Genomic DNA, 72089 nt, shown 5'->3' with positions numbered 1-72089 from the left:
TCTTTCAGTATACCCAGATGGGCTACTAGATTGTGCTGTCTTGATTGTTGTAGCCTTTGAATCACTTATGTCCTGTTACCAGCTGGTTTGGGCTGTTACCAGATATATAAGCCTAAGAGTCCATTCACTATTCTTGTATAGAATCAGCTTAGGTGTTCTGATTTTGGGTCACCAAGTGTGTGGTGTAGACTGTCACCTATTAACTTAGAGGAGTAGTGGTGATAGTTGTGTGCACCAGATTCTAGTAGTGGTAGGGGGTCACACTCCAGGGGGGCAGGATGCTGACAGCTTCCCCATGTGCCAGTGAGGTAGGTGTGTCTATATTCCTAAAGCACTTTGGTGGGTGGGCTCTGCAGCTGTACCTTAGGCCCCTAATGCTTGTACCTCTAAAGATTGGTAGGCGTCAGTATCCTCAGACCCCTTTGGCAGGTGGCTAGGTGGTTTGGCTGGAGCTTCAGCCCTCAGTTCCCCATTGCGGATCAGGGAGGGCTCTGTTTAATACGTAGAGATATCAGACCTGGAAAACCTGTCTTTCCAGTGATCCTCTAAAAGAATTACAGTCAGATCTCTATCAGAATTGCCTTTGCATGATAATAGCCACCTTGTTCTCTGTAGGGATGAAAGCCAAAGACTGTGGATCTCATATGCTTGGCTGGAGCTGGTTCTGTATTTTTATTTCAGTTTAGGGAAATCAGGGAAGGATTTTTCGTCCCTGGGTTGTTAGTAGCTGCTTCTCTCAGGCCGGGAGAATGTGTTAGGTAGAAAAAAACAAAAAACCGCAGGGCACTTCACTCCCTGGCCCAGGAAGTTCCAATGTTAATGAAGCTGCCTGGGGCAGGGAGGGGAGGGATCTGATAGATAGGAGAGAGTAGCACCCAGCAATATAGACGAAGTTACTTATCTTGCTTGGTGATGACTGTTTTATCTGAGATTCCCGAGGGGCATGTAACCTGTGTGGGCTGGCTGGGTTGAGATTGTCCCTGAGGGTCAGGCCCACGTCCCGTCCTTGTGCTATCTCAGAAACTGTGGTCACATCCTCCATTCCCAGTCCAAAGCCCAGCGCCAAGGTTTTCTGTCTGGGACGCTACCCTCCAGGCTCCAAAACCAGTCGCCGCTTCCAGGTGATTTCTCGTCCTGTCAGCGACGTCATTGTGCTGCCTCTGTGAGCTGGCTGGGTTTCCCCCAAGGTCACTTCGGGGGGCTAGGGCTGCGTCCCATGCTTGCGCCACCTCAAGAAGCCACGTTCACCCCACCTGCGCCCAGTCCAAAGCCTGGTGCCAAGGTTTTCTGTCTGGGTCACTGGCTCCAGGCTCAGAAAACAGTTGCTGCTTCCCCACGGTTGCTCGTTCCCTCGTTAGCCATGTCATTGCAGCCTGCTTGGGCTGGGTGAGTCGTTACCAAGGTTACCCCAGGGGGCTAGGAGTTACGGCTGTGTTCCCTGCCTGCCCAGCCTCAGCAAGCCACAATCAGCCCCACCACTCGGCACCAGGGAACCGAGAGGGCTCAAGGCTGTGGAGCAGAACGCCGGTTCCAGAAGCGGTCGCTGCTTCAGGGCTCCGCTTTTCGCTCCCCTGTCACTCAGGTCAACTCTTTAGATCTGTGTTTCATGGTCAGGGTTCAGAGATTGTCATGGATGTGATCGATTCACTTGTTTTTCCAAGTCTTTTTTGCAAGAGGGATCCGTGGTAGCTTCTACCTAGTCAGCCATCTTGGCCTCCATCTTCTTCTTCTTCTTTTTTTTTTTTTTTGACAACAGTGCTTTTATTTAGCTATTTTTTTCTTTTTTTTTTTAATAATTTTTACTGAGCTTTAAGTGAACATTTACAAATCAAGTCAGTCCGTCACATATAAGCTTATATACACCTCACTCCATACTCTCGCTTATTCTCCCCCTAATGAGTCAGCCCTTCCAGTCTCTCCTTTTGTGACAATTTTGCCAGTTTCTAACCCTCTCTACCCTCCTATCTCCCCTCCGGACAAGAGATGCCAACACAGTCTCAAGTGTTCTCCTGATACAAGTAGCTCACTCTTTATCAGCTTCTCTCTCCAACCCATTGTTCAGTCCCTTCCATGTCTGATGAGTTGTCTTTGAGAATGGTTCCTGTCCTGGGCCAACAGAACGTTTGGGGACCATGACCACCGGAATTCCTCTAGTCTGAGTCAGACCATTAAGTCTGGTCTTTTTATGAGAGTTTGGGGTCTGCATCCCACTGATCTCCTGCTCCCTTGGGGGTTCTCTGTTGTGCTCCCTGTCAGGGCAGTCATGGGTTGTGGCCGGACACCATCTAGTTCTTCTGCTCTCAGGATGATGTAAGTCTCTGGTTCCTGTGGCCCTTTCTCTTTTCTCTTGGGCTCATAGTTATCGTGTGACCTGGGTGTTCTTTATTCTCCTTTGATCCAGGTGGGTTGAGACCAACTGATGCATCTTAGATGGCCGCTTGTTAGCATTTAAGACCCCAGACGCCACATTTCAAAGTGGGATGCAGAATGTTTTCATAATAGAATTATTTTGCCCGTTGACTTAGAAGTCCCCTTAAGCCATAGTCCCCAAACCCCCACCCTTGCTCCTCTGATCTTTGAAGCATTGACTTTATCCTGGAAACTTCTTTGCTTTTGGTCCAGTCCAGTTGAGCTGACCTTCTGTGTATTGAGTATTGTCCTTCCCTTCACCTAAAGTAGTTCTTATCAACTAAGTAATCAGTAAATAACCCTCTCCCACCCTCCCTCCCTCCCTCCCCCCCTCGTAACCACAAAAGTATGTGTTCTTCTCAGTTTATACTATTTCTCAAGATCTTGTAATAGTGGTCTCATACAATATTTGTCTTGGTCCTTTTGCATCTGACTAATTTCACTCAGCATAATGCCTTCCAGGTTCCTCCATGTTATGAAATGTTTCACAGATTCCTCACTGTTCTTTATCGATGCGTAGTATTCCATTGTGTGAATATACCATAATTTATATAACCATTCATCCGTTGATGGACACCTTGGTTGCTTCCAGCTTTTGCTATTGTAAACAGGGTGGCAGTAAACATGGGTGTGCATATATCTGTTCGTGTGAAGGCTCTTATTTCTCTAGGGCATATTCTGAGGAGTGGGATTTCTGGGTTGTATGGTAGCTCTATTTCTATCTTTCTAAGAAAACGCCAGATAGATTTTCGAAGTGGTTGTACCATTTTACATTCCCACCAGTAGTGTCTAAGAGTTCCAATCTCTCTGCAGCCTCTCCAGCATTTATTATTTTGTGTTTTTTGGATTAATGCCAGCCTTGTTGGAGTGAGATGGAATCTCATCGTAGTTTTAATTTGCATTTCTCTGATGGCTAATGATCGAGAGCATTTTCTCGTGTATCTGTTAGCCACCTGAATATCTTCTCTAGTGAAGTGCGTGTTCCTATCCTTTGCCTACTTTTTAATTGGGTTGTTTGTCTTTTTGTGGTTGAGTTTTAACAGAATCATATAGATTTTAGAGATCAGGCACTGGTCGGAGATGTCATAGCTGAAAATTCTTTTCCAATCTGTAGGTGGTCTTTTTACTCTTTTGGTGAAGTCTTTAGATGAACATAGGTGTTTGATTTTTAGGAGCTCCCAGTTATCTGGTTTCTCTTCGTCATTTTTGGTAATGTTTTGTATTCTGTTTATGCCTTGTATTAGGGCTCCTAATGTTGTCTCTATTTTTTCTTCCATGATCTTTATCGCTTTGGTCTTTATGTTTAGGTCTTTGATCCACTTGGAGTTAGTTTTTGTGCATGGTGTGAGGTATGGGTCCTGTTTCACTTGTTTGCAAATGGATATCCAGTTATGCCAGCACCATTATTTAAAAAGACTATCTTTTCCCCAATTAACTGACCCTGAGCCTCTGTCAAATATCAGGTGCTCATATGTGGATGGATTTATATCTGGGTTCTCAATTCTGTTCCATTGGTCTATGTGCCTGTTGTCGTACCAGTACCAGGCTGTTTTGACTACTGTGGCTGTATAATAGGTTGTAAAATCAGGTAGAGTGAGGCCTCCCACTTTCTTCTTCTTTTTCAGTAATGCTTTATTATCCGAGGCTTCTTCCCCTTCCATATGAAGTTGGTGATTTGTTTCTCCATCACATTAAAAAATGTCGTTGGAATTTGGATCGAAAGTGCATTGTATGTATAGATGGCTTTTGGTAGAATAGACATTTTTCCTATGTTAAGTCTTCCTATCCATGAGCAAGGTATGTTTTTCCACTTAAGTAGGTCCTTTTTAGTTTCTTGTAGTGTACTTTGTAGTTTTCTTTATGTAGGTCTTTTACATCTTTGGTAAGATTTATTCCTAAGTATTTTATCTTCTTGGGGGTTAATGTGAATGGAATTGAATTGGATATTTCCTCTTTAATGTTCTTTTTGTTGATGTAGTGGAATCCAAGTGATTTTTGTATGTTTATCTTATAACCTGAGACTCTGCCAAACTCTTCTATTAGTTTCATTAGTTTTCTGGAGGATTCCTTCGGGTTTTCTGTGTGTAAGATCCTGTCATCTGCAAATAGAGATAATTTTACTTCCTCCTTGCCAATCCGGATGCCCTTTATTTCTTTGTCTAGCCTAATTGCTCTGGCTAGGACCTCTAGCACAATGTTGAATAAGAGCGGTGATAAAGGGCATCCTTGTCTGGTTCCCGTTCTCAAGGGAAATGCTTTCAGGTTCTCTCCATTAGAGTGATGTTGGCTGTTGGCTTTGCATAGATGTCCTTTATTATGTTGAGGAATTTTCCTTCAATTCCTATTTTGCTGAGAGTTTTTATCATAAATGGGTGTTGGACTTTGTCAAATGCCTTTTCTACATCAATTGATCAGATCATGTGGTTTGTGTCTTTTGTTTTATGTCTATGGTGGATTACATTAATGGTTTTTCTAATATTAAACCAGCCTTGCATACTTGGTATAAATACCACTTGGTTGTGGTGGATTATTTTTTTGATATGTTGTTGAATCCTATTGGCTAGAATTTTCAGGAGGATTTTTGCATCTATGTTCATGAGGGATATAGGTCTGTAATTTTCTTTTTTTGTGATGTCTTTACCTGGTTTTGGTATCAGGGATATGGTGGCTTCATAGAATGAGTTAGGCAGTATTCCATCATTTTCTATGCTTTGAAATACCTTTAGTAGTAGTGGTGTTAACTCTTCTCTGAAAGTTTGGTAGAACTCTGCAGTAAAGCCATCCGGGCCAGGGTTTTTTTTTTGTTGGGAGTTTTTTGTTTACCGTTTCAATCTCCTTTTTTGTTATGGGTCTATTTAGTTGTTCTACTTCTGATTGTGTTAGTTTAGGTAGGTAGTGTTTTTCTAGGAATTCATCCATTTCTGCTAGGTTTGCAAATTTTTTAGAGTACAATTTTTCGTAATAATCTAATATGATTCTTTCAATTTCAGTTGGGTGTGTTGTGATGTGGCCCATCTCGTTTCTTATTCGGGTGATTTGTTTCCTTTCCTGTATTTCTTTAATCAGTCTGGCCAATGGTTTATCAATTTTGTTAATTTTTTCAAAGGACCAGCTTTTGGCTTTGTTAATTCTTTGAATTGTTTTTCCGTTTTCTAATTCATTTAGTTCAGCTCTAATTTTTATTATTTGTTTTCTTCTGGTGCCTGATGGATTCTTTTGTTGCTCGCTCTCTATTTGTTCAAGTTGTAGGGACAGTTCTCAGATTTTGGCTTTCTTCTTTTTGTATGTGTGCATTTATTGATATAAATTGACCTCTGAGCACTGCTTTTGCTGTGTCCCAGAGGTTTTGATAGGAAGTGTTTTCATTCTCGTTGAATTCTATGAATTTCTTTATTCCCTCCTTAATGTCTTCTATAACCCAATCTTTTTTCAGCAGGGTATTGTTCAGTTTCCAAGTATTTGATTTCTTTTCCCTGACTTTTCTGTTATTGATTTCCACTTTTTTTTTTTTTTAAATTTTTATTAAGCTTCAAGTGAACATTTACCATTCCAATCAGTCTGTCACATGTAGGTTTACATACATCTTACTCCCTTCTCCCACTTGCTCTTCCCCTATTGAGTCAGCCCTTACAGTCTCTCGTTTCATGCCAATTTTACCTTCTTCCCTCTCTCTCTATCTTCCCATCCCCCCTCCAGTCAAGAGTTGCCAACACACTCTCCCGTGTCCACCTGATTTAATTAGCTCACTCTTCATCAGTATCTCTCTCCCCCCCACTGACCAGTCCTTTTCATGCCTGATGATTTGTCTTCGGGGTTGGTTCCTGTCCTGTGCCATCAGAAGTTCTGGGGAGCATTGTCTCTGGGATTCCTCTAGTCGCAATCATACCATTAGGTGTGGTCTTTTAATGAGAATTTGGGGTCTGTATCCCATTGGTCTCCTGCTCCCTCAGGAGTTGTCTCTTGTGCTCCCTGACAGGGCAGACATCGATTGTGGCCGGGCACCAACTTGTTCTTCTGGTCTCAGGATATTGTAGGTCTCTGGTTCAAGTGGCCCTTTCTGTCTCTTGGGTTCTTAGTTGTCGTGTGACCTTGGTGTTCTTCCTTTGCCTTTGCTCCCGGTGGGTTGAGACCAATTAATGTATTTTAGATGGCTGCTTGTTGGCATTTAGGACCCCAGGTGCCACAATTCAAAGTGGGATGCAGAGTGTTTTCATAATAGAATTGTTTTGCCCATTGATTTAGAAGTCCTCTCAAACCAAGTTCCCCAGACCCCAGCCCCTGCTTCGCTATCCTTTGAAGCTTTCATTTTATCTCGGTAACCTCTTTACTTTTAATCCTGTCCAATTAGGCTGACCTTCCTTGTTTTGAGTGTTGTCTTTCTCTTCACCCAAAGCAGTTCCCATCTACAGATTGATCAATAAAAAGCCCTCTCCCTCCCTCCCTCCCTCTCTCCCCCCTTTGTAACCACAAAAGTATGTGTTCTTTTCCGTTTTTTCTATTTCTCAAGATCTTATAATAGTGGTCTTATACAATATTTGTCCTTTTGCAACTGACTCATTTCGCTCAGCATAATGCCTTCCAGATTCCTCCATGTTATGAAATGTTTCAGAGATTCGTCACTGTTCTTTATCGATGCGTAGTATTCCATTGTGTGAATATACCACAATTTATTTACCCATTCATCCGTTGATGGACATCTTGGTTGCTTCCAGCTTTTTGCTATTGTAAACAGAGCTGCAATAAACATGGGTGTGCATATATCTGTTTGTGTGAAGGGTCTTGTATTTTTAGGGTATATTCCGAGGAGTGGGATTTCTGGGTTGTATGGTAGTTCTATTTCTAACTGTTTAAGATAAGGCCAGATGGATTTCCACAGTGGTTGTACCATTTTACAATCCCACCAGCAGTGTATGAGAGTTCCAGTCTCTCCGCAGCCTCTCCAACATTTATTATTTTGTGATTTTTGAATTAATGCCAGTCTAGTTGGTGTCAGATGGAATCTCATCGTAGTTTTAATTTGCATTTCTCTAATGACTAATGATCGAGAGCATTTTCTCATGTATCTGTTGGCTGCCTGAATATCTTCTTTAGTGAAATGTGTGTTCATATCCTTTGCCCACTTCTTGATTGGGTTGTTTGTCTTTTTGTGGTTGAGTTTTGACAGAATTATGTAGATTTTAGAGATCAGGCGCTGGTCTGAGATGTCATAGCTGAATATTCTTTCCCAGTCTGTAGGTGGTCTTTTTACTCTTTTGGTGAAGTCTCTAGATGAGCATAGGTGTTTGATTTTTAGGAGCTCCCAGTTATCGGGTTTCTCTTCATCATTTTTGGTAATGTTTTGTATTCTGTTTATGCCCTGTATTAGCGCTCCTAGGGTAGATCCTATTTTTTCTTCCAAGATTTTTATCGTTTTAGTCTTTATGTTTAGGTCTTTGATCCACTTGGAGTTAGTTTTTGTGCATGGTGTGAGGTATGGGTCCTGTTTCATTCTTTTGCAAATGGATATCCAGGTATGCCAGCACCATTTGTTAAAAAGACTATTATTTCCCCAATTGACTGACACTGGTCCTTTGTCAAATATCAGCTGCTCATACGTGGATGGATTTATATCTGGATTCTCAATTCTGTTCCATTGGTCTGTGTGCCTGTTGTTGTACCAGTACCAGGCTGTTTTGACTACTGTAGCTATATAATAGGTTCTGAAATCAGGTAGGGTGAGGCCTCCCACTTTCTTCTTCTTTTTCAGTAATGTTTTGCTTATCCGGGGATTCTTTCCTTTCCATATGAAATTAGTGATTTGTTTCTCTATTCCCTTAAAGTATGACATTGGTATTTGGATTGGAAGTGCGTTGTATGTATAAATGGCTTTTGGTAGAATAGACATTTTTACTATGTTGAGTCTTCCTATCCATGAGCAGGGTATGTTTTTCCATTTAAGCGTGTCCTTTTGAATTTCTTGTAGCAGAGTTTTATAGTTTTCTTTGTATAGGTCTTTTACATCCTTGGTAAGATTTATTCCTAAGTATTTTATCTTCTTGGGGGCTACTGTGAATGGTATTGATTTGGTTATTTCCTCTTCGGTGTTCTTTTTGTTGATGTAGAGGAATCCAAGTGATTTTTGTATGTTTATTTTATATCCTGAGACTCTTCCAAACTCTTCTATTAGTTTCAATAGTTTTCTGGAGGATTTCTTAGGGTTTTCCATGTATACGATCATGTCATCTGCAAATAGTGATAGCTTTACTTCCTCCTTACCAATCTGAATACCCTTTATTTCTTTGTCTAGCCTAATTGCCCTGGCTAGGACTTCAAGTACGATGTTGAATAAGAGCGGTGATAAAGGGCATCCTTGTCTGGTTCCCGTTCTCAAGGGAAATGCTTTCAGGTTCTCTCCATTTAGAGTGATATTGGCCGTTGGCTTTGCATATATGCCCTTTATTATGTTGAGGAATTTTCCTTCAATTCCTATTTTGCTGAGAGTTTTTATCATAAATGGGTGTTGGACTTTGTCAAATGCCTTTTCTGCATCAATTGATAAGATCATGTGGTTTTTGTCTTTTGTTTTATTTATGTGATAGATTACATTAATGGTTTTTCTGATATTAAACCAGCCTTGCATACCTGGTATAAATCCCACTTGATCAGGGTGAATTATTTTTTTGATGTGTTGTTGGATTCTATTGGCTAGAATTTTATTAAGGATTTTTGCATCTATGTTCATGAGGGATATAGGTCTAAAATTTTCTTTTTTTGTAATGTCTTTACCTGGTTTTGGTATCAGGGAGATGGTAGCTTCATAGAATGAGTTGGGTAGTATTCCGTCTTTTTCTATACTTTGAAATACCTTCAATAGTAATGGTGTTAAGTCTTCTCTGAAGGTTTGGTAGAACTCTGCAGTGAAGCCATCTGGGCCAGGACTTTTTTTTGTTGGGAGTTTTTTGATTACCATTTCAATCTCTTTTTTTGTTATGGGTCTATTTAGTTGTTCTACTTCTGTATGTGTTAGTTTAGGTAAGTAGTGTTGTTCCAAGAATTTATCCATTTCTTCTAGGTTGTCAAATTTGTTAGAGTACAATTTTATGTAGTAATCTGATATGATTCTTTTGATTTCATTTGGTTCTGTTGTGATGTGGTCCTTCTCGTTTCTTATTCGGGTTATTTGTTTCCTTTCCTGTTTTTCTTTAGTCAGTCTAGCCAATGGTTTTTCAATTTTGTTAATTTTTTCAAAGAACCAGCTTTTGGCTTTGTTAATTCTTTCAATTGTTTTTCTGTTCTCTAATTCATTTAGTTCAGCTCTAGTTTTTATTATTTGTTTTCTTCGGGTGCCTGATGGATTCTTTTGTTGCTCACTTTCTATTTGCTCAAGTTGTCGGGACAGTTCTCTGATTTTGGCTCTTTCTTCTTTTTGTATGTGTGCATTTATCGATATAAATTGGCCTCTGAGCACTGCTTTTGCTGTGTCCCAGAGGTTTTGATAGGAAGTATTTTCATTCTCGTTGCTTTCTAAGAATTTCCTTATTCCCTCCTTGATGTCTTCTATAACCCAGTCTTTTTTCAGGAGGGTATTGTTCATTTTCCAAGTATTTGATTTCTTTTCCCTAGTTTTTCTGTTATTGATTTCTAGCTTCATTGCCCTGTGGTCTGAGAAGATGCTTTGTAATATTTCGATGTTTTGGATTCTGCAAAGATTTGTTTTATGCCCTAATATGTGGTCTATTCTAGAGAATGTTCCATGTGCGCTAGAAAAAAAAGTATATTTTGCAGCAGTTGGGTGGAGAGTTCTGTATAAGTCAATGAGGTCAAGTTGGTTGATTGTTGTAAGTAGATCTTCCGTGTCTCTATTGAGCTTCTTACTGGATGTCCTGTCCTTCTCCGAAAGTGGTGTGTTGAAGTCTCCTACTATATATGTGGAGGTGTCTATCTCACTTTTCAATTCTGTTAAAATTTGATTTATGTATCTTGCAGCCCTGTCATTAGGTGCGTAAATATTTAATATGGTTATGTCTTCCTGATCAATTGTCCCTTTTATCATTATATAGTGTCCTTCTTTATCCTTTGTGGCGGATTTAAGTCTAAAGTCTATTTTGTCAGAAATTAATATTGCTACTCCTCTTCTTTTTTGCTTATTGTTTGCTTGTTATATTTTTTTCCATCCTTTGAGTTTTAGTTTGTTTGTGTCTCTAAGTCTAAGGTGTGTCTCTTGTAGGCAGCATATAGATGGATCGTGTTTTTTTATCCAGTCCGTGACTCTCTGTCTCTTTATTGGTGCATTTAGTCCATTTACATTCAGCGTAATTATAGATAAGTAAGTTTTTAGTGCTGTCATTTTGATGCCTTTTTATGTGTGTTGTTGGCCATTTCATTTTTCCACATGCTTTTTTGTGCTGAGACGTTTTTCTTAGTAGCTTGTGAGATCCTCATTTTCATAATGTTTAACTTTGTGTTTATTGAGTCGTTACGTTTTTCTTGGCTTTTTTCTTGAGTTATGGAATTGATATTCCTTTTTGTGGTTACCTTTTTATTTACCCCTATTTTTCTAAGTAAAAACCTAACTTGTATCCTTCTATTTCGCCTTGTATCACTCTCCATCTGGCAGTTCAATGCCTCCTATATTTAGTCCCTCTTTTTGATTATTTTGATCGTTTAGCTATTGATTTCCATGATTTACTGTTGTGTGTATTATTTTGTTTATTTATTTATTTTTTAGAATTAGTCTTAATTTGTTTGTTTTTGTGCTTTCCCTGTTTGAGTTGCTTTGATATCAGGACGTTCTGTTTTGTGACCTTGTATTGTGCTGGTACCTGATATTATTGGTCATCAGGCCAAACAATCTCCTTTAGCATTTCTTGCAGTCTTGGTTTAGTTTTTGCAAATTCTCTAAACTTGTGTTTATCTGTAAATATCTTAATTTCTCCTTCATATTTCAGAGAGAGTTTTGCTGGATATATGATCCTTGGTTGGCAGTTTTTCTCGTTTAGTGCTCTGTATATGTCGTCCCATTCCCTTCTTGCCTGCATGGTTTCTGCTGAGTAGTCTGAACTTATTCTTATTGATTCTCCCTTGAAGGAAACCTTTCTTTTCTCCCTGGCTGCTTTTAAAATTTTCTGTTTGTCTTTGGTTTTGGCAAGTTTGATGATGATATGTCTTGGTGTTTTTCTTTTTGGATCAATCTTAAATGGGGTTCGATGAGCATCTTGGATAGATATCCTTTCTTCTTTCATGATGTCAGGGAAGTTTTGTGTCAGGAGTTCTTCAACTATTTTCTCTGTGTTTTCTGTCCCCCCTCCCTGTTCTGGGACTCCAATCACTCGCAAGTTATCCTTCTTGATAGAGTCCCACATGATTCTTAGGGTTTCTTCATTTTTTTTAATTCTTTTATCTGATTTTTTTCCAGCTATGTTGGTGTTGTTTCCCTGGTCCTCCAGAAGTCCCAGTCTACATTCTAATTGCTCGAGTCTGCTCCTCTGACTTTCTATTGCGTTGTCAAATTCTGTAATTTTATTGTTAATCTTTTGGATTTCTACATGCTGTCTCTCTATGGATTCTTGCAACTTGTTAATTTTTCCACTATGTTCTTGAATAATCTTTTTGAGTTCTTCAACAGTTTTATCAGTGTGTTCCTTGGCTTTTTCTGCATTTATCCTAATTTCATTTGTGATATCTTTAAGCATTCTGTAAATTAGTTTTTTATATTCTGTATCTGATAATTCCAGGATTGTATCTTCATTTGGGAAAGATTTTGATTCTTTTGTTTGGGGGGTTGGAGAAGCTGTCATGGTCTGTTTCTTTATGTGGTTTGATATGGACTGCTGTCTCCGAGCCATCACTGGGAAACTAGATTTTCCAAGTAGTCAGCTAAAAAAAAATGCAGTCAGATCCCTATCTGAATTCTCTCTCTGGCTCCGGGTATTCGGATGTTAATGGGGTCGCCTGGGGAGGGTGGGGGAGGGATCTGAGAGCTAGGAGTGTAGCACCACAGAATATAGAGCTGAACACCACGTTCACGCTCCGCCCCCGTTCGCCAAAATCCAGGCTGGACGGGTCCCTGGCTAGGACACTGCTTTCCTTGCTCGGAAACCAGTCCCTTCCTCCTGGGGACTTCCTCCGGTGCGCGGCACCGCTCGTGGGCACTGGGTGGGCGTTTCCTGCACGAACGGGTGGGCCCGCCCCCAGGGTCTATTCAGGCGATTATAATTAGATCCCGCAGTCACGCCCCGCCTGTGCGCGCGCCCAAATCCCAGCGGGATGACTTCCGGGTTGAGACGCTGCTTTCCCTGTTCGGGAACCAGTCACTTCCTCCCCGGGACTTCTCCTTCCGGAGCGCCACACCTCTCGCGCGAACTGGGTTGGCGTCACCTGCACGGCCAGGTGGGCCCGCCCCCTGGGTCAATTCAGGGCAATAAAAATGGACTCCGTGCTCACGCCCCGCTCGTGCGCGCGCCCAAGCCCCGGCAGGACAGAACCCCGTCTGGGACGCTACTTTCTGCGCTTCGGGACCAATCAGTTCCTCCGCACGGCCAGGTGGGCCCGCCCCCTGGGTCAATTCAGGGCGATAAAAATGGACTCCGCGCTCACGCCCCGCCCGCGCGCGCCCAAGCACCAGCAGGGCGGCACTCTGTCTGGGACGCTACTTTCTGCGCTTTGGGACCAATCAGTTCCTCCGCACGGCCAGGTGGGCCCGCCCCCTGGGTCAATTCAGGGCAATAAAAATGGACTCCTCGCTCACGGCCGGCTCGTGCGCGCGCCCAAGCCCCAGCAGGGCGGCACTCTGTCTGGGACGCTACTTTCTGCGCTTTGGGACCAATCAGTTCCTCCGCACGGCCAGGTGGGCCCGCCCCCTGGGTCAATTCAGGGCAATAAAAATGGACTCCTCGCTCACGGCCGGCTCGTGCGCGCGCCCAAGCCCCAGCAGGGCGGCACTCTGGGACGCTACTTTCTGCGCTTTGGGACCAATCAGTTCCTCCCGGGGACTTCTCCTTCCAGTGTGCCACACCTCTCGCGCAAACTGGGAGGGCGTCACTCGCACGACCAGGTGGTCCCGCCCTCTGGGTCAATTCAGGGTAATAAAAATGGACCCCGCGCTCATGCCCCGCCCGCGCGCGCGCGCGCGCGTGCCCAGATCGCAGCGGAATGGCTCCCCGTCTGGGATGCTGCTTTCCCTGTTTTGAGACCAGACACCTCCGGGGATTTCTCCCTCTGGTGTGCCGTGCCACACGCGCGGACTGGGTGCGCGTCCTCCCGCACGAACGCGTGGGCCCCGCCCTGGGGTCACTCCAGGGAAACACAGCTGACCCCCCCCCCGCGCGCGCCCCGTCGGCTTCTCGCCTAACTCCCGGCGGACGGCATGGCACCCCAGCTGGGACGCTGTTCTCCCCCCTCTCAGATCAGTCACTGCCTCCCGGGTGTTTCTCCCTCCGGCTGCGCCCCTACGCCGCCCGCGCCAACCTGCTAGGCTTCCTCCCGGGATGGATTCGGGGGGGAAGGGGTGGGCCCCCTTTCTGTGCCGTCTGCCCCCCTGGGCTCTGCCCCAGATCGAGCTCCGAAGGTCACCTGCCTGGTGCGCTGGCTCCTAGTTCTGAAAACAGTTGCTGTCTGCCCGTATTTGTTCGTCCTCCGTCTCTAAGTCTGTGCTTGTTGTTCAGAGTTCATAGATTGTTATGTATGTGATCGATTCCCTTGTTTTTCCGAGTCTTTGTTGCAAGAGGGATCCGCGGGAGCGTCCACCTAGTCCGCCATCTTGGCCCCCCTCCTGATTCCCACTTTTATGGCCTTGTGTTCTGAGAAGATGCTTTGTAATATTTCGATGTTTTGGATTCTGCAAAGGTTTGTTTTATGACCTAATATGTGGACTATTCTGGAGAATGTTCCATGTGCGCTAGAAAAAAAGTGTACTTTGCAGCTGTTGGGTGGAGTGTTCTGTATAAGTCAATGAGGTCAAGTTGGTTGATTGTAGCAATTCCGTGTCTCTCTCTATTGAGCTTCTTACTGGATGTCCTGTCCTTCTCCGAAAGTGGTGTGTTGAAGTCTCCTACTCTAATTGTGGAGGTGTCTATCTCACTTTTCAATTCTGTTAAAGTTTGTTTTATGTATCTTGCAGCCCTGTCATTGGGTGTGTAAATATTTAATATGCTTATATCTTCCTGGTCAATTGTCCCTTTAATCATTATGTAGTGTCCTTCTTTATCCTTCGTGGTGGATTTAACTTTAAAGTCTATTTTGTCAGAAATTAATATTGCTACTCCTGCTCTTTTTTGCTTATTGTTTTCTTGTTATATTTTTTTTCCATCCTTTGAGTTTTACTTTGTTTGTGTCTCTAAGCTTAAGGTGTGTCTCTGGTCGGCAGCATATGGACGGATCGTGTTTCTTTATCCAGTCTGAGACTCTCTGTCTCTTTATTGGTGCGTTTAGTGCATTTACATTCAGCGTAATTACAGATAAGCATGTGTTTAGTGTTGTCATTTTGATGCCTTTTTATGTGTGTTGTTGACAATTTCATTTTTCCACTTACTTTTTTGTGCTGAGATGTTTTTCTTTGTAGATTGTGTGTTCCTCATTTTCATAGTATTTGACTTTATGTTTGCTGAGTCATTATGTTTTTCTTGGTTTTTATTTTGAGTTATGGAGTTGTTATACCTGTTTGTGGTTACCTGAATATTTAACCCTATTTTTCTAAGTAAAAACCTAACTTGTATTGTCCTATATCACCTTGTATCCCTCTCCATATGGCAGTTCTATGCCACCTGTATTTAGTCCCTCTTTTTGATTATTGCAATCTTTTACATATTGACTTCAATGATTCCCTGTTTTGAGCATTTTTTTTAATTAATCTGAATTTGTTTTTGTGATTTCCCTATTTGAGTTGATATCAGGATGCTCTGTTCTGTGAACTTGTGTTGTGCTGGTATCTGATATTATTGGTTTTCTGACCAAACAATTTCCTTTAGTATTTCTTGTAGCTTTGGTTTCGTTTTCACATTCTCTAAGCTTGTGTTTATCTGTAAATGTCTTAATTTCGCCTTCATGTTTCAGAGAGAGTTTTGTTGGATATATGATCTTTGGCTGGCAGTTTTTCACCTTTAGTGCTCTATATATGTCATCCTATTGCCTTGTTGCCTGCATGGTTTCTGCTGAGTAGTCTGAACTTATTCTTATTGATTCTCCTTTGTAAGAGACCTTTCCTTTATCCCTGGCTGCTTTTAAAATTTTCTCTTTGTCTTTGGTTTTGGCAAATTTGATGAGAACATGTCTTGGTGATTTTCTTTTTGGATCAATCTTAAAAGGGGTTCAATGAGCATCTTGGATAGATATCCTTTGGTCTTTCATGATGTCAGGGAAGTTTTCTGCCAACAGATCTTTAACCGTTCTCTCCTTGTTTTCTGATATCCCTCCCTGTTCTGGGACTCCAGTTACACGCAAGTTGTTCTTCTTGATAGAATCCCACCTGATTCTTAGGGATTCTTCGTTTTTTTAAATTCTTTTATCTGATTTTTTTTCAGCTATATTGGTGTCAATTCCCTGGTCCTCCAGATCTCCCACTCTCCATTCTAACTGCTCGAGTCTGCTTTTCTGACTTCCTGTTGCATTGTCTAATTCTGTAATTTTAATGTTAATCTTTTGGATTTCTGAATGCTGTCTCTCTATGGATTCTTGGAACTTATTAATTTTTCCACTATGTTCTTGAATAATCTTTTTGAGTTCTTCAACTGCTTTATCAGTGTGTTCCTTGGCTTTTTCTGTACATTGCCCTATTTCATTTCTGAGCTCATCCCCGATGTCTTCAAGCATTCTGTAAATTAGTTTTTTATAATCTGTATCTGGCAATTCCAGGATTGTATCTTCATTTGGGAAAGATTTTGATTCTTTAATTTGGGGAGTTGTAGAAGCAATCATGGTGTGCTTCTTTATGTGGTTTGATATTGACTGCTGTCTCTGAGCCATCACTAAGATATTGTAGCGATTTATTTTATATTTGCTTACTGAGTCTTATCTTGTTCTGTTTTCTTTCAATATACGTAGATGGGCTACTAGATTGTGCTGTCTTGATTGTTGTAGCCCTTGAATCACTTATGTCCTATTACCTGCTGGTTTGGGCTGTTACCAGTTATATAACCCTGAGTCCATTCACTATTGAGTAGAATCTGATTTTGGGTCATCAAGTGTGTGGTGCTGACTGTCACCTATCCACCTACAGAAGTAGTGGTGATATTTGTGAGCACCAGATTCTAGTAGCAGCAGGGGGTCACACTCCGGGGGGGCAGGATGCTGACAGGATTCCCCCAAGAGTCAGTGAGGTAGCTGTGTCTCTATTCCTAAAGCACCTTGGTGGGTGGGCTCTGCAGCTGCACCTTAGGCCCCCAGTGCAAGTACCTCTACAGATTGGTAGGTGTCACCCTCCTTAGACCCCTAAGGCAAGAGGCTAGGTGGTCTGGGGGGAGCTTCAGCCCTCAGTTCCCTGTTGTGGGTCAGTGAGGGCTCTGTTGAATATGCAGAGATATCAGACCTGGGAAACTTGTCTTTCCAGTAATCTGCTAAAACAATTACAGTCAGATCCCCATCAGGAATGCCTTTGCATTATAATAGCCACCTTGTTCCCTGTAGGGATGAAAGCCCAAGACTGTGGATTACATATGCTTGGCTGGAACAGGTTCTGTGTTTTTAGTCCAATTAGGGAAAGATGTTTGGTCCCTGGGTTTTTTGTAGCTGCTTCTCTCAGGCCAGGAAAATGGGTTAGGAAAAGACCAAAGAAAGAAAAACCACAGTGCAGTTCACCCTCTGGCTCAGGAAATTCCAATGTTAATGAAGCTGCCTGGGAAGGCAAGGGGAGGGTTCAGATAAATAGGAGAGAGTAGCACCCCGGAATATAGACAAAGTTACTTACCTTGCTTCAGATGACTGTATTATCTGAGATTCCCAAGGGGCGCGTCGACTGTGTGTGCTTCCTGGGTATAGATTGCCCCCGAGGGTCAGGCCCGCATGCCATGCTTGTGCTGTCTCAGAAGCCACGGTTAGTTCCTCCGCTCCCAGTCCAAAGCCCAGCGTCAAGGTTCCCAGGCTGGGACGCCGCACTCCCACCTCCAAAACCAGTAGCTTCCTACCAGTGACTTCTCCTCCTGTCAGCCGCGTCACTGCGCTGCCTGCATGCACTGGCTGTGCTTCCTCCGAGGTCATTTCAGGCGGCTAGGGCTGTGCCCCGTGTTTGCGCCACCTCAGGATGCCGTGCTCAGCTCCCCTTCGCCCAGTCCAAAGACCGGCACCAAAGTCTCCTGACTGGGACGCTGGCTCCAGGCTCTGAAAACAGTCGCTGCTTCTCTGTAGTTGTTCGTTCTCATCTCTGTCACTCAGGTCAACTCTTTAGATCTGTGTTTGATGGTCAGGGTTCATAGATTGTCATGTATGTGATCGATTCACTTGTTTTTCCGAGTCTTTGTTGCAAGAAGGTTCCGAGGTAGCTTCTGCTTAGTCAGCCATCTTGGCCCCTGGCTCTATCTCATTGTAGTTTTGATTTGCATTTCTCTAATGGCTCATGACTGTGAGCATTTCTTCAAATGTCTGTTAGCTACCTGAATGTCTTCTTTGGTGAAGTGTCTGCTTAGTTTTTATTTGGATTATTTGTCTTTTTGTTGTCGAGATGTTACATTTTCTTGTAGATTTTAGAGATTAGACCCCAAACATTTTGTCCCAGTCTGTAGTTTCTCTTTTTACTCTTTTAATGAAGTCTTTTGATGAGCATAAGTGTTTGATTTTTAGGAGTTCCCAGTTATCTAGTTTCTCTTCTGGTGTTTGTGCATTGTTAGCTATGGTTTGTATACGTTGATGCCAACGCTTCTAGCATTGTCGCTATTTTTTCTTCCATGATCTTTATCATTTTAGATTTTATATTTAGGTCTCTGATCCATTTTGAGTGGGTTTTTGCCTATGGCGTGAGATATGGATCCTGTTTCAATTTTTTGCAGATGGATATGCAGTTATGCCAGCACCATTTGTTAAAGAGACTGTCTTTTCCCCATTTAATGGACATCTGGCCTTTGTCAAATATCAGCTGCTCATAGGTGATCTGGTACATCCGGGTTCTCAACTCTGTTCCATTGGTCTATGTATGTGTTGTTGTACCAGTACCAGGCTGTTTTGACTACCTTGGCAGTATAATAGTTTCTAAAATCAGGTAGTGTGAGGCCTCCCACTTTGTTCTTCTTCTTTACTAATGCTTTACTTATCCGAGGACTCTTCTCTTTCCATATGAAGTAGGTGATTTGTTTCTCTATCTTGTTAAAAAATACCGTGGAATTTGGGTCTGGATTGCATTGTATGTGTAGATCGCTTTGGATAGAACTGACATTTTCACAATGTTGAGTCTTCCTATCCATGAGCATGGTATGTCTTTCCACTTATGTAGGCCTCTTTTGTTTTCTTGCAGTAATGTTTTGTAGTTTTTTTTTCTTTGTATAGGTCTTTTATGTGTCAGGTTAGACTTAGTCATAAGTACTTTATTATGTTGGGAATATTGTACATGTTATTGATTTGCTTTTCAAAGTTCTCTTCGTTAGTGTAGAGGAACCCAACTGATTTTTGTATGCTTATCTTGTATCCTAATACTTTGCTGAAATCTTCTCTTAGTTCCAGTAGTTTCCTTGTGGATTCTTTGGGGTTTTCTAGGCATAAGATTGTATCTTCTGGGAATAGGGATACTTTTACTTCTTCCTTACCAATTTGGATTCCTTTTATTTCTTTTTCTTGCCTTATCGCTCTGACTAGGACCTTCAGCACAACGTTGAATAAGAGTGGTGATAAAGGGCATCCTTGTCTGGTTTCCATCCTCAGGAGGAATGCTTTCAGTCTCTCTCCATTTAGGGTGATGTTGGCTGTTGGCTTTGTGTAAATGCCCTTTATTATGTCAAGAAATTTCCCTTCTATTCCTATTTTGCTGAGAGTTTTTATCAGCAATGGGTGTTGGACTTAGTCAAATGCCTTTTCTGCATCAATTGATAAGATCCTGTGGTTCTTATCTTTTGTTTTATTTATGTGATGGGTTACATTGAATGATTTTCTAATGTTGAAACCTCCCTGCATAGCTGGGATGAATCCCAGTTGGTGAGGATGAATTATTATTATTTTTTTTGATATGCTGTTAAATTCTAGTGCCTAGAATTTTGTTGAGGATTTCTGTGTCTATGTTCCTGAGGGACATGGGTCTGTAATTTTCTTTTTTTCTGGTGTCTTTACATGACTTCGTATCAGGGTTATGCTGGCTTCAAAGAATGAGTTTGGGAGTATTCCTTCTTTTTCTATGCTCTGAAATACCTTTAGTAGTGCTAGTGCTAACTCTTCTCTGAAAATTTGGTTGAATTCTCCAGTGAAGCTCTCAGGGCCAGGGTCTTTTTTGTTGGGAGTTTTTTTTTTTCTAATTACCTCTTCCACCTGTTCTTTTGTTATGGGTTAATTTCATTTTTCTACCTTGGTTTGTGTTAGTTTAGGTAGATAAAGTGTTTCTACAAATTTTTCCATTTCCTCTAGGTTTTCATATTTGTTGAAGTGTAATTTTTCATAGTATTCTGCTACGATCCTTTTATTTCAGTTGCGTCTGTTGTGATACCACTCATCTCATATCATATTGAAGTTATTTGCTTCCTCTCATGATTTTCTTTTGTCAGTTTGACCAGTGTTTTGCTGACTTTGTTGATCTTCTCAAAGAATCAACTTTTGGTCTTGTTGACCCAACTGTTTTTCTTTTCTCTGTTTCATTTATTTCTGCTCTAAACCCTATTATTTCTTTTTTTCTGGTGCCTTTGGCTTCTTTGCTGTTCTCTATTTCTTTGAGCTGTAGGCTTAATGTTTTGATGTTGGTCCTTTCTCCTTTCGAATGAGTGCATTTATTGCTATAAATTGACCTCTGAGCTCTAGTTTTGCTGTCTCCCAAAAGTTCTGCCAGAATGTGTTTTCTTTCTCACTTGAGTCTATGAATTTCTTTATTCCGTCCTTGATTTCTTCTATAACCCAGAGGCTTTTGAGTAAAGTGTTCTCTAGCTTCCATGTATTTGACTTTTTTCCTTGGTGTTTCTGTTACTGATTTCTACTTTTATAGTTTTATGGTCAGAAAAGATGCTTTGTAATATTTTGATGTTTTGGATTCTGTTAAGGCTTGCTTTGTGGTCTAAAATGTGGTCTCTTCTGGAGAATGTTCCATGTGTGTGGGAAAAGAATGTGTACTTGGCTGCTGTTGGGTGGAGTGTTCTGTATATATCTATGAGGTCAAGTTGGTTGATCGTGGCATTTAGATCTTCCATGTCTTTATTGAGTTTCTTTCTAGATAGTCTGTCCTTCACCGAAAGTGGTATATTGAGGTCTCCTACTATTATTGTGGAGCTATCTATGTCTCTTTTCAATGCTGTGAGAATATGTTTTATGTATTTTGGAGCCCTGTCATTGGGTGTGTATATATTTACTCTGGTTATGTCCTCCTGCCATACCGATACTTTAATCATTATATAGTGTCTTTTCTTATCTTTTGTGGTGGATTTTGCTTTCAAGTATATTTTGTCAGGGATTAATATTGCCACTCCTGCTCTTTTTTGGTTGTTGTTTGCTTGATATATTTTCTTCCATCATTTGAGGTTTAGTTTGTGTCTTTAAGTCTAAGGCATGTCTCTTGTAGGCAACATATGGACTGATTGTATTTTTTATGCATTCTGCCACTCTCTGTCTCTTTACTGTTGCATTTAGTCCATTTACATTCAGTGTAATTATTAATGGGTAGGATTATAGTGCTGTCATTTTGATGTATTTGTGTGTGTGTGTTTGGTGCTGACAGTTTCTTTGTTCCACTTAATTTTCTGTGCCAGGCAACATCCAACCACCTGCAGGACCCAGTTGTCCTGAAAACCCTTCACTGTTAGCCCACATGGACTGCTGTCAAAGGAGATGCTCTGTGTGACCTCAGCTGTGAACCAGAGGGGGTGGGGAGACAACTACATAGTGGCCAGACAACTCCTCAAAGAGCTAGTAACTAACAGGATTCTGGGGATCTGCTTATTAGCTAAAAGCTTTGTTGGCCCAAGGTGTTGGGAGGGCTGAGCTGGGTCAGACTATCAGGGCATGAGAGGAAAGGGTGCGCTACAGGAAACCAGGAAAGGCACCCCTGTCTCCAGAGAAGGCCCCACCAAGGATTTGGCCTGGACACACTCCGAAGCTGAATATCCATTGTCTCACCAGCAGAGAATGGCTGTTGAGTGCGGCAGCCTCCACCTGGGCAGCCTCAATCTATCTCCTCTGTAGCTCGAGAGTCACAGTCTAGGATGGGCAGATCAGAGTCAGAAGCAGAGGACTGAATAAGCCCAAGCCTCTGGCCACAGTAGGCCTGTTGTGGACTTGAAGGTCCTACAATAGGCACCTGCCTGCTGCTTACTGCCTGCTCCCCAGCAAGAGCCATCCCCAGGTCTCTCCTAAGTTCATGTCAGGTTGTCTGGGGAGGTGAGACATTTTTAACAGGATGCAATGCTGTTAGGAAGAGGGTGAGAAGAATATTGGTTCAACACGGGCCATTGCTTGCTTTCTGTGGCTTCCTCACCCTGGGCTCCATCCTGTGGTCTAGAATAAAATTTCTCTTGAGCCCAAGTTATGTGGACTCAAGCCTCAGGTCTTGCAGGCTGAAGGCAGACAGCCTTGGGGTCAGCATTCATAGAGGCATCTCTGAGCTGGCAAGTGAACATGTCTGCTGAGTAATGCGTTCTGCCCACTCCAGGTTCCCTCTCCACTTCCCTGGCTGATAAGGCACCTTCGCAATGAAGGAAGCTGATTAAAATATAACGTGGGCACTGTGACCACCAGGTGGCACCAACACAGACTTCTGCTGCTAAGCAGGGGCTGAGGGAAGAGAGGATGGAGGACCTTTGTTCTCTGGACCCTTCTTAGAGCCTCAACACCTCCCTAAGCCAGAGGAGTGAAAAGTGGTCCTGGTCTAGATGAAAAGATCCTTTTGGTTTTTTATTGCATTTCTTGGAGGGATTCATTCATCAGCATCATACCCAGTCCTACTACGTACCAAGAAGGAACTAGAGAATACAAAGAATGAATAACCTCTCCTCAAGTAACTCAAAGTCTCAAGGGGGAAGCAGATAATGTACTGATAAAGAAACATTTATTAAGCACCTACTGAACGCTCATTTAAAACCCTTTTAGTGACTCCCCATTAGCTTCAAGCTAAAACCAAGGTTCTCAGCCTTCCTCTCCTCATCCCACTCTACCTCCCTGCTCCAACCGTGCTAGACTAGCTGCAGTTCTCCAGCACACCCCTATGCCCTGGGCCTCACCCTCGTCTTTCTCCATCTTTCTGAAACTGGCTACCTTCTCTATGTCTCTCAAGATGTCACCTCCTAAAAAAAGCCTTTCTTGACCTACCCACAACATTGCACTTGTCAGCATTTATGCAGATGATCTTTTAAGGGACAAGTAAGTTTTGGGATAAGAGGCAGCAACTACAACATACTTGTATGTGTGTCCCCAGTGCTTAGACAAGTGTGTAGCACACAGTAGGGTTCTCAGTGGATGGGTGGGATAGGGTTCTCAGTAGGTGGGTGGGGGTGGGGTGCTCAGTGGATGGTTGGGAGGGTGCTCAGTGGATGGTGGGGTGAGGTGCTCCATGGATGGTTGGGCTTACAGAGACAAGTGAATCAAGGCCCATCTCACAACCTGGCAGGGAAATCAGGCCCTGGATCCCATCTACAGAGATCAGAGAGGGTTCCCCCAAATAGGAGACACTTGAGCTGAGCCTTGAAGGAAATTCCAGAACATGAGACTAGCAAAAGGCACAGCACAGAGGCCTGAAGCAGCACACAGAGTACGAGGGTCTGCAAAACTGTGCAAGGTGCAAGGGGAGGAGCTGAACAAGAGCAAAATCCAGAAAATGAGGGGCCGCTGTGCTGGGATAAGGCAGTGGAACTTTTTCCGGAGGGTAATAGGGAGCCATTGAAGAGTTTCAGATTGGCGAAGTGTATTCGTGGGTGTTAGATGGTGTATCAGTGAGTGATTGGTGGGTAACAAATTACCCCAAAGCTTAAAACAACCACTAGGTATTTAGCTCATGAATCTGTGGGCCACACACAAAGTTCTGCTATTCGGGACCAGGCTCAGCTGATCCCCACTGGGCTCCCTCATGGCTCTGCAGTCAGCTGGTCGGTCAGCAGCTGCTGGCTGGTTCTGAACAGCCTCACTGAGGTGGCTCCCCTCCATGTGGTGTCTCAGTATCCAGCAGAGCAGCCTGGGACAGTTCACACAGTGATCACATGTTTTAAAGAGAATGCGTGAGGATGTACAAGGCTTTTTGAGGCCTGGGCTGGGAACTGGAACACTGTCACTTCTGCCTCATTTTATTCTTAAAGCGAGTTAGGAGACCAGCTCAGATTGAATTAGTGGAGCCACAAAGTCACATGGCAAAGGGCATGGATATAGAGAGGTGAGGAAAATTGTGGCCGTTCAGGTGGATCCCTCTGGCTCTGTAGGGTGAGGAAGGTGACAGGCAGGCCAGGCGGGAGTCTGTGAGACCAGCCCACGTGAGAGACAAAGGATATATCATTGCAGAGAAAGGCTAGGCAAGAGGGGCTTCCTGAGGTGTAATCCATACTGAAGCCTATTGTCTTTGATTTTCATCAGTAAGTCTTGTGGTATATGGATACAAACCGCAAGAGGGTAGCAGAGAACCATCAGCTAGAATGGTTGCCCTTGGTCAAAATCAAGTGACCAGATTTGTCTGAAGTTAGAGATCAGGTCAAGCCCAGGTTAAGGATTTTAAAACCATTTCCTCGGTAAAAGGCAGGATTGCTTAGCACTTAAGGACGCAGGCTCTGGCGTCAAACTGCCGAGATTCATGTCCCAGCTCTGTAACCAGGGTTAGCTGCATGGGCATGTGACCTGTGCAGTCACATGGGACCCTGCTCTCAGAAGAAAGACCCCATATTTGCATTAATCCTCTGCTGTAGCTGTCTGGAAATTCTGAGTAATTTTTAACAAGGGTCCCACATTTTAATTTTGTACCAGGCCCTGCAAATTATGTAGCTTGTCCTTTCTGTCACTTACTAGTTGACTATGCTTGTTTGGACAGAACAAGGGGATAGTGATTGGTTTAAAGTCAGGAAAGGTGTGCGTAAGGGTTGTATTCTTTCACCATAACTATTTAATCTCTATGTTGAGCAAATAACACGTAACACGAGAAGCTGGACTTTATGAAGAAGAACGGGGCATCAGGATTGGAGGAAGACTCATTAACAACCTGCATTATGCAGATGATACAACCTTTGTTGCTGAAAGTGAAGGGGACTTGAAGCACTTACTAATGAAGATCAAAGACCACAGCCTTCAGTATGGATTGCACCTCAACATAAAGAAAACAAAATCCACACAACTGGACCAATGAGCAACATCATGATAAACGGAGAAAAGATTGAAGTTGTCAAGGATTTCATTTTAGTTGGATCCACAATCAACAGCCATGGAAGCAGCAGTCAAGAAATCAAAAGACGCATCACATTGGGCAAATCTTCTGCAAAGGACCTCTTCAAGGTGTTGAAGAGCAAAGATGTCACCCTGAAGACTATGGTGCGCCTGACCCAAGCCATGGTATTTTCAATCGCATCATATGCATGTGAAAGCTGGACAATGACTAAGGAAGACTGAAGAAGAGTTGACACCTTTGAGTTGTGGTGTTGGCGAAGAATACTGAATATACCATGGACTGCCAAAAGAACGAGCAAGTCTGCCTTGGAAGAAGTGCGACCAGAATGCTCCTTAGAAGCAAGGATGGAGAGACTGCCTCTTACATACTTTGGACATGTTGTCAGGAGGGATGAGTCCCTGGAGAAGGACATCATGCTTGGCAGAGTATAGGGTCAGTGGAAAAGAGGAAGACCCTCAACGAGGTGGATTGACACAGTGGCTGCAACAATGAGCTCAAGTATAGCAACGATTGTAGGGATGGCGGGGGACCCGGCAGTGTTTCATTCTGTTGTGGATAGGGTTGCTACGAATCGGAACCGACTCGACGGCACCTAACAACAATATGGTTCGATCTTGTGTTAGCCTTCACTTGGTTAATACCAAGTATTCACCTCCTAGGGTTGCTGTGCAGATTATTTGAATTAATACGAAAAGTGCATAGAACACAAAATAAATATTCCATAATCCTTAGCTACCACTATTATTAGGGTTCAAGCAAATAACGAACATAATCACTGAAGGCCCATGCCCACGTCTTCCTTGTAAAGGTCTGTCTATCAGCCCACCCATCTTGCTTTATGACCAAGCACTTATGTACCAGTTAGAGCTCTTTTGAGTTGCTTCCAACTCATGGCAACCCCATGCGTGTCAGAGAACTGTGCTCCATAGAGTTTTCAATGGCAGATGTTTTGGAGGTAGATCCCCAGGGCTTTCTTCTCAGTTGCCTCTGTGTGAACTCTAACCCCCAACCTTTTCAATTAGCAGCCAAGCGTGGTAACCATTTGTACCACACAGGGACTTGCTAGGGGGCCACAATAATGAATCCGATCTTAGCCGTGACCCCGGGACTAAGTGAAGTGATAGTCTAATGGGAAAGCCTCTGATCACCAGCTAACCTGGCTTCAATTTTATCCCCAGTTTCAACGTACGATTGAACACGAAGGAGCCATGGCCACAAGGATGGATGGCCAAGCAGTCCTGAATTGCTAAGGCAGCTGTGTGACCTTGGACACAGTGTTCCTCTCACTGAGTCTCAGCCTAATAAAAATAACCATTCCCCTATTCCAGGGTTGTTGGAAGATTGAGAGGAAACGCTGGCCTTGGACATGCTTTATCCATTGCACAGGGGCTATGGGCATGATGGTCACAACCAGGTGGGAGCTCTAGAAGGGCCCTTTCCACCCCCCTGCTCACATTCTCTCAATGATGGAAGAAGATTGGGCTGTGGCAAGGGAAGGAGGCTCTTTCCTGGCAGCCGAGCTGACACATCTGTGAGAGTCTAACATGAATTTCATCCAGGAGGAGTGCCCCCTCAGGGCAGAAGGACTCCAAGTTCCTGGTGAAACATGGGCTTACTCTAGCCCCTCTGCCAATGCAAGTAAATCAAGTTTTATTGGAACACAATCACTCTCATTTATTTACATGTTGTCTATAGCTGCTTTCTTGCTGCAAAGACACAGTTGAGTAGTTACAGAGCTGAAAATATTTAATCTCTGGCCCTTTACAGAAGAAGTTTGTCAGCCCCTGCCATAGTCTGGTAGCCATCCCAAACCCACATCTGAGGGCCAGTTGGGGACCTGGAGGCCTCAGGAGACACCAGTGGGGCCAGATGACTATGCTGATAGCCCATTGCTCCTCCACCTGCCACACACCCCAATGAATCAGCACTGGTAGAGTTCCTACAACTTAGTAGACCACAAACGTGGGTGACAGATCCTGAAATGTCACCAGCACAAGGGGGCTCCAGATGCAAATTAAATTCAATTGTTTCTAAAAAAAATGAAGTCCATTTTTTTACCTTCTGTGTTTGTGAACTCAGATGTCACATCCAATTCACAGGGCCAGGTGTGCAGATCCTGGGCTAATTGTTCACAGCTGCCTTCAGCCACTCACCTCTATACTTGCCAGGTGAAGCTCTGGACATGCTTGCCACCTGGGTGGTGCCCACTCAGAAGACGGCATTCCCACAGGGCCCTTGTGAAGGGGGAGAAGGCGGTCGCTATGCTCACACTCTGCGGGCCTGCCTTCTTGGTCACAGCTAGCAGTCCAGTGGGCATTCAGCCCCAGGGTGCCTAGTGGCTGGGGGGTCACACCCTGGTCAGTGGTGATCTGTACTGGAGGGTGACTCAGACAACCAACCAAACCTCTTTTAGGAAGTTTGAAACTGCAGAGAAAGCCAGAGCACAGGAGAGGGGACAGAGGAGAACGCAAGATGACAGTGAGCAGAAACCCTGAGTAAACCGACTGTTAGGGTCTTGGCAGGAGCCGGGACTGCAGAGGCTGAGAGGATCTGAGCACCAATAAAGGTGGATATCCAGCTTAGTGGATAGGGGACACCTATGCAGGAGAGTGGTGAAAAGCAGGAGGTTGACAAAAATGGCCCAGTTGCTGTAGCTCTCTTGGGCCCATTGCCCCCAGACAACATTCAGGTCTCCACAAGGTCTGGCCAACTTTGCCTTTCCTCACACTTCCTCACATTGTTACCACAAGTCTCCAAGCACCAAAGAAATTCTGGGTCTGGCCTCCCCGTAGTTTTACGCTCTCACATTAGCATACACTTGGCCTTCCGCATGTCATCACAAATTGTAGATTCATGCTTCTCACTCACTGTATGGTGGCCCCGTCTGCCCCCCTGGGTTCTGCCACAGGTGAGCCAGTGTTCACATCCCATCTCTCCTCCAAAGTGCCTGTCATCTGTCTTTAAGGCTGTTTGTTTGCATTTCAACCCCAGCTTTTTGGTGTGTTATGGAAAAGTTATAATTTTGAGAAAAATCCAGTGTTTTCCTCCAGTTGGGGTAAGAATGACACCTCTTATAGCTTTCTGCCTCAGAGCAGAAGGCAAAACTAACCTCTAAGGCAGTTTTAGGATGATGCTTGAGGGACTTACTCCAAGGTGGTCACCACCCAAGAAGTAGTCCAGGCTACAGAGGCTACAGACCAGCTGCTGGAGGAGGTAGTCTTGGGGAGGGCCTGGGAGAGTACTGTGCATATTGAAGGTGGCACAGGCCTGTGGAATAGTCAGACAGGCTATGCAGCAGTGCCACAGGGTCGCCACGCCACCTCTTCCTCCCACCTCACTCCAGGGACACACTCAGCCTGTGTCATCTCCACCTCCATGGGTAGCTCCACACTGAAAAGAGGGGTGCTCCTCTCCGACCATCCCAAATCCAGCTGCTGGAAGTTGTTGAGGACCCAGAGAGACGGTGCAGACCTAGGGCCCCCTCAACAGCTCCCAGAACTCAGCCTGCTGCTTCCTGCTTGCCCAGAGGCCCCGCCATCCCCAGTAGAGCACCTTCCTGCTCATGGTGCAGTCACTCTAAAGGAAAAACTCAAAACAAACCCATTGCCTTTGACTCCAACTCATGGGGACCTCATTTGTTACAGTGTAGGCCCAAGCTCTATAGGGTTTTCTTGACTGTAATATTTACGGAAGCAGATCACCATGCCATTCTTCTTTCTTCAGCAGCACTGCTGGGTGGGTTTGAACTGCCAACCTTTCAGTTAGTAGTCAAGCACAAACCATTTGCACCATCCAGGGACCTCATTCTCTCTAAGGAGGAAAGTTTAATCTCCAGACCAAGACACAGACACTGGCTTCATCTCCAAAACATTTATTCCCAAATTTGAGGTAATCAGTACAAAATTCTCCATCCCACCAGACAATTCTTCAGCCTCCACAATAAGAAGCCTCTTTGAGCTATAAGTGCCTTCTGTAGAATGCCCATGTAGAGTACCCAGTTGGCCCCCTGTTCATAGCTCAATGTGCTCTGTCTGTGCTGGCTGCTCTGCTCCTTTCTTGGCCAGGATCTCAGTCCAGAAACCCACCTCCTTGTCTTTCAGCTTCTGGGCTGCCTTAGTGGTGGTGCCCATCTCCAGGTACCCTTCCTTCTGGTCATATGCTGGCCAATGGGGCAGCCTCTCTCCATTGGGGTCCCTGGGAACAGAATCAAATAGAAATTCCCAAAGTTACAGTGTGGTCTGAAGCAACCTTCTGAAACATGCAGGGATCCATTGGTTTCATCTCTGCCAAGAGGCTCACTTGTCTCCAAGACAGGGAGCTCACCATCTCTGGGGGGAGCTTGTTCCCTTTTAAAAAGCTCCCATTGTTAGAGTACTTTGGTCATAGAGTCAAGAGCTTTACCACTTAAACTTCCCAAATAGGTATACCCAATTACTCCTGTCCCCAACTCTGCTCCTCTCTGCCACCAATCTCACCCATTCCGAGCAAAGTTGGCCCACAGTTTCATCACCATCTTGCTGAGTTTGACCTCCTCTTCTGTGCCACTCTCTGTGGAGAAGGGAAAAGAAAAAAAGCCTTTGATACTCAAAGTATGCTTCATGGACCAGCAGCATCAGAATTAATTGGGGGCTCATTAGAAATGCAGAATGTTGGTCCTTATCCCAGACCTACTGATTCTAAAACTGCATTTTAACAAGATCCTGGGTAATTTGTGTGCACTTCAGGTTTGAGAATTACTGATCTGGGAGTCAGTGATGGGCCTGTAGTCAATCTGTGAGCTGGCTGCATTTATCTTTTTGTGCCCACATGACCCTCCTTCCCCTTCAGAATCACAATGTCACACCCCATAGCTTCCTTCACAGCAGCTCCAACTCCAGGACTGCTCTCCCTTGGGTATTTTCTCAATCTCCTTCACCCACCCCCATTTTGATAGTCTGAAAAAAACAGAGCTGAAATGGTCCTATGGGGTTATATAACCGGGAGATGCCCAGAGGCATTGGTGTGTCAGAGAGAACCAAAAGGTGGGTCACAAGTTTTCTGTAACACTTAGTGGGTAGGTATTGTAGGCATTGGTGAAGGATTTTCTTTCAAATATTGTGTTATTAAATAGATCAAATTTTAAAAGATGTGAGTTTTAGATAAATGTTAAAATAGATGGTAGTTATATAGCACATAGATAGATGGTAGAGAGATAAAAAAAATAGATGCTAGATAATAGAGGAACAGACAAGTTAGAGAGACACACACACATAAGAAATGATTCAAAGTTCACACCAAGTCTAGCCTTACTCTCACTCGCATTCTGTTATGCTCTTAGGAGTGGGAATTGTAGGGATGGCATTCTAGCCCTACAGGCGACCTACTACCTGTCTTATTGATGCCACAGGTCCGGATTCTGAGAGTGACCACAGCTGAGAGCATGTGAATGCGCATCCCCCGTCATGCATGTTAGAGCAGGAGAAAGGCTGGGAACTGCCCAATGTAGTTCAACCCTATTATGGTGAATCCAGGAAACTAAGGCCAGGAAAGAAGGAGGAAATTGCTTAAGGCCACTAAACCGAAGACTTGAGCCCAGGTCTCCTAACTACAAGCTCATAGCCAGCAAAGAGCCATCACCTTTTAAAAATGGGGTCCCGAAGACCGAGAAGAGCTCGTCCCCGTGATCTCCTATCACCGTCTTGGGTTTCATCTCTGGTGAGAAGCTTGGACGATGCTGAAATTTGTACATGTAGGTGGGGCCTCCAGCATCTGAGATACAAGAATTTATGCTCAGTTCATTTTCTAAGATGCATACCTGGATGATATCAAAGTCTCCAGGGGGCCCTGAACATTCAAGGAATTGGTCACACATCTGGGTACTGAGTACACAACACCAACAATATTAATAGTGGCTCAGCTTTGTGAGTGCCAACTGTGTGTTGGGAACTGTGTGGCTCTGCAGGAAGCCCCTGGTTATCATCTCAATTCAGAAATGGAGTTTCAGGAAAGCTCATTAACTCACTTAAGACTTCATAGTTGATTGAGTTGGGGCAGGGATTTGGGCCTAGTATTTGTTGAATGAATGAATGAATGTTGAAATTCCTACATCAATCCACTCAAAATGACTATCCTTATAGGGCCCTAGGTCAATTCATATAAACCCCTTTGCCTACCGATGCCTTCATACACACAAAAATCTATATACATCCAGTGTACGCTACTGTATTTCATTTATAAAAGACTAGTTTTCATTCCTTTGGAGAATATCTACAGTCCAATAGGTGTCTTCAATTTTCCCTAGTTTTGAACATTTTCACTGGTTTAGAAATTTTACAGCTTTTCCCCCCTAAGCATAGTAAGAAATTTACAAAATGCAGAAAAATGAAAAAAAAGATCACTTACAATCCCACCACTCAGAGAAAGCCTTTTTTGGTAATTTAGCACATGTGCCTTTAAAAATATACATAAAATTGAGATAATATCATATTTGCTATTTTGGAATATACTATAATCATTTCTTCACACCATTAAATATCATCCACAAAAAGATTTAACAATAAATGTCATCCCAACACGAGGATTTGTCTCTGCACTGTAGAAAAGGTTAAAGTGCTCAGCTGCCAACTGAGAGGTTGGAGGTTCAAGTCTAACCAGAGGTACCTGAGAAGACAGGCCTGGGAATCTACTTCTGAAAAATCAGCCACTGAAAACCCTAGAGAGCACAGTTATACTCTGACACACAGGCGGTTGCCATGAGTTACAATACAGTCAACTTGACAGCAACTATTAACCTGAAAACATGAGGACTCAGCACAATTCATTTAATCCTTCCCCTCACTTCATCATCGTGCCCTTGGATTAAAAAAAAAAAGAAGTGCTGTTTGGAACAATCAGTCCTTCTGTGGCTCTGAAATCTACTTGTTAAACAGGTGCTTCAAGGCCAAGCTGAATCTCCTGAAGGAGGTGGTTTAGCCTTGCCCCTGCCACTCAAAAGTTTTAGAAAAGAAACAGACGCCAGCCATAGAGGAAAGGCCTTTTGTGAACGAGAGAACTTATTTTAAGAAGTATCTTGCCCTAAAGAAATTCTTTTTTTTTTTTTTTAAAGTTACTGCGCAGGATATATAACACTCCTTTTTTTTTTTTTTTTTATGATTACAACACAGGTCTACAGAGGAAAGCACGGCACAGATTTGGGTAACAGCAATTACGAACAAAAGACACAGAGACTGATAATCAAATATTTGCAAATTAAAACAGAGTGTGCTGTTCTCTGTCTCTCTCTTTTTTTTCTTCAGTTGGGGTAACTTATGAAATTGGCAATATTTTCTAATCTCAGTATCCCAAGTGTGCAAGAGAGTTAAGAAATCCACAGTCTTATACACTGAATAGGAATTTTGCAATAAGTGTCAAGAGCTTTAAAACACTCTTACAGTTCAGCCCAGTAATTTCGCTTCTAAAAAGCAGTCCTAAGAAAATTATTAGAGATGTGGTCAAAGATTTATGCACATAAGAATGAGTATAATGTTATTTGTGGCACCAAAAAAGGAGCAACCAGCCTAAGTAGCCAGTAAGAAGGGATGTTAAAGCCAGTTATAATGTATTCATTCCACGGAATCATATGCAGCCAATGAAATATATGTTTTTCAATGGATTTTCAATGACATTGGGAAATGCCTATAATATAGTATTAAAAAAAATCGTAACATTGATCTTTTAATTATAGGTAAGACATGAAACAATTATTAGGAAAACAAAAACCAAAAAGATTGACAGCAAAGTCTGCAGGCAGAAGAACTATGAGTGATACCTCATTTCTTCTATGTGTGTTCCTGTCTTTCAAAACTTTTTACAATTGTAACAAATTAATTTGTATTCAAAAAAGTTCTTTTTACTTAAAGGACTTTAATTAAGAAGTGACATAAATATAGGAATGAAATAATAAAAAGCCCCTAAACTCAATGTCATGTAATATCCTGGGATGGATGAGACTAGCAGAAGATGCAGAAGGGGACACCACAGGTCAGACAAGTTGCAGGAGGCTAAACCAAATTTATGAAAAAAACAGATTTGATCCCAGGTGGCCCCCAGCTAAAGGGTTTCATCAGGACCCTAGTGAGGAAGAAAGGGTAGGTAGTTAGCACCTGTACATTATGGCTGTGAGGTGTGCTTGGGCACAAAGTAGTTCAGTATTAGGTAGCCTATTCCATGCTATAGGTAGTTTTGATCATGCTCATAAAGTCCTGAATTTAAAAACCCTTCCAGCAGGGTTAGAGAAAGAGGGACCAAGGAAACATTTGTTAGCTTGCACATGAGGAGAATGAGTTACTGAAGTTTGTAGAAAAGGCGAAGTCCAGTAAGGACCTCAAAATGGCATCTAGGAGGAAACATCCATCTACTACCTAGGTGAGCTCCTCCATCGTTAACCTCACATCCCACCTACTCAGCTTTGGGGAAGGTGAGGTTGGAAGATACCATGGAGGACCCTACCCTGGCCCTCAGCTTGTCACAGGCACATGATGGGATGGACAAAATCCTGCCACTGATCCTGACATCCTGCAGACTGCCTCCTCCCACACATCACACTGCTCATTCCTTTTGGTTTTCTTGGTCTCTGACAACCTCCCTGACCCTATGCTTGGCTCCCAATCTTCCCCCAGCTCCATCAATTAACAAAGTAGTTTGCAGGTAGTTCTGACCAAGATGTACCTTCCAATATTTGCTCTCCAGCTCCCATATCATCATGACTTCTAGTAAGGAACACTCGGAGCAGATGCTGTCAGTACTCCCACCCATATCCTCCATTTCTGGACATGCCAGCCTGACATCTACCTCTAGCATCCATAACTATTTGCCTGGGGTCTTTGGCCACTGGAGACTACTCTGTCCCTTCATGCAACAGGTCAAAGTGCCAGGAAATTAAAAACCCATTGGGAACAACCAATGGCTAGTGGGAGTTTGTAGTAAGTACCCAAGCTTCCTTGCTGCTGAGATGGGATGACCCTAAGGCAAGTCCTCTTCTTGTTTCCCAGAGTTCCCAGTGCCAGTTGTCCACAGTGGATACTGCTGAACAATGCATCATTGATTGGCTTCCTTTCTTCTCCTTGGTCGCCTCCTCACGTTCCTACTGGTGTTTTCTGGGATCACCTCTCACATAAAGTACTAGCACTCAGATTCTTTTCTTAGAGTTGGCTTCTGGCAGAAACCAAAACAGAACAGTACCTCACTCCAGGTCAAATGGAATCAAACATTGAGATTGAACTCTCGGCAGTTGCAATATATCTGTCTATGCTGGGGGTGCGGGGGCTGGGAAGGACAAAGGATCTGGAGGTGGACAGCATCCCCTCTCCTGTCCAGCCTCTGGCACTCACCCCTGTGACGACGTGCCACAATCACAGATGGGACACCAAGTGCTGCATCTCCAAGCATGTCCAGGAACAGGTCTTTCTTTTTGACAGAGTCATCTGTCCCACCTAAGTACTTCTCAGTGGTCACCGGAGTCAGTTCCTCAGCGATGGCCTGAATGGATCAAGAGTGAAAAGTGACCACCAGCTGCCCACCCCCAGGTGAGCCGACGTGGCTTCTCCACCCAGTGAGGAAAGCTTGCATTAATAGGACACCAATCAAGCTCTTTGCAGCTCTCATCCAGGGCAGCAAGGTGGGAAAGGCAGGAAAATGGGGGCAGAACCCTCAGGTCTTAGTCTTTGATCTGCCATTTAAGTGCTATATGGTTTTGGCAAGTTCCTTCCCCTTTTGGGGTCTCAGCCACTTCCCATGATTCACTGGACTCTTACAACAAGGGGGTAGGACTTCCACAAGAGCGATGCAGCTGTCTTCTGGTCCAGTTTACCTTCAGAGAGTGGGTAGCCCATCAACTGTTAAAAAAAAAAATGATTACACAGCTGTGAATCATTGAGAATTAATAGGAAGAAACAACCAAGGAAACAAACACAGACTGAAGAGGCTCTTACTTTGCCATGCTTTGATGAGCATGGGCTTCGATAAGTTGGACAAAATCAATAAATCAAATGGACTTATGTTCAGGAACTCAAGGAGTACAGGAGGATGAAAAATGTTTTGCAGAAGTTGCCCCAATTCTTTGCAGCCTACTGTGACATTTACCAGGCTAGAATCCCCCCAGTGCTCAGTGAGTCAGAAGGGAAGGCTGAAGCCAGGTAGTGTTGAAGTAGAGGACTGTGGAGCAGATGACACAGGCCTGCCTCAGATGTCTGAGGAAGCCCCGACTCCTGCCTTTAGGGCTTTGGTCCTTTGGGATAACCTCTGAAATCCTTCTGAGGGGAAAGTCCTTCTTCCCTTTTAGAAGTCAATTTTAACTCACAAGACAGCAGCTTTCTCTGAATCTTTCCAATTAGATTACTAAGAGCATGTGCAGAGACTTACAGAGAAAATATGAAAGCACCAAGCCTTAGGTGGGGGCCCTGGGCCTGAGGCTTAGCTCTTCTTAACTCCCGAGCTCCATCCCCATTCCAGGCTTTGGTTTTCCCACATGAACCATTATTATCTCTACAGGCCCTCCCAGCATCGACGTTTCAGGGTTCATTGATTGGAAGGACACAGTGTTTGGGGGAGGGGTTGCCATGGGCAGCACCACCCATTTGACCATCTCAGAGAAGATTTTCATGGAAATGTCAACTCATGCCGAAGGCAACCAGCAGCCTCGACTCAAAGAGGGCCTTGGAGAATGAAGAGCTCATCCTAACTTGAGATGGTTGTGGGGTAGAGTCTAACATGTGTCCGCTTTCTCACTTTTGGAGGAAGCCAGCCAAACTCTTGCTTGTTGATTCCAACAATGTAGGGGATGGTGTTGAATTTCTTTTCTGCCATAATCTCTTCAGGTGTCTTTGGCAACAGCATCCCATCAACCACAATGGGCAGGAAGGGATAGCTCTGGAAGAGAACAGAGTAGTGAGACCAGAGCTGGGCACAGTCAGTGGTGGAGAGGGGGTGACCAACTTCGGCTTCTCTTAGGACGACGTAATTACTGCTCCCAGAGTGGGTGCACGTGGTTGTGCTGTGTGGGCTATGTGCATTGCCTTGCTCAGGCGAAAATAAACAAACAAGCTCAGGGGCACTCCTCTTTTTCTCACACCTACATTCAGTCTGTCAGCAAATCCTGTATGCTATTCCTTCAAAAATATCCACACTCCCATCCCTTCTTACCACACTGCACTACTACTACCCTAGGTCAAGCTGCCATCATGTCTTGCCTGGATTATGTACAGCAATGTAACAGCCTCGATTTGGGCTCACCTCATCTGCCCGTGTCCCTTCCCTACAGTTTATTTTCAACATAGCAGCCAAAGAGACCCTTTGTGAAATCTAAGGTTATGTTACCCCTGTGTTCAAAACCCTCCAATGGGTTCTCATCTTGATTTGAATCAAAATCTAAATGCTTTAAATGGCCACGCCCCCACCTCCCATTACCTCTTTATCCTGAAGCCTAGTCTGTCCCCTCTCTGATCCACTCAAGTTACACTAACCTTGTGCCCTGGGCCTTTGCAGAAGCTATTCCCTGTGCCTTGAACACTGTTCCTCCAGTTCTCCTGAGAACTGGCTTCCTCACCTCCTCCAGAACTTGGCTCAAATATCACCTTCTCAATGAGCCATTCCCTAAACTTCTACTTAAAATTCAAACCAGGGACATATGCACTGGCAGGTTCTACCCCAATTTCTTGCTTTATTTTTCTCCATAATACTGACTTCCATCAAACACACCACACACTTTGTTTATTGTAATCCCCCCAACCAGAATGTTAGGTTCTAAGAGAGTAGGGAATTTTGTCTTTTTTGGCCTGTTTTGGTGCTCTGGCCCCAGTTTCTAAATCAGATCCTGGCACATAGTAAGTGCTTATTAAATAATCACTGAGAGACTGAATAAATCCAATTGATTCTTCAGGACATCACCCAGGGAGGGGGCAGAGAGGACAGGATTGTAAGATGGTACAGAGGCAATGTCACCAGAAGCTGGTAACCTGTTGAAAGGTGGCAGATGAAGAAGGAGATGGGGAGGATGTGGCTAAAGTATCCAGGCTGTGTGGCTGGGAGGAGGGTGCACCCAGGACTGAGACCCTTGGCTCCCTCCCTGAGGCCCTGTAAAGAGTGCAGCTTGCACAGCCAACCAACCTTGGCCTCTCAGGAGAAGATTTGGGCTCCTCAGTGAAGGTTCCTGAAGAAACTCTTTATCCAGGTAACATCTCTGCCACCCCATGGAGGAAGATTCTAGCTCAGCCTCCACCCAAAGGGGCATTTTGGGGAGCAGGAAATATAAGCAAGAGAAGGTTAGACTGGGTCCGTATGGCACAGAACGGATGACTAGGAGCACTGCACTGGGAGTCTGGGAAATGGGCTCCAGTCCTGCCTCTGGCCCTCCTGGCTGTGTTACCTAGGCCAGTCACTGCCCCTCTCTGGGCCTTGGTAATATAAACACAAGGAGTTACTGTGAATCCACAGAAAGGAGGATTCTTTCATCCAGATTTCACTGGAGATTAAAGTGCAAGGCTTGAAAGTTGTAATTAAAAAAACGAAGGCCCTTACCTCTCTGGGGTCTCCAAGTAAATCAAGACTGAGGAATTTCTGTGAAGACAAAGGCAGAGGCCGTGAATGAGAAGCCTTCCTGGGAAAGAAGCTGATCTTTTGTTAGCTCAGCCCTGGAGGTAACGAGCTGTCCTTCTAGGTGCCACCCTGGCTGGGCCATGAGGAAGTGGGCTGGACCCTGGCTCCCCTGGTATAGGACAGGGGGAGGGGACGGCAGGAACAAGGCAAGGACAACTTCTGGGGTCCCCAATCTAGAGTCGCTGGACATCTCTTGTTTGTGCCACCCTGCCCTGCATCTATTTCCCCTTCTCTTGGAGACCAAAACCAAACCTGTTGCAGTCAAGTCATTTCTGACCCATATTGACCCTATAAAAAGGACAGAGTAAAACTGCCCTATAAGGTTTCCAAGAAGTAACTGGTGGATTTGAATTGCTGACCTTTTGGTTAGCAGTTGTAGTTCTTAACAACTGTGCCACCACGGTTTACTATCTAGCACCCCAATTTTCCTTTGGGGACTTTCCTCTTCCCCACTCTCACCCCTTTGGTCAGAAATGTATATTTGACCTGAGGTGCTCTGTCTCCCTGATCACAATGATTATTTCAGGAATGGTACTTGCTCATGTCATTTTACCCCAAAACTTCTGAGGGAATTATTGGGAAATAGTCATCTCTTTCCAGTAGGGTTTCTAAACTGCTAAAGTGTACGTTTAGAGTGCCATTGTTTTCTTTAATCCCCCAGGGGACAAAACTGCCTCAGAGTGAAGCCAGCACTGAGCATAGGAAGCTGAGAGGTAGAGACAGATAAAAAAAAAACCAAAGGAAACTCACTGTCGTTGAGGTGATTCTGACTCGTAGTGACCTTATAGGACAGAGAAAAATTGTCCCATAAGTTCCCAAGAAGTGGCTGGTGGATTTGAACTGCAGTCCTTTTTGGTTAGCAGCCGAACTCTCAACCACTGCACCTCCAGAGACAGAGAGACTCCCCGTAATATCATTTGAGCACCAGGATCCAGCTGTGTCTGAAACTACCTACTCCTTTCAGTCACCTGAAGATTCTGTTACAACACATTCCCTTTTTTTTTGGCTTGAGACAGTTTGAGATGAGTTTTCTCACCTTGCACTAAAAATTCCTCACTCATACAAGCTCACTGAAACCCGTCCCCACCCCCCCCCAATTATCTTTGGTGTGTGGTCATCAAAATTGCATTGAATGTTACATTACACTGCAGCAAATATGCCTGACAAGTATGCAGGAAGTGACCAGTAAGGGTCTCTCCATTCTGAATTGTAGCTCCAGCAGCCAGGGGTGTGTGTGTGTGTGTGTGTGTGTGTGTGTTTATATTGGGGATAGTGAATAATCATGGAAAGCACTTCCAAATGATCACAGAAAGTCCCAAAAGGAGATTTTAAGACTCTTAGGTTCTCTGGGTTTTCCCAAAGTCACCAACTCTCCCCTTATAAGCAGGGTCCTTTGTGCCTCGTGAAGAATTGTTACAATATTTGTCTCTTTCCAGGCATGAGAAAATACTTGTGTGTTAATTCTTTGAACACTTTGGTCACCTTATTAGGGGTTGAGACACCAGGATCCAAGCCCAGAAACCACACTGGCCTCAACCCATGGGGATACATGCAGAGTCCAGTGCTCTATGCCTGCCCCTGGGAAATCCTGGGAGTATCCTCGGGAGGCCAGGGTCCAGACTGAAAGTCCAAAGGCTCAGGCTACTTTGGAGCTCACCACAAGGGGAATAGCTTGGCTTTAAGGCCTGTATTCTCTGAGGTGTATGCTCTGCTGTAGCTTCTCTGAGATGACAGATGCCATAGCCATCCACCAATCTGCAAATGCCACCTTCTATTTGAAGCATCCCTGCTAGTTAAAATGAAGGCTTCCCCCTCTGTACTCCCACCACAGTTAAAGATGGGTGTGTTTTTCCTTGGACAGTTCCTTGTCTGCATCATCGACTCTGACACCCTCCATAGAGTTAGCATGGATGGATAGATGAATGGATGGATGCATGGATGGATAGATGAATGGATGGATGCATGAATGGATGGAAGGGGTTGGTCAATCCATGGAGTATGTATGAGTTGAACAAATGACTGGATAGAAGGACGGTAACTGGTGGACAGAGGAATCACTGGTTTTTGGAGTGAAGATATATGGTGGATGGATGATGAATGGATGCTGGATGGATTGATAATAGATGGATGTAATGTTATTGATGGATTAGTGGATTGACTGATATTAGATTGGTGAAGCGATATTGATGGATTGGATAGATTTGTAGTTGAGTAGATAGATGGTAAAATGATAAATGGACAGATCGGTGGGTGGATGAATGGCTACCCTAGAATCACAGTTGAGGCAGGGTCTCAGGAAATCTAGAAAACTGGGCTACTACTGAGTTATAATTTAGGTAGTTTCTAAATTAACCAAGATAAATTGTGGCAACCTTTGTTCTTAATAACCTTGCCCCTGAAGTTCAGAATGGTGGTTTCCTCTGAGAAGGAAGGAGGAGAATGGAACTAGAAAGGGATGTCCAGGCATTTTCAGCCAAATCTGTAATGGTTAATTTCTTAAAAATATATCTGAAAACGAGGATGGCAAAATAACAAGTTTTGATAGAACTGGGGGATTTACACAGAATTCTTCATTAATGTTATTTTACTTTTCTGACATTTGATATATTTCACAATAAAAAAGGATAGAAGAAATTACTTATTGAGATCCTTAGGCTAACGCTGCTCCCGAGAGAAAAGAAACTGTCCAGGTAGATTTTTCAGGTAAAGGTGGCAGCTGAAATGATAAAGCCTGGGGCCAAGTTTAAAGGGTGGGACTTATGTGGCCACTAGAATGAATGCACCTACCATCTTCAGCGATGTCTCCAAGAGTTCCTCCTCTGTCTTCTGGCGCAGGCAGTGAACCATGACAGCAGAGGTGGTGGTTTTACACCCAGCCAAGATAGCAAATTTCTGTGGCGATAACAGGTTACAGCAGAATTCAAGAGTGCTATCCCTTCCCTCAAACAATGTAGACAGAACGTTTTACCCTATTTCTTAAGGTAGCATATGATAGTAGAAAAAACCCAGATGGTGTGGGCCCTGGGTCCTAGTCTTGCCTCTGTTATTAATTTGATTTGTGATTTGAGCGAATTACACATTCTCTCTGTCTGTTACCTTAACCAGAACCAGTTGTCCTCAAGCCAATTACAACTCATGGCAACTCCATGTGTTTCAGAGTAAGGCTGTGCTTCATAAGGTTTTCAACGGCTCTGATCTTTCAAAAGGAGATCACCAGGCCTTCTTCTGAGTGCTTAACCATTTTCACCACCCAGGGGCTCCTCAGTTACCTTATGTCCGTTTAAAAGGGCATAATGATCTCAAAGCTGAATGTCTAAAGAGAGTCAGTGTGGAGTGGTGGTTAAGAGCACCAACTCTCAATAATATTGCCTGAATTCATATTTCAGCTCTGCCACTTACATTTGACTTACATTTGACCTTGGACAAGTCACTTAACTTCTCTGTTGTCAGTTTCTACAACTATGGTGTTGTTGTTGTTGTGTGACATTCAGCTGATTTTGACACATAGTGGCCTTACATGACAGAGTAGAACTGCCCTATAAGGTTTTTTAGGCTGTAATCTTTATGGGAGCAGATTCCCAGGTCTTTGTTGATGGAGTGGCTGGTGGGTTCAAAGTGACGACCTTTCAGTTAGCAGCCAAGCACTTAACCTATGTGCCACGAAGGCTCCTCAGCTTCTCCACCCATAGATGGGGATAATGACTGGCCTATCTTAATACCTGAAAGGGCTCAGAAGGGCACCAACACATATTAAAACATGTGCAGAACTACGGGAGGTCCAGTTAAGATGACTCACGTGAAGGCACTTCAGAAACTACAGAATATCATTTAACTCTGAGGCCTAAAGGAAAATAGCCTGGCATCTGTCCCAATGCATAGCAGATGTTGCTTCAAAGTTAAACAAGACAATATGCAAATGAATGGGTGTGGCAGTATTCCAACAAAACTTTATTTATGGACACTGAAATTTGAATTTCATATAATTTTCACAGGTTGTGAAATATTGTTCTTTTGATTTTTTTCAATTACTTAAAAATATAAAAATCATTATCAGCTCATGGGTCATAAAAAATAAACAAACAATGGGCAAGACTCTAAGACAAGCTGAGGGGCTCAGATCACTGCTTGGAGAGCTAGTGACACAAGCCCAGGAGCTTTTTCCCTCTTCAAAAGTAAAAAAAGGTAAAAAAAAGATTCCGCTAAAGGAGAGACTTGCTTCAGCCTATCTTCGAGTTGGACTGGTCTATCCAGCACACCTTTGCCCCCAACTTTTCTGAGAATGGTTCCTTCTTCTGGGCCACGGAGCTCCCATAATAGCTCCTGAAAGCCACGTTCGTATAAGTTGTCCACCCTCCTAACTACAATGAATGGGACCAAGAATAGGCATCCAAGCAAACCTGGGACAGAGAATTTCTTTCGTAAATGATCTGGTATTGGGGCTGAGCACTTCTAGTATGAAAATGATGAAAGCTCTAAAGCAGAGGAGAAAGCCTGACTACTTGCTGAAATCAAAAGGAAATTCTTAAAACTCAGGAGCAGGTGGAGTGGTCATGTGAACTGGAAGCAAAATGTAACCAGAGGAGAAGAAGGAGATGGATAGAAGGCGGACTCCATGATAATGGGGCCATGGTGAGTGTGCACTGGCTCCCCAGAGCCTGGTACAGTGCCTGGTACATACTCAGCACTCAGTATGGATCTGTTATGGAATAAGTTAAATGGCACAGGGAGAAGTAGATGACAAAGAGAGGATGACAACAGAGATAGCTGCATGTCCAAGCCCAGGAATGTCAAGGATCTACCAAAGCAGAAAGAGACAAGAATCTTCCCTTAGACTTGGCAGAGAACAACTGGCCCTGCTAATGCCCTGAATTCAGACTTCTGGTCTCCAAAGCTGTCAGACAGTAAATGCATGTTCTTTAATATCACCGGCTTGTGGCATTTTTTGTGAAGGCAGCACTAGCAAACTAATACCTTGAGCAAGGTGTCTTGTTGTCTGTCCTACTTAGCCATTCTCGCTTCCATAATTCTTCGACAACGTAAGTTGAGTCCTTGGCAAGAAAGACCCCTGAGATTCCAGGAGACCAGGCAGGTTCAGGCAGATGTCCAAAGTGAGACCTACCTCAGCTGCCGACCTGCTTTCATTCTTGACCAAACCAATAGAGAGGGCCACGCCACTCTCGGAAATGGCCCTGTGGAAGAGGTTCTTGGCCAGAGGAGATAAAACCTGTGAGGGGAGTGGAGAGGAGGAGAGTTTATGCTCACAGGGAGGGGTCAATGACACATCTGTTCTTCCAGAGCTACCTCCATTCACAGCTCTGCCCTGGCACATTCCTCTGGGGACAACTCGAGGACTTCAGGAGCATGTTAGAGGACTCGGTGGACATAATAGCTCCTCATCTGCCCTGGGCTCTTCTCCTAGACTGACCCAGGGGCCTGGCTTCCACAAGACAAGCTTAGCGGGGTGGATCAGGAACACAGCATGAGGGCTGGATAGGAAGCGTATGGTACATCTTTATTATCAACAACCAAAAGTACTCTGAAGAACACCTTGGCATATCCCCAACAAACTTTAAATACACATTTCTTAGTTAGCATTTCCATAACTCAGAATTTATCTTAAGCTAATTGATCAAGGAGGCATAAAAAGTTGTATGAGGATATTTTTACCCAACATTGGAAATAACCCAAGTGTCCAATATTATGACATTGGTTAAGTAAGTTAATTTGCATTATTACCATGAATGACTATGCAAACACAAAAACGTTATTGTGGAAGAATATTTAATGCTGTTTTTGTGTGCCGTCAAGTTGATTCTGACTCATAGTGATCCTATAGAACAGAATAGAATTGCCCCACAGGGTTTCCAAGGCTGTGATCTTTACCAAAGCAGATGACCACATCTTTCTCCCGCAGCACGGCTGGCGGGTTCGAACCACTGACCTTTCAGCTAGCAGCCAAGTGCTTAGCCACTGTGTCACCAGGGCTCCTTAAGAATAACATTATGGTGGAATATTTAATGCTTAGGGAGGTACTTATATTGACATGTTAAGGAAGGTTTTTTGACAGACACCAGTACCAGTTGCCACCAAGTCAGTTCTGACTCGTGGAGATCCCATGTGTGTCAGAGTAGAACCGTCCTCTGTAGGGTTTTTGGTGGTTGATTTTTCAAAAGCAGATCACCAGGCCTGTCTTCTGAGGTAACTCTGAGTGGACTCACTCAAACTGCCAACCTTTCAGATAGCAATCAAGCACATTACCTGTTTGTGTACTCAAGGGACTCCTTTAGATAGATAGGCAGATGGATAGATAGACAGACAGACAGATTGATTGACTGATTAAATGAATCATGGAGAAAATACTAGAAAAATACATGTCAAAATGTTAATGTTGAATATCCCTGGGTAGTGCAACTGTGGATGTCTTTTTCCTTCTTTGGGCTTACTTATACTTTTCCTTTTTCTCCACTTTAAAAATATAAAGATTTCCCTCACTGTATGAAGCCAATGCACATTTTAAAAACATGGTAATAGCACTGACCCTCTGCTCAACTGTCAGGCAGCTGGAAGGTTTCTCACAGCTCCCAGCACCTTCTGATCTAGTTTTCCACCTTAGCTTCTCTCAGTGTCTCCCCAGCCGTATTCCCACACCAGCAGACACCTTGTGTCTTAGGGTGGGCTCTCTAGAGAAGCAAAACCAGTAAAGTGTATAAATATATATTACAGACAGATTTATATCAAGGAAATACCTCACACCATGTAGAGACTGGATGTCCCAAGTCCATGTGCCAAGATAGAGGCTTCTCCTGATTCACACAGCCACAGGGACTGGAAAATCCAAGATCAGCATTTCAGAGAGCAGGGCTCCTGCTCACAGTCTGCGAAGATCGATGAATCCCAAGATTGGCAGGCAAAACCACAGGTAAGCTGCTAGCTCAAGTCCCCAGAATAGGAGGTCACATGAACAGGAGCCAGTGGCAGGACCCAGCATGACCAAAAAGCCCCCAAGCCTTGCCAGGATGTCCACTTATATCTGATGCAGGCCACAGGCTCAAGGAAACTCCCTTTCAACTGATTGGTTACTCACAGCAGATCCTATCATGGGGGTGACCACATATCACATCTCAACAGGGAAGTGATCACAACATTATGCAAGTCCCAAAACATTGAGAATCATGGCCCAGCCAAGTTGACACACATCTTAACATCACATTCAACCCCTTGTCACCATGACACCTGTACACATCTCCTTAAACCATACATAATCTATGAATAAAGACAATTATAAGTCATATTTGCACCTAAGATAATACAATGAACACACATACACCCAAAAATGCACTAGCCCTGTTTACATCTTATATTTTAAAAGTGAAGAAAACAAAAATATTTGGTGCACATATACAAAGCAGAAATACTCACAACAATTACAGTCCTCATTTCTGCAACTGGTCATGTGGCTGTAACTGATACTTAGAGCTTCCGTCTTCCATCACCCATTCCGTATTCCCTTGGCCTCAGCAAGTACCTTAGCTGGTTGTGCTTCTGTGCTTGGTGGGGTGACCCAAACCTTCATTCCTGAATGGTCTGGACTATTAGTAGTCATGTCAGAATTCAGTTGCTGTAGTTTTCCATTGACTTTAAAATCACAGGACATGGTAGTACCGACAGACACCCTAAGGGATCTCCTGCATTCCAGACATACTCTTCTTTACCTGCATTACCTAATACCCACCCAATTTCCTCTTGGCAATCAAGATCAATTACACCAGCCAGTATGGTAACTTCTTTGCCTGTTGGACCAGAGTCATAAGGAGCTCAAAGTGGCCAGGTGGCATTCTTAGCTTCCAGTTCAATGGAATCAAATGATGTGTCTCTAGGTGGGAGCATTCCTCCTTTTGGAACTAAGACCACTAGTCCTGCAGAGCATAAGGTCGGGGAACAGGAAGCAAAAATCTTGTGAATGGGTCACTAGGGTAATAGCGAGTGGTGTCATTCCCATTTCTACCCCTTGATTCCTGGACCTATGAATCTGGCTATGGGAGAAACAGCACCATATCTTGGATGCTGCTTTAGAGCATATACAGCCTCCTGGAGAACACTGCCCCAACCTTGCAAGGTATTGCCACCTAGCTGGAACCATAACTGCATCTTTAGAAGGCCAATCCATCATTCTATCAAGTCAGCTGCTTCAAGGTGATGGGGAACATAGTAGGACCACTGAATTCCATGAGCACAGACCCACTGTCACACTTCTTTTGCTGTGAAGTGAGTCCCTTAATCCAAGGCAATGCTGTGTGGGATACCATGACAGTGGACAAGGCATTTTTAAGTCCATGGCTTGTAGTTTTGGAAGAAGCATTGTTTGCAGAGAAGGCAAATCCATATCCAGAGTAAGTGTCTATTTTAGTAAGAACAAAACACTACACTTTCTATAACTGAAGTGGCCCAATGTAATCAGCGGCCACTAGGTTCCTGGATGATCACCTCAATGAATGGCACTATCTGCCACTGACACTTTAAGCACCATTGGATCAGGTGGGTCATATGGTCCAAGTGGCAGAGCAGCCTGCACAGCAGCCTGAACTTTTCGTAGAGCCTTCTGCTGTTCTGGACCCCACTCAAAACTAGCAATTTTTCAATTCACTTGATATATAGGCCAGAGTAGCACACTCAAATTAGGAATATGTTGCCTCTGAAATCCAAAGAGGTCCACTAGGTGTTGCACCTCCTTTTAGTTGTGGGAGGAGCCAGATGCAATAACATATCCTTCACTTTAGAAGGAATATCTTGACATGCTTCACACCACTGGACCCCTAGAAACTTCACTGAGGTGGAAAGTGCCTGAATCTTTGTGGGATTAATTTCCCACAATCTAGCATGCAAATGTTTTACCAGTAAGTCCAGAGTCTTTGACACTTCTTCCTGAATAGGTTGAATCAGCATACTGTCATCAATGTAATGGACCAGTGTGATGTCTTGTGGAAGGGAAAGGCACTCAAGGTCCCTTCAGACTAAATTATGACATAAGGCAGGAGAGGCAATGCAACCCTGAGGTAGACAACTGAAGGTGTATTGCTGGCTTTGCCAGCTGAAAGCCAACTGCTTCTAATGCTCCCTCAAAAGCAAGTATGGAGAAAAAGGCATTAGCCAGATCAATAGCTGCATACCAGGTACCAGGAGATGCATTTATTTGCTCAAGCCATGAGAAAATTAATCTGGAGCAGCAGCTGCAATTGGAGTCACTACCTGGTTAGGTTTTCGATAATCCACTGTCATTCTCCAAGATCCATCTGTTTTTTGTACAGGCCAAATAGGTGAGTTGAATGGGGGTGTGGTAGGAATCACCAGCTTTGCATCCTTCAAGTCCTTCATGGTGGTAGTAATCTCTGCAATCCCTCCAGGGATGCAGTATTGCTTTCAGTTTACTGTTTTCCTAGGTAAGGGCAGTTCTAATGGCTTCCACTTGGCTTTTTCCACCATTATAACCCTTACTCCATTTGTCAGGGATCCAATGTGGGGATTCAGCCAGTTGCCGAGTATATCTATTCCAATTATGCATTCTGGAACTTGGGAAATCACTATGGGATGGGTTCAGGGACACGCTGGACCTACTGTGAGATGGATGTGAGCCAAGACTCCATTAACAACCTGACTTCCACATGCCCCCACACCGACTGGTGGGCCACAGTGATGTTTTGGGTTTCCTGGAATTAGTGTCTATATCCAGTAATCCCCAAAAGTCTGAATATTTTCTTTTCCCCAATGAACAGTCACTCTTGTGAAAGGTCATAGATCCCTTTGGAAGGCTGGGAGAGAGATTGAGAGTATAAATTTTTGGCAGTGTATTGGAGTCCTTCCTCAAGGGGACCTGGCCTCCCTTTCATTCAAGGGGTTGTGGGTCTTTAAATTCACGCATGTCTGGGAATTGATTGAGGGACCCTGACTCTCTTTTGGGTGATTCAAGTTAGGCTGGTGTTCACCCGACCTAGAATTCATCTGTTTATACAGGTCAAATAAATATTTAGTAGATTTCCTATCTATTTCACTCCTAGGAACACCATGACTAAGTAGTCAACATGATAAGTCCGTATAAGTCAGACTACTCTGACTGAATTCATTGTCCATTAGTATACCAAGGCAGGTGTGGTACTTCAAGCTGATTTATTGTAGGCCACCACGTAATCCATGCTTCAGCAACCCAGCCAAATAAACTATTAGATACTTTCCTAACTTCTTGAGTTGAAATATTGTGCTTAGTGGACCCAAGTCAATAAACTCAGACTGATCCACCTTCACGTTGCTTCCACAATTATACTACACCCTTGTTACCCATTCCCACACATATTACCCAGGTCTCTGTACATATTAGAAAAGTCCAGCAGTTCTTTTGGAGTGTAGCGTACCTCCTCCTGGGTCACACTTCTTACTTCACCTTTTAAGGCTCACTGGGACTTAAGTCTAGTATATGTCCAGAAGCCAAAATTGGTAGTGGGAAGTGTTTTGAGGACATTCAGAATCATTTTGTAAAGCATGTGCCCAGGCAATGACTCAGATCACGGCTCTTTAGAGGCAGCTGAGCTAATATCATTAGATCAGAGTGGAGGGGCTAATGGTTTTACTGGGCAAGGCGGTTTAGCAGACAAACATGTAGTAATCTCTTCAGAAAAGAGTAACAGGGCTGGTTCTGTTGTCGGGAGTGATTTGACAGAATTTAGGGGCTTGATGTCTCCAGCTTGCTGATTATCTGCAGATATGTACCCATCCCAAGTTTCAGGATCCCATTGCTTCCCAATCAGTGCCCTCACTTTAACTTTAGACACTTCTCGAGGTTGGCAGTTGAGCTGGTGTTGTAATTCAGCCATTCTTACAATAAGACTGTGGGTTTGGTTTTCATCAATATCAGCTCTGTTACTACAAGAAATAAGAGTTTCTTTCAAAGCACAAGTGAAAACTTTCAGGTCATTTATGCAGCACTTGAGCTGTGGATCTGATGCCCTGATAGCATCTCTTTCGCCAGTATGCCTAGTGAAAGTAGGACCAACCAACTAGCTTCCTTATACTTCTCATTCTGACTAAATTGTAGAAAGGTGTCACACACACAATCACTCAGAGCCTCATCTTTCACTGATATCTGATCTATTTGGATTGCATATTTGGATTGCCACCTTATGCCGTGGATTAGTAGTGCCCTCTTTACTACTGGAAACAGAGTCATCAACATCTTTACAACTAACCAGACTTGAGAATCAATTTAGAAAACTCTTCCTTTCAATTTTGTTTCCCTAGACTCACTCTCAGTACCAAATGTCTCAGGCTGGGTTCTCCAGAGAAACAAAACCAGTAAAGTGTATAAATATATATACAGAGATTTATGTCAAGGAAATGGCTTATAAGGTTGTAGAGGCTGGAGTGTCCCAAGTCCATGTGCCAAGATAGAGGCTTCTCCTAATTCATGTAGCCGCAGGGGCTGGAGATCCCAAGATCGGCAGGTAAGAGGACAGGGCTCTTGCTCCCTGGCTGTGAAGATGGATGAATCCCAAGATCAGCAGGCAAAACCACAGGTAAACTACTAGCTCATGTCCCAAGAACCAGAGGTCAGATGAACACTAGCCAGCTACAGGATCCAGCATGAGCAAAAAGCACCCAAGCCTTGCCAGAATGTCCACTTATATTCGATGCAGGACACAGCTCAAGGAAGCTCCCTTTCAGCTGATAGGCTACTCACAGCAGATTCCATCATGGAGGTGATCATGTATCAAACCTCAATAAGGAAGTGATCACAACATTATTCAACCGCCAAAACACTGAAAATCATAGCCCAGCCAAGTTGATTCAGATAGCCCAGCCTAGATTCTGTCTATGTCTCACAACCTTGGCCAATCCCACCCTGTTTCCTCTTCACATCCCTTGTCTCTCTTGCCCACCTCCCCCAGGTTTCCTCCCCCAGCACACTTCCATCCCTCAGACCAGAGACAGTTGTCCACCCTTTCTGGCATGGTAAAGCCATCAGACCATCTCAGAGGAGGTTCCACCCTTTCTAGCTCTGCTTCCTCTTGATGTGTATGTGGATCTGTTTCAAGCCAAACCGTGAAACTCCACCTTACTCTTGTCCTCGCCTCCTCTTATGCATAATTTATACTCACCACCGCTTCCCAAGAAAAGTGAGGCAAGCCTTAACATTACAATGGTTGGGAAAGAGAGAAAGAGCTCGACCAGGCTAGACAAAGAGAATGTCATGGCTATAGGCTTCATCTGGAGATTTACTCATATGGTCCCAGTGTGCAAAGCTGACCTTTAAGCTCCCTCGAGGCTGAGGAGAGTTTACATATTAGCTCTTTACTCTATGATGTTTGGCAGTGAGTAGGGTTAGCTCTGAATCCAGGCTTTAATAAAAGGTGGCCTTGACTCAACTGGCTGGTTTCCAAGGGACTCATGAGCATCACGGCTGGGTGTCAGGCCTGGTGCTGGGGTCACTTACAAGAACAGAGACACTTGCACCTCCTGCAGACTCTCCAAAGATGGTCACTGAGCCTGGGTTCCCTCCAAAGTTGGCAATGTTCTCCTGGACCCAGTGCAGTGCAGCCACCTGGTCCAAGAGACCCCAGTTCCCTGGGCTGTGCTCATCCCCAGTGCTGTGAGTGAGAGAAGAGGGTGGGGGCGGGGACAGAGATGTCACAGCAAAGGCTCTCAGGACTGTAGATGGGGTGGGGGGCTCCAGCTGGGCCTTCCAGTATAAGACTGGGCTTCCACATCCCTGACACAGGGGTCTTTAACCACCTTCCCCTTCTGTCACATTGTTCCGTTTAGGACTCCACATTTATCCATTTGGCAAACATTTATTTGTCAACCCTTAACTGCTGTGCTGCAGGTTAACTGTCATAATAGAGGAATGTACAAAGTACTGAGATGAATATTTAAGAGGAGGTAACATTTGGGGTGGCTCTTATAGGATGAACAGGAACTTGGTAGGTATAGTAGGTGCTCTAGGCAGAGAGGACAGCATAGGTGGCTCCAAGGAATGAGAAGGTGAAGGGAGGAGGAACTTGAATGTCTCACTAAGGAGCTTAGCAAAGGTCTCCTTGGAGGCTGACCTCGTCAGAGCTAGGTCCTAGCACCCTTATTTGAGGACCAGTGTGCAGATGGAAGAATCCAGTCTCTTACCTGAAGAATCCCCAGATCCCCAGGCGATACTGAATGGTCACCACCACCACGTCTTCATGGGCAGACAAGGCTAGCCCATCGTACATTGATGCCCCGCCCACCATCAGACCACCTCCATGGATCCATACCATTACCTGGACAGGAGGAAGCAACCATGTTGGTTATAGGAAGCAGAACTAGAAGGAACCTCTAGAGGTTGTTTGCTTTGGCCATCAACCTCTTGGTCACAAACAAAGGAGGCCATTGCTCAAAGCCCGCAGTCCCCAGCAAGGCTGGAGCCTTATCTCCCATTCTCCCAATGAAGCTGAAGCCACCACCCCACTCAGTGTATCCTGGCTGCCCCCACTGTCCTCGTTAGCACATCAAGTCTCACCTGAACTCCAAGGCTCCTCATGCTTTCAGTGGGAGCAGCACAGGCCAAGGGTGTCATGTTTTCCCCAACACTTTCATTGTCCTCATGCCTGGACCTCACAACCAGCTCAGCAGACACTGCACGGAGCAGCTTTTGTATTTCAGCTTTGCCTGACTTAGCTCTTCTGTGAGGAATGGAACTTCTCCCCCAGAGCAAATGATTATCCCAAGAGTAGCACATGTCCCTGATGATATCTCTTCCTAACATGCCTTGCCTCCTTCCCTCTGCATCCTCTGAATCCCCAAACCCCAGCAACCCTCCAAAGCCCAGCCCAAAATCAGCCTCTTTCAAGCTGAGACCCTGCCATGTGCCAGGGACTGTGCTAAGAATTGAGGATGAAAGTGGACATAACCATTCACAGCTTATGGTTCTTGAATTAAAAGAATTCACATAACTGGGGAGAAGTGGGAGTGGCTAAAATAATACTATTGTCCATAAAAAGAAGACACACTTTTATAACACACACTTATGTGCCAGGTACTGTTTTAAGCACTTCAAATCATTTCATGTTCATTCAACCACCCATGAGGTGGGGCCAAGATGCCTGAATAGCCAGGTGATTCCAGCTATCCCGCTTACAACAAAGACCTGAAAAATCAAGTGAAACAATTGTTTTTATGACAAGCTAGGGGCCCTGAACATCAATGGCAAAGTTAGAAAACGGACTGAGTAGCATGAGGAGAAAGAGATGGTTCAGAAGTGGAGAAGACTTCCTGGAGTTGAATCACTGGAATCCCTCAGGCACAACTCACAGGAGAGGATGTGGCGGGCTGGTGGTAGCATCCAGCCGCAGCTTCCTTAGGGAGAAGCAGCCAGCTGCACAGCCTACTAACACCTCTAGAACCAGAGAAGAACAGCACTCTCGGCAAAAGCTAAGTATTTGCGTATATTTAACCACGCCCCCGGAGCCCAAGCCAGCTTCAGGGCTGCTGATTTCCCTAGGCCTGAGACAGGCCCATTTGAGCACCCCAAGCCATGCTCCTGGGCTTGGAGAAGGAATACATTCACACCAGGGGAAAAGATAATTTGCCAGCTCCACTAACATGGGGAGATCAGGACAAAAGCGGCTCCTGTCCAGGCATAAACACTCCATGGACTTTGAATAACTTCCCCCCTGCATGGACCTCTGTGGGCCTATTTCAGGAGAATAGGACCTTCTTGGCGGACTGCAACTGTTTAAGCTGTGTGGTGGAGAGGTGCATGTTTGATATTTGACACTGCTTTGCCTATTAAGCAGGCTCCTCACATACCCACATCAGGGGCCTAAGGACTGGTGGCTCCACTCAGGTCACCCAGCCATTCACAACAGAGGTCCAAGAATAACTGGTACTTCCCAGATCTTACAACGAAAAGCCTTGGGTGCCCATGGTCTGTCTGCAGAACCCACCCACCTGTACGATCTAGGGAATGTGCTTTCCTCAGAGACACTCAGGGGAAAATTCTCAACCCCCTGCCCTGTTCAGAGTGTGATCCCCTGCTGCAACCAGATACTGGTACCTACACCAAACACACCTGCTTCTCTAAGACTGTAGGTCAGAAAGTGTAACACACATTGATAACCAGCTACCTGGACACCTGAGCTGAATCCACACAAGTGAGTGGACTCATAAGCTCATATACCTGATAACAGCTCTAGCCATCTGGTGACAGGACATCAGAGCTCCAAAGGCGAAAATAATCAAGCTAGATCACTCAAGCAACCCATTTGGGCACATCAAAACAAAAGAAAACAAACCAAGAAACTATGATAGAGTACGCAAACATAAAATAAACTAACACAATAACTTACAGATGGCTCAGAGACAACAGTCAATACCAAATCACATAAAGAAACAGACCATGATTGCTTCAACTAACTCTCAAAACAGAGAATCAAAGGATCTTCTGGATGAAGGTGGCTTCCTGGAATTACTGGACGCAGAATTCAAAACATTAATATACAGAACTCTTGAAGACATTAGGAAGGAGATCAGGCAATATGCAGAACAAGCCAAGGAACATACAGATAAAAGAGTTGAAGAAATTAAAAAGGTTATTCGAGAACATGAAAAATTGAATAAGCTCCAAGAATCCATAGAGAGACAGCAATCAGAAATTCAGAAGATTAACAATAAAATTACAGAATTAGACAACTCAGTAGAAAGTCAGAGGAGCAGGATCAAGCAAGTGGAAGGCAGAATTGGTGACCTTGAAGATAAAGCACTTGGCACCAATATATTTGAAGAAAATTCAGATAAAAGAATTTTTTTTTAATGAAGGAAACATAGGAATGATGAGGGACTCTATCAAGAGAAATAACCTACGAGTGATTGGAATGCCAGAACAGGGAAGGATAACAGAAAGTACAGAGAGAATTGTTGAATAATTGTTGTCAGTAAACTTCCCTGATATCGTGAAAGATGAAAAGACATCAATCCAAGATGCTTATCGAACTCCATATAAGGTAGATGTTAAAAGAAAGTCACCAAGGCATATTATAGTCAAATTTGCCAAAACCAAAGATAAAGAGAATTTCAAGAGCAGCTAGTGATAAATGAAAAATCACCTACAAAGGACAGTCGATAGGAATAAGCTCAGACTACTCGGCAGAACCCATGCAGGCAAGAAGGCAATGTGATGGCCTATATAAAGCATAGAGGGAAAAAAATTGCCAGCCAAGAATCATATATTCAGCAAAACTATCTCTCAAATATGAAGGTGAAATTAGGATATTTCCAGATAAACAGAAGTTTAGGGAATTTGTAAAAAGAAAATCAAATCTACAAGAAATACTAAACGGAGTTCTTTGGTTAGAAAATCAATAATATCAGTATCATTCCAAGGCTAGAACACTGGACAGAGCAATCAGATGTTAACCCAGAAAGGGAAATCACAAAAACAAATCAAGACAAAAAAAAAAAAAAAAAAACAAGACAGGGAAACAGTGATGTCATTATGTAAAAAAAGACAACATTAAAATAACAAAGAGGGACTAAGAAATGTAGTCATAGGTCTTTCATATGGAGAGGAAGACAAGGCAATATAAAGAAATAAAAGATAGGTTTAAACTTAGAAAAATAGGGGTAAATATTAAGGTAACCACAAAGGAGACTAACTATCCTACTCATCAAAATAAAAAGAAAAAAATACAGACTTGGCAGAAAAAAAAAAAGCAAAAATGAAGAAGAGGAAAGGGCAGTATAAAAACTGCTCACCACAAAAAATTAAGTGGGAAATAGAATCTGTCAACAACACACAAAAAAGATGTCAAAATGACAGAACTAAACTCATACCTATACATAATTATTCTGAATGTTAACGGACTAAATGCACCAATAAAGAGACAGAGTGGCAGAATGGATAAAAAAACACGATCTGTCTATATGTTGCCTACAAGGGACACACCTTAGGCTTAGAGACACAAACAAACTAAAACTCAAAGGATGGAAAAAAATATATCAAGCAAACAATAACCAAAAAAGAGCAGGAGTGACAATATTAATTTCTGACAAAATAGTCTTTAAAGTTAAATCCACCACAAAGGATAAGACAGGACACTACATAATGATTAAAGGGACAACATACCAGGAGAATATAACCATATTAAATATCTACACTCCCAATGACAGGGCTCCAAGATACATAAAACAAACTCTATCAGCATTGAAAAGTGAGATAGATAGCTCCACAATTATAGGAGGAGACTTCAACACACCACTTTTGGTGAAGGACAGGACACCCAGAAAGAAGCTCAATAAAGACACAGAAGAACTAAATACTACAAGCAATCAACACGAACTTATAGACATATACAGAACACTCCTCCCAACAGCAGCCAAGTATACTTTGTTTCCTAGTGCACATGGAGCATTTCACTAGAATAGACCATATATGAGGTCATAAACAAGCCTTAGCAGAATCCAAAACATCAAAATATTACAAAGCATCTTCTCTGACCATAAGGCCATAAAAGTAGAAAACAATAACAGAAAAAGAGGGGGAAAAAAAAAAATCAAACCCTTGAAAACTGAACAATACCCTGCTCAGAAAGACTAGGTTACAGAAGACGTTAAGGATGGAATAAAGAAATTCATAGACTCCAATGAGAATGAAAATACTTCCTGTCAGAACCTTTGGGACACAGCGAAAGCAGTGCTCAGAGGTCAATTTATATCAATAAATGCACATGTACAAAAACAAAAAATGGCCCAAATCAAAGAATTATCCCAACAACTTGAACAGATAGAAAGAGATCATCAAAAGAAACCTTCAGGCACAAGAAGAAAGCAAACAATAAAAAATTAGAGCAGAACTAAATGAAATAGAAAACAGAAAAACAACTGAAAGAGTTAACAAGACCAAAAGCTGGTTCTTTGAAAAAAATTAACAAAATTGATAAACCATTGGCCAAACTGACAAAAGAGAAACAGAAGAGGAAGCAAGTAAACAAAACAAGAAATGAGGTGGGCGATATTACAACAGACTCAAGTGAAATGAAAAGAATCATATCAAATTACAAGGAAAAATTGTACTCTAACAAATTGGAAAACCAAGATGAAACGAATGAATTCCTAGAAACACACTACCTACCTAAACTAACACAAACAGAGGTAGATCAACTAAACAGACTCATAACAAAAGAAGAGATTGAAAAGGTAATCAAAAAACTCCCAACAAAAAAAAGCCTTGACCTGGATGGTTTCACTGCAGAGTTCTACCAAACTTTCAGGGAAGAATTAACACCATTACTACTAAAGGTATTTCAGAACATAGAAAAGGATAGAATACTCCCAAACTCATTCTATGAAGCCAGCATAACCCTGACATCATAACGAGGTAAAGACACCACAAAAAAAGAGAATTGTAGACCTATACCCATCATGAACTTAGATGCAAAAATCCTCAACAAAATTCTAGCCAATAGAATTCAACAACTTATCACCATGATCAAGTGGGATTCATATCAGGTATACAGGGATGGTTCAGCATTAGAAAAACAAATGATGTAATCCATCATATAAATAAAACAAAAGACAAGAATCACATGATTTTACCAATCAATGCAGAAAAGTAATTTGACAAAGTTCAACATTGAAACTCTTTGTAAAAGAGGAATAGAAGGAAAATTCCTCAAGATAATAAAGGACATTTATACAAAGCCAACAGCCAATGTCATCCTGAATGAAGAGAGTCTGAAAGCATTCCCCTGGAGATTGGGAACCACACAGGGATGCCCTTATCACCACTCTTATTCAACATTGTGCTGGACGTCCTAGTCAGAGCAATCAGGCTAGATGAAGAAATTAAAGGGCATCCAGATTGGCAGGGAAGAAGTATCTCTATTTGCAGATGACATGATCTCATACACAGAAAACCCTAAAGAATCCCCAAGAAAACTACTGAAAGTAATAGAAGAGTTCAGCAGAGTATCAGGATATAAGATAGACATCCAAAAATCGGTTGGATTCCTCTACACCAACAAAAAGAACATCTAGGAGGAAATCATCAAATCAATACAATTTACAGTAGCTCCCAAGAAGATAAAACACTTAGGAATAAATCTTACCCGAGATGTAAAAGTACAAGACACTAATGCAAGAAACCAAAAGAGACCTACATAACTGGAAAAACATACCTTGTTTATGGATAGGCAGACTTAACATTATAAAAATGTCTATTCTACCAAAAACGATCTATAGATACAATGCAATTCCCATACAAATTCCAACGACATTTTTTAATGAGATGGAGAAACAAATCGCCAACTTCATACGGAAAGGAAAGAGGCCCCGAATGAGTAAAGTATTACTGAAAAAGAAGAACAAAGTGGGAGGCCTCACTCTACCTGATTTTAGAACCTATTACACCACCACAGTAGTCAAAACATCCTGGTTCTGGTACAACAACAGACACATGGACCAATGGAACAGAATTGAGACTCCAGACATAAATCCATCCACATATGAGCACCTGATATTTGACAAAGGCCCAAAGTCAGTTAAATGGGGAAAAGACAGTCTCTTTAACAAATGGTGCTGGCATAACTGGACATCCTTCTGCAAAAAAAATGAAACAAGACCCATGACTCACACCATCCACAAAAACTAATTCTAAATGGATCAAAGGCCTAAATATAAAATCTAAAACAATAAAGATTATGGAAGAAAAAAGAGGGACAATGCCAGGAGCCCTAACACATGGCATAAACATTATACAAAACATTATAACAATACTGAAGAGAAACTAGAAAACTGGGAGCGCCTAAAAATCAAACACCTGAGCTCATCCAAAGACTTCACCAAAAGAGTAAAAAGATTGCCTACGGACTGGGAAAAAGTTTTTAGCTATGACATTTCCGATCAGCGCCTGATCTCTAAAATCTACATGATACTGCAAAAACTCAACTACAAAAAGACAAACCAATTAAAAAATGGGCAAAGGATATGAACAGTCACTTCACTAAAGAAGGAATTCAGGTGGCAAACAGAAACATGAGGAAATGCTGACGATCATTAGCCATTAGAGAAATGCAAATCAAAACTACAATGAGATTCCATCTCACTCTAACAAGGCTGGCATTAATCCAAAAAACACAAAATAATAAATGTTGGAGAGGCTGTGGAGAGACTGTACACTTATACACTGCTGGTGGGAATGTAAAATGGTACAACCACTTTGGAAATCAATTTGGCGCTTCCTTGAAAAGCTAGAAATAGAACTACCAGCAATCCCACTCCTCGGAATATATCCTAGAGAAATAAGAGCCTCTACACGAACAGATATATGCATACCCATGTTCACTGCAGCTCTGTTTAGAATAGCAAAAAGATGGGAGCAGCCAAGGTGCTCATCAATGAGTGAACGGATAAATAAATTACGGTATGTTCACACAATGGAATACTACGCATTGATGGAGAACAATGATGAATCCACGAAACATTTCCTAAACATGGAGGAATCTGGAAGGCATGATGCTGAGTGAAATCAGTCAGTTGCAAAAGGACAAATATTGTATAAGACCACTATTATAAGAACTCAAGAAATAGTTTAAACAGAGAAGAAAATATTCTCTGATGGTTCTAGAGGGGTGAGGGAGGGAGGGAGAGGGGATTTTACTAATTAGATAGTAGATAAGAACTATTTTAGGTAAATGGAAAGACAAAACACAATACAGGAGAAGTCGGCACAACTGGACTAAACCAAAAGCAAAGAAGTCTCTTGAATAAACTGAACTCTTCGAAGGCCAGTGTAGCAGGGGCGGAGGTTTGGGGGCCATGGTTTCAGGGGATATCTAAATCAATTGGCAAAATAAATCTATTAAGATAACATTCTGCATCCCACTTAGGAGAGTGGCATCTGGGGTCTTAAATGCTAGCAAGCAGCCATCTAAGTGGCGTCAATTAGTCTCAACCCACCTGGAACAGAGGAGAATGAAGAACACGAAAGACACAAGGTAATTATGAGCCCAAGAGACAGAAAGGGCCACATAAACCAGAGACTACATCAGCCTGAGACCAGAAGAACTTGATAGTGCCCGGCTACAACCGATGACTGCTCTGACAGGGAACACAACAGAGAACCCCTGAGGGAGCAGGAGAGCAGTGGGATGCAGACCTCAAATTCTCATAAAAAGACCAGACTTAATGGTGTGACTGAGACTAGAGGGACCCCAGAGGTCATGGACCCCAGACCTTCTGTTAGCCCAAGACAGGAACCATTCCCAAAGCCAGCTCTTCAGACAGGGATTGGACTGGACAATGGGATAGAAAATGATAGTGGTGAAGAGTGAGCTTCTTGGATCAAGCAGACAAAAGAGACTATGTTGGTATCTCCTGTCTGGAGGGGAGATGGGAGGGCGGAAGGGGTCAGAAGCTGGCCGAATGGACTAGAAAAGAGAGAGTGGAGGGAATAAGTGTACTGTCTCATTAGAGGGAGAGCAATTAGGAGTATATAGCAAGGTGTGTATAAATTTTTGTATGAGAGACTGACTTGATTTGTAAACTTTCACTTAAAGCACAAGAAAAATTAAAAAAAAAAAAAAGCCATCCATGAGGTAGGTACTAATATTATCCCATTTAACAGACAGGAAAACTGAGACATGTAACTTGTTCAATGTCACACAGCTAGTAAGTGACAGAAGCAGGACTTGACCTGAGGCAGTCTGGCTCCAGAGTTCAGATGCTGAGCTCCCCAGTACAATGTAGCCAATGACCATGGTGCAGTAAGCCCACTGTTTGGATAGGAGTGAGATCTTCCTTTCAACTCTAACTGATGTTTAATGAGCACTTGCTTTGTGTTCTTAGCCTGATGCTGAGATAAAGGCTGTATGTGGGTCATTTAATATTCCTATGTGATTATTTCCCCCTCGTGTCTGTGAGCTTGCTATAGTGTGGGGGCTTGCGTGTTACTGCGATACTTGAAGCTATGCCACTGGTATTCAGATACCAGCAGGGTCACCCATGGAGGATAGATTTCAGCTGAGCTTCCAGACTAAGACAGACTAGGAGGAAGGACTCGGCATTCTACTTCTGAAAAGCATTAGCCAGTGAAATCTTTATGAATAGCAGCAGAACATTGTCTGATGTAGTGCTGGAAGATGAGCCCACCAGGTTGGAAAACACTCAAAAGATGACTGGGGAAGAGCTGCCTCCTCAAAGTAGAGTCGACCTTAATGACATGGTTGGAGTAAACCTTTCAGGACCTTCATTTGCTGATGTGGCATGACTCCAAATGAGAAGAAACAGCTGCAAACATCCATTAATAATCGGAACCTGGAATGTATGAAGGATGAATCTAGGAAAATTGGAAATCATCAAAAATGAAATGGAATGCATAAACATTGATATCCTAGGCATTGGTGAGTTGAAATGGACGGTATTGGCCATTTTGAATCAAACAATCATATAGTCTACTCTGCTGGGAATGACAACTTGAAGAGGAATGATGTTGCATTCATCGTCAAAAAGAGCGTTTCAAGATCTATCCTGAAGTACTACGCTGTCAGTGATAAGATAATATGCATACGTCTATAAGGAAGACCAGTTAATATGACTATTATTTAAATTTATGCACCAACCACTAGGGCCAAAGCTGACGAAACAAAAGATTTTTATCAGCCGCTGCACTCTGAAATTGATGGAACATGCAATCAAGATGCATTGATAATTACTGGCAACTGGAATGCAAAAATTGGAAACAAAGATGAAGGATCAGTAGTTGGAAAATAAGGCCTTGGTGATAGAAACAATGCCAGAGATTGAATGACAGAATTTTGCAAGACCAACGACTTCTTCATTGCAAATACCTTCTTTTGCCAGCATAAACGGCGACTATACACATGGACCTCGCCAGATGGAACACATAGAAATCAAATTGACTACATCTGTGGAAAGAGACGATGGAAAAGCTCGGTATCATCAGTCAGAACAAGGCCAGGGGCCGACTGTGGAAGAGACCATCAATTGCTCTTATGCAAGTTCAAGCTGAAACTGAAGAAAATCAGAGCAAGTCCACGAGAGCCAAAATATGACCTTGGGTATATCCCACCTGAATTTAGAGGCCATCTGAAGAAAAGATTTGATGCATTGTGCACCAGTGACCGAAGACCAGATGAGTTGTGGAATGACATCAAGGACATCGGCCATGAAGAAAACAAGAGGTCATCGAAAAGACAGGAAAGAAAGAAAAGCCCAAATGGATGTCAGAGGAGACTCTGAAACTTGCTCTCGAATGTCGAGCAGCTAAAGCAAAAGGAAGAATTGATGAAGTAAAAGAACGGAACAGAAGATTTCAAGGGCGTCTCGAGAAGACACAGTAAAGTATTATAATGACATGTGCAAAGAGCTGGAGATGGAAAACCAAAAGGGAAGAACACGCTCGGCAGTACTCAAACTGAAAGAACTGAAAAAAAAATTCAAGCCTTGAGTTGCCATAGTGAAGGATTTTATGGGGAAAATACTAAACGATGCAGGAAGCATCAAAAGAAGATGGAAGGAATACACAGTCATCATACCAAAAAGAATTACTTGATGTTCAACCATTTCAAGAGCTAGCATATGGTCAGGAACCAATGGTACTGAAGGAACAAGTCCAAGATGCACTAAAGTTTGGGGAAAAACAAGGCTCCAGGAATTGATGGAATATCAATCGAGATGTTTCAAACAAACAGATACACCACTGGAAGTGCTTGCTCGTCTATGCCAAGAAATATGGAAGACAGCTTCCTGGCCAGCTGACTGGAAGAGATCCATATTTATGCCTATTCCCAAGCAAGGTGATCCAACCGAATGTGGAAATTATAGAACAATATCATTAATATCACACGCAAGCAAAATTCTGCTGAAGATCATTCAAAAACTGCTGCAGCAGTATATCGACAGGGAACTGCCAAAAATTCACGCCGGTTTCAGAAGAGGACGTGGAACCAGGGATATCATTGCTGATGTCAGGTGGATCCTGGCTGGAAGCACAGAATACCAGAAGGATGGTTACCTGTATTTTATTGACTATGCAAAGGCATTTGACTGCGTGGATCATAACAAATTGTGGATAATATTGCAAAGAACAGGAATTCCAGAACACTTAATTGTGCTCTTGAGGAACCTTTACATAGATCAAGAGGCAGTTGTTCGGAGAGAACAAGGGAATACTGATTGGTTTAAAGTCAGGAAAGGTGTGCATCAGGGTGGTATTCTTTCACCATACCTATTCAATCTGTGTGCTGAACAAATAATCTGAGAAGCTGGACTATATGAAGAAGAATGAGGTATCAGGACTGGAAGAAGACTTGTTAACAACCTGTGTCATGCAGATGACACAACCTTGCTTGCTCACAGTGAAGAGGACTTGAAGCACATACTAATGAAGATCAAAGACCACAGCCTTCAGTTTGGATTGCACCTCAACATAAAGAAAACAAAAGTCCTCACAACTAGACCAATGAGCAACATCATGATAAATGGAGAAAAGACTGAAGTTGTCGAGGATTTCATTTTACTTGGATCCACAATCAACAGCCATGGAAGCAGCAGTCAAGAAATCAAAAGACACACTGCGTTTGGTAAAAGACCTCTTTAAATTGTTTGAGATCAAAGAAGTCACCTTGAAGACTAAGGTGTGCCTGACCCAGGCCATGATATTTTCAATCACATCATAGCATGTGAAAGCTGGACAATGAATAAGGAAGACCAAAGAATAATTGACCCCTTTGAATTGTGGTGTTGGCGAAGAATATTGAATATAGACTGCCAAAAGAACAAACAGATCTGCCTTGGCAGAAGTACAATCAGAATGCTCCTTAGAAGCAAGGATGGCGAGACTGCGTCTTACATACTTCGGACATGTTGTCAGGAGGGTTGAGTCCCTGGAGAAGGACATCATGCTTGGCAGGGTGCAGGGTCAGCAGAAAAGAGGAAGATCCTCAACGAGGTGGATTGATGCGGTGGCTAAAACAATGAGCTCCAGCATAACAACGATTTTAAGTATGGCTCAGGACTGGATAGTGTTTCGTTCTGTTGTGCACAGGGTTGCTATGAGTCAGACCTGACTCGATGGCACCTAACAACAACAACAACAACAACCTGTGATTATTCCCATTTGGAGGAAACTGAGGCTTAGAGAAATTAAGTAATTGCCAAGTCTCTCAGCTAGTAAGAGACAGAACTAGGATTTGAACCCAGATCCTGTGGCTCCAGAACCTGTGTCTGTAACTAGAGCCTTTCCTGCCTTCAGGTTCCCAGAACCCCTGTTTCTCTCATACCTCTGATCACTGCTCCCCTCCAGGGGTAGGGACTGAATTACAACCATCTTTGAGTGAAGACTGAACGCCAGAGCTGGTCAGCAATAATTTGCTGAAGAAGTATATGTCTGCCCAGCCCAGATGGTAAGGTCCTTGAAGGTAGGGGCTGGATGGTAATGCTTTTATGTTCTTCCTTCCCCTTAACCCCCAAGCGGTAGTATGTATATGGAGGGCCAACCAACCAGTTGCTGTTGAGTCCACTCCAACTCATGGGGACCCTATGTGTATCAGAGGAGAACTGTGCCCCACAGGGTTTTAATGGCTGGTTTTTTTGAAAATAGAGCACCAGGCCCTTCCTCTGAGGCATCTCTGGGTGGACTCTAATCTCTAACCTTTGGTTAGCAGCCGAGCACGTTAATCACTTGCACCATTCGGGACTCCATATGTTCATAATAAAAGAATGAATGGGTGAGCCTTTCCCCCCACCTCCTTGGGCCTTACAAAGCCCATGTGGAGTCAACTTCCAGACACAAGTTCACAGACACCCTCCCCCATACCTGAGACCCTGACCGGGGTGCTCCTGGGAGGGTGGCTGGGTGCTAAGACTCCTCCCTTCTCCATCCCAGGGGTCACCTCCGTGCCCAAAGTAGTCATTGTAATCTGAGCCCCCAGCAGCATCAGCCCCTCCCCCCTCCAGCCTGTGTCTGGCAGTGTGCCCCACCTCTGGGCCGCTTTTTATTTCAGAAATGCTGACTCACTGGCCCAACAGCCTGTGCCAAAATGACTTAGCCAAGGAAATCAGTTACAAGAAAATCCCAGAAAGCAGGCCAAGGGCAAAGGAAAGCACTTTTTGGACTGTCCCATGCCCTACACCCCCAAACCCTCTTCTCTGTATGAGGCACTGAGAGTTGTTGGAGACAGGTGTTCATGGGCTGAGGAAAGACCACACACATGCTCTATGTCCTAGTCTAGGTCAAAGAGCCTCCCCCTAAAAAAAAAAACGCGGTAAATCTTTATGGAAGCAGATTGCCACGTTTGTTACCTGTGGAGCGGTGGGTAGGCTCGAACCACCTATCGCTTTTGTTTAGTAGCTGAATGCTTAACCACTGCTCCACATGCACTGTTCTGAAAACCAGGAGACCCATGTTCTTGCCTGCCAACTCGCTGCATGACCTCTCCTCCCATCCCTGGACCTCAGTTTCCCTGTCTGTAAAGGAAGTGTTGGAATATTCACTTGTCTCTAAGATTCCTTCCAGCTCTAGGTTTATCTGAAACGATGTCTGAGATGCTCTGGGTATCAGATTCCTAATGCAGCAACCAAGAGTGATCAGTCTTGTCTGTCTATCAGCAGGCAAGAACTTGGAAAAATGACAATGTGCATGACAGTTGTACAGCAAACTCCCCCAGATGCCCTGTGTCACCAGGAGGAAACTGAGATACTGGAAAACTTGTTGGGTTTCCCACGGTCACGCTCTCTGACCCTGTTGGGTAAAGAAACCTCAGTTGTTACGGAATCGACTCCCAATTCATGGTGACCCATGTGTGTCAGAGTAGAACTGTGTTCCATTGTTTTCTGTGGTTGATTTTTTACTACTATTATTTATTTATTTTTTTATTGTGTTTTAAGCAAAAATTTACAAGTCAAGTGAGTCTCTCATACAAAAATTTATATACACCTTGCTATATACTCCTAATTGCTCTCGGCCTAATGAGACAACCCGCTCTTTCCCTCCACTCTCTGTTTCATGTTCATTCCACCCGCTTCTGACCCCCTCTGCCCTCTCATCTTCCCTCCATCTGTGGCTGATTTTTTCTGAAGTAGATTGCCAGGCCTTTCTCCCAAGGTGTTTCTAAGGGGATTCAAACCTCCAACCTTTCAGTTAGCAGCCAAGTGTGTTAACCATTTGTACCATTCAGGGACTCTGTAACCTGACCCTACAAATACCAGTAAATTTCCAGGAGTCCTTAAACTAGCCCAAGCCAGATCTGGCCCACCCCCCATGCACAGAAGGGCCAACTGTGATCACTAATTGACCTCAACAGAGGACATAGCGACAGGAGGAAGGAATCAGAAGGACAATCATCACCCAGACCCTATTCTAAAGCAAGAGGTCTGACAAGAATCACATCACCTCCTGTTTCCTTACCACCTTCTCGAATTTTCCCTCCCCAGTACACCTGTGCGGCTGCCATCTTGCTACCCAAATCACATATAAGCCCTGCTTCCCTGTCACTCAGGGAGCCAGATCTGAGGAATTGCCTCCTAGCTCCTTGCTCTGTGCATTGCAATAGAGATACATTCTCTTTCTCAAAGATGGGTGTTCGGATAATCGGCAAGTCTGAGCAAGCTGGACAAGGACCCACCTTCTGGGACCCCTGAAATAACAGCCTTGACCCCTGAGGCCCTCACCAAAGCTGCCTTCACCCCCTCCTTGTCTCTGCCAGAAAACCCTAGGCAGCTAGATCTCACAAGCCATGACCGATGGTTACCACTACTCACTGGTAGTCTGCTTTTCCTCCTCAAGTCAGCGGGGGTGTAGATGTTTAGGTAGAGGCAGTCTTCAGAAAACTTGTGAGGAATGGTCTCATTTCTGTTGGTAATGAAGTCCCAGGTCATCTCTTCTGAAAATGCATCTTGGGAGCACCTGGGACCGAGGGAAGAATGAACTGCTGAGCTTCAACCAGGTCTAAGCGAGGGAGGCAGTGTCTCCAGGGGTTGGGACAGGACGTGGATTGAGAGGATTAAGCCTCTGTGTGGAGTCTTTACTATCAGATGCCAACACACTGGAACGGTAAGGGGTTACCTGGAGGTGGAGGGGACCTAAGAGGGGCTGGAGGTGGGGAACCTGGGAGTCACTAAGGTATCGCACTCAGAATGTCATTTCTTGGAACTTAACCCTAAAGAAATGCTGATGGCTCTGCACAAAGGTTTAGCTACATGATGTTCATCATAGTGTTATTTATATTATCAAAAAAAGTTAAAAAAAAGCTTAGTACCCAAAATAGGAGACTGGATAAATAAATTATGGGTTAAGCACCCAAAACAATGCAGCTATGAAATGTCAGATTATGATATTTAGTGGCATAGGACAATGTTCAGTATATACTTCTAAGTGAACAAAACAGGCAGCCAAACTATCTGTAGAGTATGATTCCATCTCAAAAGGAGAAAGTAGAGTTATACAATAGGAAGGAAAATAAAACTAAAAAAAATTCTGAAATATTCACAGCCGTTCTCTATGGGTGGTAGCGTTGTGTATGATTTTAATGTTCTTACATCTGTGTTTTTTTAACTTTTCTGTAATGAATAATATTACATGTGTAATCGAGAAATGAAAACTGTGAGTAGTGTATTTAAAGAAAAAAAAAAAGGAAAGCAGCAAAAGTCTGGGCTTTGGAAGCCCCGAAAAATGTCTTGCTGTGGAGAATAAGGTCTCAATGGGTGGAGGCAGGTGCGCCAGGTCCCCAACGGGAGGCACAGGCCAGCCAGGAAAGCTTTGACCTTTTGCCCAGCTTGGCCAGGGGGATGGGGACCCATGAACCATTCTCTGCTCATGAAGGGTCAGCTGGACATACCTGGGAGGTGGTAACTCACCTAGTAGTCACACTCTCCTCACCTCCTCACCTGCCCACTCCCCAACCACGCCAGGCTTCAAGGCAGGAGAATAAATAGGGTTATTACTTCTGATCCCTTCTCCCAGTCAATTGTTTATTTTTCCCAAAGCATTTATCATAATCTAACATATAACATAACCCTATGGGGCAATTCTGGAGCCCTGGTGGCACAATGGTTAAGAGCTCAGGCTGCAAACCAAAAGGTTGCTCTTCAAATTCACCAGCTGCTCCTTGGAAACCCTGTGGGGCAGTTCTACTCTGTCCTATAGGGTTGCTAAAAAAAAAACCCCCCTATGAGTGGAAAATGACTCGATGGCACCTAACAACAACAACAACAACTTGGAGTCACTTCTACTCTGTCATAGGCGTCCGGGTGGCACGGCAAGCAGTTTGCAATCAGCTGCTAACCTAATGGTAGGCGGTTCAGACCCACCCAGCCATTCCATGGAAGAAAGTCTGGGTGAGCTGCTTCCTTCAAAAGTACGGCCAAAAAGTCTACAGAAAATGTCAGCCCTGTAACACTGGGGGTCAACATGAGTTGGAGTCAACTCGGTGGCAACGGGTTTCTTTTTCGTTTTCTAAACATATTACATAATTTATTAAGTAATATATATATATTTTTTCAGGGAAACCCTGGTAGTGTAGGGGTTAAGTGCTACGGCTGCTAACCAAGAGGTCAGCAGTTCAAATCCACTAGGTGCTCCTTTGAAACTCCATGGGGAAGTTCTACTCTGTCGTATAGGGTCGCTATGAGTCAGAATCGACTTGATGGCTGTGGGTTTGGTTTGGGTTTTATTTTTTTTATCTGTCTACCCCTGCTAGAATGCAAGTGCAATGAACAGAGAAGTTGTTGTTTTGTTCACTTAATGAATCCCAGAACAAATTAGAAGCCAGCCAGACGATTGCCTTGATTCTTTTCTGCATCACTTCGAGGCCATCATCCCCACTGAAAGATGTCGAAGCCACACCCCAGCGGCTTACATTGGAGGGTAAGAGGTGGCATTCTTCACGAAGCTCCAGGACTCCACAGGCTGTGGAGGAGCGAATCTCAGGGATCCAAGAGGGGGCTTGGCAAAGGGGATTCCCAGGAAAACAGCCACGGGCTGTGCAAATCCTTCTAAGCTGACAAACTTCCCCAGGACTTTGCCATGGACGGTGTCCACCACAGGTGGCGAGGATGGGTGCCCTGCTGGACATTGGGAGGACACGAAGACACATCAGAGATCAAAAAGAGCAACTCAAAAATGCTTTAGAGATACTTTATGGTGCTTTGATTGGCCTTTACCCCACTCTGTCCCTGGCTAAGTACCATCTTAAAGACCAGCAGCTGTGTTCCAAGTGTGGGACCCTGGTCCCTGGTTCCAGAGGAACAAAGCAGATCTGATTCAGAAATCATTGTAGTTGACTCTTCCGACCTCTCTGGGGGCTACCTGAGTGTGATGTTTGCTGTGGGTTTTTCATAAATGCCTTTTATCATGTTGAGCAATTTCCCTTCTATTCCTACTTGACTGAGAAATCCATAGAGACAGAGTAGACTGGTGGTTGCCGGGGAGTGGGAAAGAAGACAGTGGGGAGCAACAGCTCACTGGTAAGGGGCGTTAGTTTGGAGTGATGGGAATGTGTGGGAACCAGATAGAGGCGGTGGCAGCACAGCACTGTGAATGCACTGAATGCCGCGGGATTGTTACTTTAACATGGTTAATGTTATGTTATGTGAATTTCACCTCAATAGATTATTAAAAATAAACATAAATAAATGCACAAAGGAGGCTGCTAGGATTGACTATGACATTTGGTTTCCTCTCTTAGAAATCTCTGGAAGTATTTCACCCAGTAGATGCTGAGCTGCATGCTAGATGAGAGGATGAGCAAGAGGTCGCCCTGATTCTCAGCAGTTGTTAACCTTGCAGGGAAAGTGAGGCCCGGATATACCTGACCCTAATGTGGGAAGAATGTGGTCAGTGTCCTGGGAGAGGTACCAGTGAGGTGCTACAGGAGTTAGAAGTGGAGTGATGTCTTCTGGTTGGTGGCATTGTGAAGGAGGTGGCACTGGAGCTGGAACTGGCAGGAGGGGAGGATTTGAACCAGAGGAGATAGAAGAGGGCCTATAAACCATAAAGCAGACAGAATAGGCTGAGGCTCTGAGACGGCAAAGTGCAAGGTCTGCCCAGGGAAGGACGAGTGGCCTACTTGGGCCAGGTGGAATCTACGACGGGTTGGTCACCCTGGAATGGGAGAGGTGCATGCTAGGGAGGGCCTCCAATGCCAGCCTAAGGGTTTGGGCTTCAGTCAGTGGAATAATGAGCAGCACAGGACAGTTCTGGAATAAGGGAAAGTGGCCCAGCAGCTGGAAGAAGATTCTTCTGGTGGCTCTGAGCAGGTGCACCCAGCAGGGAGAGAGTCTGGGGATCAGATTCTTGTCTGTTCCAACTCCATCCTTGTAGAACAGACAAGTCTTCCCTCTTGAGCTAATATTCACCTCCCTGCAGCTTCCACCATCAGTCCTGGTTCTACCTGCTCTGGGATTGCACTGAACTAACGTATCTGCTCTTCAGGCACTTAGCCATGCCCATCCCTCGAACCTTCTCTTTTACAGCCCCAGTAGCCTTCATGTGTTTAAACATTCCTCATAGGAACTTATTTCTAGCCTCCTGTCCTCCCATTTGCTTCCCTTCGGGTACAGACAAACTGTCAACATCTCCTGAAAGCACGAGCCTAGAACAGAAAAGAATAACATAGATACGGCCTTATGGAAGAATATCTAATGATATGGGACACTCTTCAAGAAAATGTAGGTTACAAAGCAGTATCCATGTCGGATACTGTTAACAGTCAGTCCATACTGTGAACATTCAGATTGCTTTCTTTTGTTGTTGTTGCAAATTTGTTACAAACGACAGTGAGATGGACTCTCTTGAGTGTACATATATCGAAATGCCAATGGGTGATGTCATTACAGGTGACATTTTTTGTGTGTGTGTGCTTTTCAAGTTTTCTGCACTGAGCATGGATTCCTTTCTATAATTAGAAGGAAAAATATGAAGAAATACAGTTAATGTATATAAGGAATTTTGAAGATGGTGTTGATAGGACCTGGCACCTGACCAGATGTGGGGGACACGGAAGGGAAAGGAAGAAGACCAAGAGGCTAGCTTGTGGTCCTGGGTTTTGTTTCAGACTCATTTCGCTGAGGTTCAGCCAGATAACCAGGTGAGAAGGTGCCACAGGAAGTGAGCACTTCAAGACTTGAAAGGGGCAGGGTGAGGCCATGGGTGCGTGAGGCTTCACTGAGGAGGCCGGTGTGAGAGGAAAGAGAGAGAGCTAAGGATAAGAAACAGGGGACAGCTACAGCTGAGCCTGAGAAACTCCCTCAGAGGGGTGGTAGGGGTCACAGTGGGGTGGTGGGGAGACAGCATCATGGCAGCCAACGGGGAAAGAGGAAGAGGGGCTGGCCAAGTGAAGAGAGTGCTTCAAAGATGTTAAGGAGAAGAAATTGAGAAGAATGCACTCGGCTTGGCCTTTATGAGCTCAATGATAACCTTCAATCATGAACAGGAGTCAGATTTCCCAGGTTTAGAAAGTGGGTGAATGGAATGGGGGCATAAAGAATAATGATAATAACAGTGGTTGCCACTTACGTTATGACTCCAGCTCGTTTAAATTAAGCCTCAAAATAGCCCTGCTAGGTAGGTGTTAATACACCCATTTTACAAAGAAGTAAACTGAGGATGTGAAAGCAGCCAGTGTGGACTTTGTAAAGATGGAGACGGGATGCGGTAACCAGCATAAGAAAATGTATCACACTCCAAATTCAGTTCCTTTCTCACTGTGCCCTCACACTCAGTCCCAGCCTCTCAGTGTCGCAGCCACCAACTCTTTTTGCTCCAGAAAGAAGACAGAATCCAGGTGGGATCTGGGCTGTCAGCATATTAACAGGGGGAGTGCTGGGAGTGCTGGCCTGGTTTCCAAAGCCAGTGATGCATCCCAGGGCATGATTGTCTGGTTGACCTTGGGCAAGTACTTTCCCTCTCTGCACCTCAGTTTCTCCTTCTCTAAAATGGCACAGATGCATTCTGAGGTCCCTGGCTGTACCCCTTTATGTATCGACTCCTTTTTCATGCTTCCTCTATATCAGGAGGAGCCCTGGTGGCACAGTGGTTAAGAGCTTGGCAGTTCGAGTCCACCAGCCACTCCTTGGAAACTGTGTGGTGCAGTTCTACTCTGGAGCAGTTCTACTCTGTCTTAGAGGGTTGCTATGAGTGGGAATCAACTCCATGGCAAAGGGTTTGCATTTGGTTTATGGTTTTCTGTATTTTACACTATCTTAAGTGCTTTGGAAACGATAACCTATTTCATCCTCACAACAGCCCAGTGAGGTAGTTACTATTATCATTCCCATTTCAGAGATGGAAAAACAGAGGCACGGAAAAGTTAAGGAGAGCACACAGCTAGTAAGTTCCGAGCTGGATTCAAACCCAAGCACTCTGGCTTTAGAGTTCATGCTTTTAATTCTCTGCTAAGCCATTTCCCGTGACTTGGCCATATCTTGACTAATAAAAGACCTCATCTGTGAGGCATGAGGTGAGCTCTTTGCTGCCCTGCAGGTAGGGCGGTGGGTGCCCAGTGTTTATCCCCTCTTGCACCACCTCCAGGACCCAGGTTGGGCTGGCCGGTTTCTCCAATTGGTAAGGCACGCCCTGTTAACTGAACGAGACTTCTTCTTTGCCCTGAATACAACTCCGTCCAATTCTCCCAAAACAAGGATTTCCAGTTGTGTCCCCCAATATTTGTATTTCAAAATGACTCACCCCGAACCATGGCAGCGGCGAGAGAGGCCAGGACCAGAGCCAAGAACCGCATCGTGGAAGGGTTACTGTATCTGCAGCCAGCGAGGTCTCCGCGCTCTGCAAGGTGCTTCGCAGGTCGAGGTGCTTCGCCGGTCCCTCCCCAGTGCCCAAGCTCCTGGCCAGGACCCCGGTTAGCCTTAACAGAAGATATCTTGAAAAGCTATCCCTCTTGTAAGAATCGCTGGGGCGGGGCGGGGGGGGAGGGGATAAGCCACGGCCACCCGGAATATGACCTCTTATCTAAGCAGCCTGAACAAACTCTCTAATTCCCAAAGTTACAAACTTATTAAACAACTTGTTACATAAGGGTTGCCACTTTTGCTGGACCTTGATCTCAGTGCCCTGTGAATTTCCCAAAGGCAAGCAGGCAGAAGCCCAGGAGCAAGATGAAGCTTTGATCTTGGAAACTCAAAACAAACTTTAAAATTGTTAGAGAAACTCCCATCCCCAGAACTGCTGGGTAATTTAGGACAAATCTCTTAGCTTCCCTGGGCTTAAATTTCCTGGATTTCTAGGCTCTCAAATTTGGAAGACATCTTAAATTTCATCCAGTCCCCCATGTGATGCCTCGATTAAGTTCACAACATTTTTGCCAGCTGACCCAGCCTGCTGTTACACACTCCTGAGACAGAGAACTCCATGCCACTCAAGGCAGTGGTCTTTGATCGGACTATTCTTACAGTGAAGGATATCCATCTCCCCCTTGTGCCTGGCTGTAGTCATCCATCCATACTTTATTCATTCATTCCTCAAACATTTACTGCATGCCTGGCACTTTGCTAGGTGCTATGGATATGAAGATGAATTCAAAACACATCCCATTTTTTCCAGGTGTTCACCGTGTAGTGTACAACACAGACGTGGGGGAGAAATTACAGC

General features: G+C 43.8%; 1 protein-coding gene across 2 annotated transcripts; it reads right to left on the bottom strand.

Moving 5' to 3' along the window:
• Window positions 1–28860: 28860 nt before the first annotated feature.
• On the bottom strand, window positions 28861–71223 carry LOC100673502 (liver carboxylesterase 1-like). Of its 2 annotated transcripts, none has more exons than XM_064274017.1 (14): window positions 71172–71223; window positions 67345–67552; window positions 65249–65393; window positions 50621–50754; window positions 49938–50091; window positions 42579–42683; window positions 40247–40351; window positions 37382–37420; window positions 35594–35734; window positions 34621–34701; window positions 34198–34345; window positions 30467–30598; window positions 29326–29398; window positions 28861–29044 (listed from the first exon to the last, which is right to left on the bottom strand). In XM_064274017.1, the coding sequence occupies exons 1-14, from the start codon at window positions 71221–71223 to the stop codon at window positions 28861–28863; spliced, it is 1701 nt and encodes a 566-aa protein (XP_064130087.1). The 2 variants fall into 2 exon arrangements, with proteins under 2 accessions (XP_064130087.1, XP_064130088.1); XM_064274018.1 differs by having other exon boundaries at window positions 67345–67549.
• Window positions 71224–72089: the final 866 nt, after the last annotated feature.

This window comes from Loxodonta africana, chromosome 21 (genome assembly GCF_030014295.1).
Source record: "Loxodonta africana isolate mLoxAfr1 chromosome 21, mLoxAfr1.hap2, whole genome shotgun sequence".
NCBI lineage: Eukaryota > Metazoa > Chordata > Mammalia > Proboscidea > Elephantidae > Loxodonta > Loxodonta africana.
The sequence above is the reverse complement of the archived record's forward strand: the minus strand, read 5'-3'. Positions and strand labels throughout refer to the sequence as shown.

Excerpts from the sequence above, each read along its gene's own strand:
- LOC100673502 (XM_064274017.1), bottom strand. The coding sequence starts at position 71,223 with ATGCGGTTCTTGGCTCTGGTCCTGGCCTCTCTCGCCGCTGCCATGGTT. Across the intron at positions 34,702-35,593 it reads TTGGCTGGCTTCCTCCAAAA|TTGATGGGCTACCCACTCTC; the intron begins GTGAGAAAGCGG and ends TTTTTTTAACAG. Across the intron at positions 29,399-30,466 it reads CGGGACCCCATTTTTAAAAG|AGAGTGGCACAGAAGAGGAG; the intron begins GTGATGGCTCTT and ends CCTTCTCCACAG.